At 46.4% G+C, this 60948-nt stretch overlaps 1 protein-coding gene, 1 non-coding gene and 3 pseudogenes across 4 annotated transcripts; 2 read left to right on the top strand and 3 right to left on the bottom strand.

Annotated features, from left to right (window-relative positions):
- Positions 1-850: 850 nt before the first annotated feature.
- Positions 851-977, top strand: LOC120101281 (small nucleolar RNA SNORA17). The gene has a single exon (XR_005501655.1). It is a non-coding gene; the product is annotated as a small nucleolar RNA SNORA17 (small nucleolar RNA).
- A 12075-nt stretch (positions 978-13052) lies between these two features.
- Hnrnpf-ps2 (heterogeneous nuclear ribonucleoprotein F, pseudogene 2) lies at positions 13053-15006 on the bottom strand (annotated as a pseudogene).
- A 3763-nt stretch (positions 15007-18769) lies between these two features.
- Positions 18770-19889, top strand: Pgam1-ps9 (phosphoglycerate mutase 1, pseudogene 9; annotated as a pseudogene).
- An 8114-nt stretch (positions 19890-28003) lies between these two features.
- On the bottom strand, positions 28004-29298 carry Cbx3-ps4 (chromobox 3, pseudogene 4; annotated as a pseudogene).
- A 10879-nt stretch (positions 29299-40177) lies between these two features.
- Etv3l (ETS variant transcription factor 3 like) lies at positions 40178-53083 on the bottom strand. Of its 3 annotated transcripts, none has more exons than NM_001395642.1 (6): positions 52564-53012; positions 46794-46892; positions 46480-46717; positions 46082-46271; positions 45558-45669; positions 40206-41151 (listed from the first exon to the last, which is right to left on the bottom strand). In NM_001395642.1, the coding sequence occupies exons 2-6, from the start codon at positions 46852-46854 to the stop codon at positions 40796-40798; spliced, it is 957 nt and encodes a 318-aa protein (NP_001382571.1). In that variant the 5' UTR covers positions 46855-46892; positions 52564-53012; the 3' UTR covers positions 40206-40795. The 3 variants fall into 3 exon arrangements, with proteins under 3 accessions (XP_063138442.1, NP_001382571.1, NP_001382570.1); NM_001395641.1 differs by having other exon boundaries at positions 52581-53012; XM_063282372.1 differs by lacking the exon at positions 46794-46892 and having other exon boundaries at positions 40178-41151; positions 52581-53083.
- Between the last annotated feature and the right edge of the window lie 7865 nt (positions 53084-60948).

The following is a 60948-nucleotide window of genomic DNA, read 5'->3' as shown; positions in this document are numbered from 1 at the left end:
CCATATTGAGCAGTTCCTAACAGTCTGTAACTCCTGCTCTAGGGGATCTGTTGCCTCTGGCTGCCACAGGTTCCTGCACTTGTGCGCACACACTCACGCACAGGCTTTATGCTTGGTGGTGTGAATGAAAATGGCCCCCATAGATTCATAGTGAGTGGCATTCTTTGAAAGGATCAGGACATGTGGCTTGTTGGAGGAAGTGCACTGCAGTGGGTGGACCTAGAAGTTTCCGTAACTCAAGCCAGGCCCAAATGCTCTCTCTCTGTCTTCCTGCTGCCTGCAGATCTGGATGTAGGACTCTCAGCTCCCTCTCCAGCACCATGTCTGCCTGTGTACCACCGTGCTTCCCACCATGATGAGAACGGACTAAACCTCTGAACCTGTAAATGCCCCAGTTAAATGCCTTCCTTTATAAGAAAGAGTTGCTGTCGTGGTGTCTCTTCACAGTAATGGAAATCCTAAGACACACACATACAATAATTAAAAATAATAAAAAATAATCTTAAAAATAAATATTAACATAAAACAGAAAAATGAGGTTTTTAAAAAAGTCATTCAAATAGAGTTATTTTGGCAGAAAATTTATATGTACATATATATATGTATATATAATTTTATTTGAGTTATCTGGGTTTTATTTATTTATTTATTTATTTATTTATTTGGTTTATTTTGTTTTGTTTGAGACAGTTTCTTTGTATAGCCTTGACTGTCCTAGAACTCACTCTGAGGACCAGGCTGGCCTCAAACTCACAGAGATCTACCTGCCTCTGCCTTCCATGTGCTGGGACTAAAGGCCCACCACCACTCAGCGTATCTGTTATATTTTTGAGTAATTAAAAAATATGTTCCTGCCCCTAGAAGCATTGCAGGTGTGGCTGCTGTGTCACATGTGTGTCAGTAGGTGGCAGAGGAGAGGCCATGTCTATGCTCAGTGTTCTGGTCTGTGAACATCTGAATGATTTGTAGCCTACATTTCCTACGAGAGAGAGAGAGAGAGAGAGAGAGAGAGAGAGAGAGAGAGAGAGAGAGAGAGAGAGAGAGAGAGAACGGACCTGATCAGGGAGCTATCCTGTGATGACCACCAGTCCACCAGTCAGGTGCTGTGCAGCCCCAGATAGGCTCCCAGGCTAAGACTGAGCCAGAAACAAGAAGAACCTTGCCTGGGACCTCTGGCCCTGTACAAGAGTGAGTCTGAGGCAGAAGACCCTCAAATAGTACCACTCAGGCAGGCCTCAGCAAGGAGCGAGCTGAGATGACCAGCAGACTGGCACCATGGGCCCAGATAGGAAGTTATTTTGAGATGATTACCTCCCCAGCACCTATAGGCCTGAGGGAGCTGACCATGTCCAAGATGACCCCTGCCTGGTGCCATAATGCATGAGCAAGGTATAGCACCCCTGACACCATTCCTGAGAAAGCCCCAGACACTCAAAGACCCTGGCACCACCAAGAGGAGCCAGTAAGTGGTGGAGAAATGGAAGAGAAAGAGAAACAGAAGGATGTGGGCACAATGAAGAGACAAGGAACTGGAGACTTAATGGTAGTAAGGACCAGCCTGATGTGAGTGGCCAGTGATGCCACCTGGGACCATGGTGGGGTCCTGGCCTGTGCTGCCACTGGGAACCACGTCTGGGTCCTTGGCCCTGAAGCAGCAGGGGTCTGTTACCATCAATGACCAGGCTGATGTCCCTGGCCTGGGGTTGGGTGGCTCCCAGGGACATGCTGATATCTGAGGGCTGTAAAGAACTGGCCTTGCCCCTCACCTGGGCATCACAGGAAAGATGGCCCTGGGGATGTAAGAGTAGGAGAGCTGACCCCACCCCTAGCCAGCTGCAGTACTCGGGAGAGTGGGCCCACACACACTGCAGGAATTGTAGGCGAGCCAATCCAGAGAATATGAGTGTGGGAGAACTGGCCCTGCCACTTGTCTCTCATGTGGTGACATGAACAAGGGAGAGATCCCCTCTCCCCCTTTTCCCCCCTCACCACTTGTGGCAGGTTGGAGAGCAGGAGAGCTGTCCTTGCCCCTCACTGGCTGCAGCACTTGGGATATTGAACCCCTGCACCTCTCCAGGGCAGCACAGGAGAGCTGGCCCTGCCTCTTCTTTCTGTGTGGTGGTGCAGTTGATTCTTCCCACCTATGGCAAGTAGGAGAGCTAGCCTGGGGTCATGAGAGTGGGAGAACTGGCCATGTTTGTCTACAACACTTGGGGGAGTAGGCCCTGTAACTCACCCAGGCAGCAGGGTAGAGCTGGCCCTGGTTGTGAGAGTTGCTAGTGAACTGGCCCCAAGGGTGTAAGAATGGGAGAGCTGGTGGGCTGACCAGTTCAAATACCTCTCAGGCCCAGACCCAGGGCTTTGAATTAGTCCACCCCAACATCTACCCCACTGATGAACTGCTGGGGTATATGGAGGAGCTGATCCTACAGATCCAAAACTCCAAGACCCAGGGCAACAACAGGCTATCTGAGAAGAGTCCCATGAGGTTTCAGTATTGATAGAGTAGCAGAAGCCAGACCAATGAATGAGTCACTGCAACGAATGTTTGCAAGCAAAGATGCGTGGACAAGAGGGTATGCTTTCAGGTACACTGTGACACACGACAGCTTCCACAATGAGATTTTTTTTCCTCTGGGGGTTGGGAGGAAGGTGTGAGGGTGCAGGGCAGATACAAAGGGAGAGGAAGATGAGTGAGATTGGGGTGCATGATGTGAAATTCACAAAGAACCAATAAAAAGTTTTTTTAAAAAAAATTGTTAGTGTCAGGTAGTGTTGGTGTATGCCTTTAATGCCAGCATTTGGTGGGCAGAGGCAGGCAAATTTCTGAGTTCAAAGACAGTCTGGTCTATAGAACAAGTTCCAGGACAGACAGGTCTACATAGAGAACCCCTGTTTTGAAAAACAAACAAAAATGTTATTATTTTGTATGCATGTGTATATTTGCAACGTGTGTGTGCCTGGTGCCCATGGAAACCTGAAGAAAGCAGATCCCCTGAGACTGGATTTACAGATATTGTGAGCCACCATGTGGGCGTTGGGAACTCAACCTGGGTCCTCTGCAAGAACAATGGTGTCTTAACTGCTGAACATTCTCTCAGCCCCTTGAATACATTTCTGATCAGTTCAGTCTTTGCAAGAATGTGTCCATTACATCGTCTCTTGTTTATGCTGTTCTTTCATTTATGTTTTAATATATATGAATACCATGTTTCTTCCTTTATTCTTGGTATTTGTTGTTTATCCGACTATAGTTTTATACATTTTATTGATATTCTCAAATAATCAGCTCTTGTTTCATTGATTTTTTTCAGTATTGTTTTTGTTTCATTGTTTCTATGCTGACCCTTGTTTCCTTTTAATATAATTAGCTTTTCTTTTCCTAGCTTCATAAGGTTGAACTAAGGTTCTTCTTCTTTCTTTTCTTTTCTTTTTTTAAAAAGATTTACTTATTATATATGAATACACTGTAGCTGTCTTCAGACACACCAGAAGAGGGCATCAGATATCAGATCTCATTAAGATGGTTGTGAGCCACCATGTGGTTGTTGGGATTTGAACTCAGGACTTCTGGAAGAGCAGTCAGTGCTCTTAACAGCTGAGTCATCTCCCCAGCCCAATTCTTCTTAGATGGCACAGCAATTAAGAGATGTGCTACTCTCCCAGGGTACCCAAATTTGGCTCCTAGCACCCACATCAGGCACCTCACAACCACTGCAGCTCTTGGGGATACAAAACTCTCTTCTGGCTTCCATGGGTACCTGTATACATGTGCGTGTATACGCACACACACACACACACACACACAATTTAAAAAAATCATAAAACAGCATTTTCATATTATGAAGCTCTCTTTAATATTAATTTTACTTTTATTGCACAGGCTTTGAAATGTTTCTGTTTCCATTTTCATTCCATTAAAAGCCATGGTTTATTTAAAAGCAACTTACTTATTTTCCAAATATTCAGAGATTTTTCTGGAGATAATTGTTGTTAGTTGCTAAGGTAAATACACTGTGGTTAGAGAATACTCATTGACTGGTTTGACTCCACTTTAAAAATCTTATTTTATATTATTGAATGGTTTGTTTTTGTAAATGTCCCATGTTTCTGCTTTTGGGCAAAGTGATCTCTAAGTGTCAGCTAGGACAGTTTAGTTGATAGCACTACTCAGTTCTTGCTTTTGTTTTGTCTTTAAGTTGCATTTACTGCTTTCCTCTCCTGCTCTATCGGGAAGAGATGGAAAGGGGGAAGCTTGAATCTTTCAAGCGCAATTATGGATTTGTCTGCTCTCTGTTCTCCCCATTTCTCTTCATGTAACTTTTGCCATTAAATGTCCAATAGTTAGAATTACTTGTCCTGAGACTTGATGTTTGAGGGTGAGGGGACACCAGAGGGGGCCCTTACCTACTCAGAAGGGGAGGGGCATGGGGGCAAGGACTGTGGGAGGGGGTGACTGGGAAGGGAGCAGTGAGAGGATGTAAAGTGAATAAGTAAAACAAACGAAAAGTAAAAATCAAAAAACCCAAACAAAAAACAAAACAAAGCAAAAGAATTATTTATCCCTTTGACAAATTGGCCCCTTATCACTTTGAAGTGATCCTCACCATCCCAGATGACATTCTTGCCTCTGAAATACATTTTATCTGACACTAGCAGAACCACTCTTGCTTTCTATAGTACTTTCTGTAGTGCTCTGCAGAGGGCTAGCATGACGAATCTTTTCCTAACCTTTCACTTTTACAAAAAATTGTTTCTTTATATTTAATGTAAGTTTTAAGTAGGCACATGTATTTGCTCCCACTGTTATCTGACAGTTACATTCCTTTTAAATATATTTATTTTTATGACTTTTAATTATGCATATATGGATATGTGCACATAAATGGAGTTTCCCAGAGAGGCCACAGGGATTGGATCTCCCTAGAGCTGAGTTACAGGCAGTTGTGAGCCATGTGTTGTGATTGTTGGAAACTAAGCTTGGGTCCTCTGAGAGTAGTTTGTAGTATTCGCTCCTAAGTACTGAGCCATCTCTCCAGCCTTAAGCTCTGCCTTTTATTAACTTGTTAACACATGTGGTGGTTTGACTAAGAATGGTCTCCATAGACTCGTGTGTTTGAATGCTTGGCCCATAGGGAGTGGCTCTACTAGGAGGTGTGGCCTTGTTGGAGTCGGTGTCATCCTCTTGGAGGAAGTTGTGTCACTGTGGTGATGGGCTTTGACTTCACATAAGCTCAAGCTATGCCCAGTGGCACACAGTGTCCTGCTGCCTGCCGTTCAAGATGTAGAACTCTTGGCTCCTCCAGAACCACATCTGCCTGCATGCTGCCATGCTGATAATGGAGTAAGCCAGTCCCAATTAAATGTTTTCTTTTACAAGAGTTGCTGTGGTCACTGTGTCTCCTGGCAGCAATGGAAACCCAAACTAAGACAACACATTTACGATCAACGTGATTACTGATGTCATCTGAGTTAGTACCTACGCGTTTCCTACCTGTTTCTTCTTATCCCGTTTGTTCTTCCTTCCTCTCCTCTTCTTTCCGTCTTGGGTGTGAACTAATTGAGATCTCTGTTTTTATTTGTGGCAGTTGGGGTTGATTCTAAGATTCATGTGTTAAGCAAGCACTCTACACCAGAACTGTATCTAAACCCACCCTAAATATTTTTTATTGTATTAAGATACATACTGTGTTTGTAGCATAGAATTTACAGCCTGCTCGCTGTTGACTGCACAGCTCAGTGGTTACGTGCGTTCAACACTGTGCAGCTGCCGTGCCATCCGAACTCCAGAGTGTGCTCATTATTACGGCAGGGCCTGTGCCTACTCAACAGTCACCTCATTCCTCATTTCTCGATGCCTCTAATGTTTGTGCCCATTAATTTTTGTATTCTAGATACTGCATATAAATGAAGTTAGACAATATTTGTTCTTTCATGGCTGGCTTACTTTGCTTAGCATAATATTTTCATATTTGGATCATGTTATAGCATATATTAGCATACCATTCCAATCATGAACACAGCACATGACAGTAAATAATGGAAAATCAATCAAGAAGGGGCCAATGAGATGGTTTAGCAGGCAAAGGCACCTCCTGCAAAGAACGGTCACCAAGACTCACTTGGTGGAAGAAGAGACCAAGTACCACAGATTGTCCTCCGACCTCCACACGAGTGCTGTGGATGTGCATACCACACACATAGATGTGCAAATGCCTTACAACATAAATAGATGAAACATTAAAAATCCCATTCCCATTTCTGTCTATTGTGAGTATATACTACATTTTGTTTATCTGTTCATCTGTTTTATCTATTATAAACAATCTGCTAGTCACATATGTGTATAAGTGTGTGTACAAGTGAGTCCTTGCTGTCAGTTCTATTGGACAGGTCCAGGTGTAGGATCACTGGATCACACTGCAGTCCTATTTAGTTATTAAAAGTGTATGATGCTCAGTTAGAGCAATAGTATTATTCAAATGATTGTTTTCTTGAGCATACTTTTAAAATGTATGTCTTTTGTGTATCATGTGCACTTGTTTTTTTTTTAATAAATATTTTCAGAAATTTCTTTTAAAAGATGTATGATGCTAGTAACCAAACCCAGGCCTCATATATGCCTGGCATGTATGTGCTGCAAAGCTGCACTCTGGTTTTGTGGGTGAGTGTTTGAAGAACCAGTCAGATCCACAACGGATGCACCATCTCAGCCATCACGAGTACACAAGGCTCTGTATTGCCATATCCTTTCTAGCATCTCTTTCCTGTTATTCAGTCGCTGTCATCTCCAGTAAGTAGCACCTTGCTGGCCATCTGTGTGGCTTGTTGGGGAAATATCCATCCAAGTCTTTTGTCTAGTTTGAGTCTGATTTTTTTAAAATGCTTCTTCCTAGTGTGCCCCTCTCCCACCTCCTCCTTATTTTTCTCTTTCTCCACAATAGGCTGGCCTAGAACTCATAACCTTCCCATCTTAGCCTCTAAGTGCTGGAATTTCTGGTATGTACAGTTTCTGATTTACAGTCTGGATATATTAATATTGTCAGTTAATGAATTTGAACTATTACTTAATTCTGTGTAGTATCTTTTCACTCTTTTCATAGTGCCTTTTAACACTTGAATTTCTATTAAGTTCAATTTATTTTTTGTGGCTATGCTTTTAGTATCATATTTAAAATAACTATATTACTAAATTCAAATTCATAAAGATTTTCTCATTTTCTGAGATTTTAAGATAGGTGTTCTGCCTGCACATATACCCTGGTACCATGTGTGTGCCTGGTGCCCACAGAAGTGACAAGAAGGTTTTGGATCCTTTGGAGCTGTTGTTACAGACAATTGTGATCCATTGTATGTGTGCTAGGGAATCAAACCTTAGTCCTCTGGTGCTCTCAACTACTGAGCCATCTCTCCAGCCTCCTAAGAATTTAAATTTAGTTGAATCATTTTGAGATGTTTTTGGCATATTATATAAGAGATATAAATATACAATTCTGAATATGAACATCATGATTCCCAATCACTGTTTGTAAAAACATTGTCTTCCCCCTATATAGTGGCCTTGTTATCATTGTTGAACATTGATAACCTTGATTATTGAGAAGGTTTGTTTTGACCTCCCTATTTTACTGTGTTGGTTTGTATGTCTGTCTATCCTTGGTAGAACCACACACACTATTTGATTACTGTTACTTTGTAATAAATTTTGAAATTTAAATACTTCAACCTTGTTCTTAAAATTTTTTTTCACATTTAAATTTTACCTGCATGCACATATGTGCCAATGGAGGCCAGATGAGAATGGTGGATCCCCTGGAACTGGAGTTACAGATTGTCCTTAGCTGTCATGTGACTACTCTGAACAAAGACTGCGTCCTCTTTGTTGTGTGACGAATCTTTTCCTGGGGAAATGCAGCACACATATCTACTCACCCCAGATAGGAAACTCAAGACAGACCACAGAATGGATATCACCAAAATTCAACTTGGTGAACCAATGAGTTTTATTGGAGTTACTTATAGGACAATGGGTAGGGGTTTACTTAAAGGAGCAGAAATAGCTCAAAGACAGGCATTAACAAAGCCCACCCCAGCATGGGTGACAGTTCACAAAAGCTAGGAACCTAGAGCACACTGCACAGCCTTCAGGCAGCTCAACAGGTTCCAGAGAGTCCCTTCCAGGTGCCTCAGTTAGGCAAAACTTCTTCCAGTCAGATAGGATGATTCCTACTTCTTGCAGGTTTAGAGTCTTTGCTGCTCTACTCTGCTTTGCAGTTCTGAAAGGGATTATCAGCTTTTATTGCTTACTTTGGCAGGGAGGAGCCTAGCAAATCTAGTCAGTTTCAGGGACTTCCTGAAGCTAGTTTGAGTAGTTTACCTTCCTGTTTAAGGAGCTTCCCTGCAGGAGTGAATGTTTCAATCTCTAAGGAAAATGCTACACAACACTCCATAAGAGTGGCAAGTGTTTTTTTTTAACCTGAGTGGGTTCTCCAGCCAACCCCTAAACTTTGTTTAGAATTTTCAAGTTACCTTAAAATCCATATGCATAAAGGGAAGGAGTTGGATGTATGATCAAAATGCATTATATGAAGTTCTCAAAGAATTAATAAATATATTTTTAAAAGTCCATACACCTTTTATTTTGAACGTTTCCATTTGTGTGCTTGGGATTTTGTATTACATGAGATCTTTAGATGGCTTTGGATATTGTGCTGGCTAGTTTTATGTCATCAACAAGACACAAGCTAAAGTCACTTTGGAAGAGGGAACTTCTATTGACAGAATACTTTTACCAGTTTGGCCTATGGGCATGCCTGTGGTACTTTTTTTTTTTTTTGATTGATTGATGACTTATGTGAGATGTGCCAGGTCACTGTGGGCAGTGCCACCCCTGGGCTAGTAGTCCTGGGAGCTATAAGCATGCTGATTAAGCCATGGGGAACAAACCAGTATGAAGCATTTCTCCATGGCTTCTGTTTCATTCTCTACCTCCAGGTTCCTGAGTTCCTACCCAGACTTCTTTTGATGATGGACTGTCATGTGGAAATGTAAGCATAAATAAATCCTTTCCTCCCCACTCTTTCTGTCATGGGGTCTATTGTCTTCTTAAAGTGCCAGGATTTCTAACCCACTGCTGTGGGTCTTCCTTATTTGTTCAGGTCTTCATTTATACTAGAAATGCTTTGCTTGTTTTATAAGATTGTTTTACATTAGAAAATTTTTGTTTAGTAAATTTTATTTTCTTCAGTGCTGGGAACTGAATCCAGGGTCTTGCACATCCCGGGCAAGCAATGTCAGTCACCAAAAGTGGGCTTCATCTCCAGAACTTACATCCCATTCTTCTCGGTGATGTTGTAAATGGGACAATTAAACTTTTTTTCATATTGAAATTGTCCATTATAAGTCTTCATGTGGTGATTCTGTGTCTAACAGTGCTGCTGAATTTGGGGCATATGTTTTCTTTAGGGTTTTCTGTATATGTGATTGTACCATTGGTTAGTAGAGATCATTTTACTTCTCCCTTAGCATTTGAATGAGTTTTATGTATTCCTTTGACTGAATTGCTGATGCTGGAATAGAAGCAATGAAAGTGTGTGTGTGTGTGTGTGCATGTGTGTGTGTGTGTGTGTGTGTGTGTGTGTGTGTGTGTGTGTGTGTGTGTGTGTTGCTAATTAGGAAAAAAAAGCTCTCTGCCGCTCACCTCATCACTGGCTGCCAAGCTGGGAGGATTTTGCATTTGTTCTTTATTATTGCTATGGTATAAATATGAACCAACCCCTGGAGGCTTGTGTGCTAAATGCTGGCACCCAGTTAGGGCCATTCTCTTGGTGATTCTGGACATGTTGCCAGATGGAGCCTATCTGGAGGAGTAGATTACTAGGTGTGTGTTCCTCACATTTCCTCATCCCATCCACCATGAGGTTAGGAGTTTCTTGTCTGTATGTTCTGTTCTATCATGTTCCCAGAATCAACACAGGTAAGGGCCATGGACTGACATCTCTGACTATTAAACAAAAGTAAAAATTCCATTCTTTAGGAGTTGGAGAGATGTCTCCGTGGTTAAGAGCACTGGCTGCTTTTCCAGGGGACTGGGGTTCAGTTGTCAGCATCCACATGGCCACTCACACAATCTGAAATTCCAGTTCTGGGGGTGGATCCAAATGCCCTTTTCTCACCAGGCATGACCACGGTACACATGCATACATGCAGGTAAAGCACCCACACACATAAAATAAAATGATAAAAAAAGTGTTCAACCTTTAAGTTGTTTTCTTGGATATTTTGGTCATAGCTATGTGAAAATAACTAACACAGAAAATTGGTGCCAGAAAAGTAGAGTTGTTGCTGTGGTTAAATCTGCCTGTGTAGCTCCTAAGTCTTTGTAACTACCTTGTTGGCAGGTTTTAGAAAGGTTTGGTCTCTAAAGAAGAGTAAACAGTTGAGGCTATAATAATATCTGAAGAAATACTATTTTTTCTAATTTAATAAGGTTCTATATGTCAGTCATTGTTCATATTTCCTGAGTGATCAGAGTCCCATTCAGAAAGTTTGTACCTATGCCCAGATCTTGAAGTGTCTCCTTCTATTTTTAACTCTATCAGTTTCAGATCTTATGTTGAGGTCTTTGCCATTTGAGGTTCAGTTTTGGGCAAGGTGAGAGATGAGAATCAAGTTTCCTTCTTTGTGCAGATACCTGGTTTCCCCAGCACCATTTGTTGAAGATGTTGTCCTTTCTCCAATGTAGATTTTTGGCATCTGCCTTAGTTTGGGTTTTATTGCTGTGAAGAGACACCATGGATTCTGTATCAGTTATTTCTCTGTTTCTGTAGACAAACACCATGACTGAGGCACTTTATAGAAGAAAGTGTTTATCTGGATAGTTCCAGAGAGACAAGAGGTCATTATGGTGGGGAAACATGGCAGCAAACAGTAGGCATGGTAGCAAGAAGCTAAGGGATCAATCTTGTGCCAAAAGCATGAAACGAAGAGAGTAAGAGAAGTAGCGTAAGGCTAAGAACTCTTAAAACTAGCTCCAGGGTCATGCTTCCTCACCTAGACCTCCACAGAGAGTCCACAGCTGGGGACTAAATGTTCAAATGGGGGACATTCTCATCTAAACCACCATGTTTGTAATTTACAACATATGCTGAACCATCCTTGCATCTTTGGAGAAAGCCAACTTAAACATGGTGAATAATCTTCTTGTGTGTCCTTGAATTTGGTTTGCAAATATGTTTTTTATTTGCATCTACAGTCACCAGTGAGATTGGTCTGTAATCTTTTTCTTTTCTTCTGGCTATGTCTTTCTCTTGATTCTGTATCAGGGTAATACTGGCTAGCTTCATAAAAATCATTGGATCATGTTCCTTCCTTCCCCGTCTTGTGGAATAGTTTGAGATGTATTGCTGTGTTAGCTTTTTTTGAAGGTCGGATAAAGCTCTCATGTAAGCCCTTCTGGGCCTTGACTTTCTTTGGTTAGTAGATTTCACGTCATTGTTGTTGTATTACTGTACTTTATAGATCTGCTTAACCATTCTTCTCAGTTTAGTCTAACTTTGGTAGGTCAGATGCATCTGAAAGTCATTCACTTCATTTATATTTCCCAACTTAGTGGATCCAATATATATATTTTAAGGGAAGACCTAATGATTTTCCAAAATCCATTGGTATCTTCTGTAATGGCTCATTTTTATCTCTAATCTTATTAATTTTGACTTTTTTCTTTTATTTGGCTGATTTGGCTATGGGCTTGTCAGTCTTACTTAGTTTTTCAAAGAACCAACTCATTAGTCATATATATACACACATATATTTGTGTGTGTGTCTGTGTGTGCGTGTGTCTAGGTTATAGAACTAAGGCTGTCTCTGGATATGTAGACCAGGCTGGTCTTGAACTCACAGAGATCCACCTACCTCTTCTTTGCCTCAGCCATCTAATGTTGTAGCCTTGAGGTTCCTGGAGCTGGTCTTTGGTCTATGTTAGAAGTCCAAAGAAGCTGGTTCTAATATCAGTACATGAGTGTGTCACTGGCAATGGCAGGCAACGGCAGAGTGAAGACAAGCAGGGAAGACAGGAGTTTCCTTCTGTCTCCATTTGTCTGGGTTGTCAGCAGAGGTACCTCCCATGTGTAGTGTGTGTCTTCCCACGTTAAATAATTTTATATATAAAAAGTCCTACCCAGGAGTGCCTTGCAGCTTGTCTGTCAAGAAGACAAGCCAGATTAGCCATCACACTTATCAAAAAGTGAATTTTTAAAAACACAGATCCTCCACTCCCACCCCACTAGTTGGTAAATATTTTTTTCATTATTTCAAACTACCACATTAGTCTGGAACTCAGTCTGTGGCTCAGCAGTAGAGCATATGCAACGCTATGAAAGGTCCTAGGTTCAATCTCTAGTCCTTCAAATAAAGAAAAAGGGAGAGCAGAGAGAGGAATTTAGACAGTTGCTGTACATGGTGGTGCACATCTTTAATGCTGAATTCAGGAGGACCATGAGTTTCAAGCCAGTAGTAAGACCCTGTCTTAGTTAGGGTTCTGTTGCTGTGAGAAAGCATCATAATCAAAATCAGCTTGGGAGGAAAGGGTTTATATTGCTTAGACTGTCTTGTCACCGTCTATCATCAGAGGATGTCAGGGTGGGAACTCAAAGGAGGATGCCAAGGCAGGAGCTGAAGTGGAGACCATGGAACAACACTCACTGGCTTGCTTCCCATGGCTAATGCAGTCTGCTTTCTTCTATCAACCAGGACTATCTGCCCAGGCGCGGTAAGCCCACTCTGGTCTGGGCTCTCCCCAGTCATTAATCAAGAAAATGCCCTGAACTTGCCTCAGTCTGAGGGAGGCAGTTTCTCAGCTGAGGTTCCTTTTCACAGTAACTCTTGTTTGTGTTGACCTGATCAGAAACCAACCAGGACAAACCCTATCATGTAAAGTAAGACACTTTAAAGAATTATCACATCAGTGACATAATTGCAGTGTCTTCTGGTTTTCCTTGGTGTTGACAAGTCAGCTGTCAGTATAATTGTTGTCCCTTTGAAGGCAATGTGTTGGCCTTTCCTCTTCTTCTTCTTTTTTTTTCATTGTGAAAAAGTCTTTAAGAAAAAAAATTTAGTTAACAAAAAATTTAACAAGTTTCACTTAGCAAAATACACCCAAAAGGAAATCACAGTACAAAGAAAGCTTTAAGTCAAGGCCTCACCAATTCCTACCGTATTAGTATTGTGTCTCAATTCTCAAAACTACCTTTAAAAAGCTTAAACTTAACCTAAAGATTTTAAATGGAAATATAAACTAGAATGAACATGAGAAATGCTTCTCTTTGCATCAGGGATCTAGCACCTTGAGTTCTCCAGAAAAGTGCATACCCGCAGTGTGTTCACTGTGGTGTGCTGAAGGATCCACTCACCACACTTAAACTGCTCAACTCAGATAACACCACTCTTAAGTATATTACCAAAAATGTTAACTGAGAAAAGCGGAAGAAAATAGTTTTAGTTTACTCAGTATTACATGCTAGAAGAAAAGTTTGCATGAGAAACACCGAACAGGTAATTTTTTAATCCAGATTTCACAAACTCATGGTGCAAAGTGGATCCTCCAGTTTCCTCTAGAGTTATAAACTGCTCTTGACTGTTTATTGGCTGCCTGTGAAATTTTCTGATTGAAATAACTCAAATGTTCCTACAATACTCATCATATCCACTCATGCTGTTTTGACCGCTGGAGCTGGCCCCGTAACACCCACTCATTGACTGGCTCTCCAGGCCACTGTAAGTTGCCTGGGCAACTGACACACCCATGCCTGCATCACCTGGCTGCTATAGGCCCCACTGCTAGCTCCTGTTGTTGAATTCAGGAAGAGTTGTATGTATCTGTGCTGCATTTGGCCCTGTCCTTGGACATGGCTGCCACTGCTTCTTCATGAGTAGCAAACTCAGCATCAGCTTCTCCAGTCACTCTTCCATCAGGACCAATCTCAGTATGAACCCTCACAGGGTTGAGTGGAGAGAAGAAGTTGTAAATGTCGTTCTCTGTTGCTTTGTAGGGCAGACCTCTCGTGTGGACGCAGTGGCCGGTGGCACTCTGCACTGTGAACTCACTGTCTCCGTATCTGTGGTCATACATTCCTGAGAGATAAGAGCTGAGGTCTCTGCCAAACAGGTCAGTGGTGAAGCCATAGCCATCACTGAGGCCACTGTGTTCTTCATAGCCCCCAGAGCCTGCACTATGGCACCAGACCTCATCCTATCCAGGCCTGCCTGTCTCACAATGCCAACGTACCTCCGGGCTGTGCCAGGCCTGTCATAAGGCCCAGGCCTCTGCACAGACATAAACTTCAGAGGTGGATCTGAGTGTGACCTAACTTCCTCCTGACTGCTCTTGAACACTTCAATATACCTGTGCCCTATTCTCTCCTTGTGCTTTCCAAAAGCTTTCTCGGCTAACTCTTGTGAGGCAAACTGAACGAAGGCCTCCCCTGTAATCTTGCCTTCCAGGTACACAGGTAGTGTGTTCCCATTTGGCACAATTTCCAACCCTGAGAAGAACTGAATGGCTTCTTCCTTTGTGCATCCACATGGGAGTCCCTGAAGGCTCACAAAGCCATCATTGGCACTGTAGGCACTGTTTGGACCACTGCGCTTCAACACCCAATCCATCCCGGTTCTGTGTGGCTTGAACACCTCAATATACCTGTGTCCCATGCTTTCCCTGTCTTCTTTCAGAGCCAATTTTACATCCTCTTCTGACTCAGGTTTAACAAAAGCCTCACCACTCTGCCTGCCTTCTCTAGTATAAATGAAATGAACACCTACGACCCCATCATGAATTGTGCAGTCGGAGAGGAAGTTTTGTACTTCCGGAATTGAGCAGGACCAGGGTAGGCCGAGGAGTTTGACCACATAGCCTTCACCTCCCTCAGGGCCCAGCATCATGGACACTTGACAGGGCTGATGTCACACAAGCTTGGACAATTTTTTGTAGCTTAAAGAACCACCACAGATGCCTTCCCAACTCCACCTGATGCCTTAAAAACGCAGAGGGCTCCGGGGAAAGTCCAGGTGCATCTTCTTTTTGTTCTCAACCTCCAGGAAGATGAGGAGCAGTCCTCCTTCCATGACGGAGCCGACGGAGCCAGAAGGATGCAAGACGGTGGTGGGGTGGAGCCTCAGGCAGCGGACATCCGGGCCGACTTTTCCTCTTCTAATCATTAAAAAGACCTACCCCCACTATTATTTCAATTTGTGACTCTGATAAATAATAAATATTTGTTTTTGTAATGATACTATCAGTATGCCAAAAATTTAGCAGCGGTTTCTTAAATTACCAAATGTTCTGTGTTCAAATTTCTAATCTTATAAATGCCATTTGCTTTTTTAAAAAAAATAATGATTTTAAGCTGAAACCATATAGATCTAACTGCCTATAGATTATAACTTGATATTTAAAGGTGAGCTGATAGCACAAACTTCATTTGGTAAGTGAAAGCAGAAAGACAAGAAGCTTGGAGCCAGTCTCAAGTACATACTGAAGCTGCCTTAAACCCTGTCTCAACGAAGAGGAACGAGGAGGAAAAGGATAATAAGGAAGAAGGAGAAGAAGAGGAGGAGGAAGAAGAGGAGGAGGAGGAGGAAGAGGTGGTAGAGGAGGAAGAAACAGCAGTTTAATTGCTTAGCTGTTTTTATGTGTATAGATGTGATCTTGCACCACATGTGTGCTTGGTATCTAGAGAGACCAACAGAGGGCATCAGATCCCCTGAGACTGCAGTTACAGACAGTGGCGAGCTGCCGTGTGTGTGCATGGAATTGAGCTGGAGTTCTCTGCAGGAGCAGAATATGCTCTTAACCATGGAGCCATCTTTTCAGTCTGTGGCATAATCTTTAAAAGCATACTGCTTTTAATTTAATATTTTTCTTATTGTGATGTCACAGTCTTATAGTTAAGATGTGGGCATGCGTTGTATGTGGGTGTGTGCATACGGCAATGTGCATGCTGGGGTCGGAGCAGAGGAAACTTGTGGAGTCATTGCCCTCTTCCCACCTTTGCATAAGTTTCAGAGACAGACTCAGCTGAGACAGTCTGGCTTGTGCCATCTTACCAGCCTCTCAGATGAGTTGTTAACTTCAAATTACTTCTCTGTAAAACATAGAAGGTAATATGGCTCCTATTATAGTGCTGCTATGAGATGCAACAAGCTTGGCTATGAGCGAAGTTAAAATGACTCCCCTCACAGAAGCATCTTCCAGTCTCCCAGCTTTCAAGAGGTAATAGATTATTTCTAAAAATTATTTTCACTACTTTATATTTCTGAGTGTCTGCCTTGCATGTCTGTATGTACACCATGTGAATGCCTGGTGTTTACAGAGGCCAGAAACAGGCATGCGATCTAGAGTTATGGACAGTTGCGAGCGAGCGAGCCACAATGTGAGTGGTAGGAATAAAACCCTGGTCTTCTGGAAGAGGAGCCAGTGTTATTAACTGCTGAGCCATCTCTCCAGCCCCAGAAGCGATACATCACCTTGACTGAATTCTGCAAATCGGAGAATCTTGAAAAGTAGTCATTTAGAAGATCTTTGGTTTTCTTCATTTTATCACTTCTTTCTGATTGATGGTACTGTCCGAGGTGCTGAAAGTGCTCCGTAACTTTGTGGTTCGTTTTGTTTTGCTATGAGATAGAGCCTCTCTATGTAGGCCTAACTGTCCTGCAACTTGCTATGTAAATCAGGCTGGCCTGGAACTCACAGAGATTCACCTGACTCTGCCTCCCAAGTGCTGGGATTAAAGGCTTTTGCCACCATGCCCCATTCCAGTAATTATTTTATCTCTGACTAGAATCAATCCAGTTAGAGGATTTTGGGATTAACTGGGATTAGTTATTTTTAAAAAATATTTTAATTTATTTTTGACAAAGCCATACTCCTCCAATATCCCCTCTTTTCTCCCTCAAGCACCTTCTTCACCACAAGTCTCCTTCCTACTGTTGTGACTTTTTAAAATGGCTCACTGAGTTTAGTTATGGCTTATTGTATGAGCATGGATATTATTTAATGGAGCTTGGAAACGTATCAGTTTCTATAGCCCAGAGCACTATGGCTTCCAAACTGTCAACCATAACTGCCAATAATTGCCTGCCAATAACTCCTTAACTAGGGGTGGGGCCTCATGAGCCCTTACTCAGTCATGATAAGGATGTCCTGGAGTGCAGGTCTGATGCAAGTATGACAAGTGCCATAAATGCAACAGCCACATGGGATCTAGAAGACAATGTCTCTTAGCATCCCTCCTCTAGCTTCTGGATTTTGCATTTTTTTATGCCCCATCTCCCTCAACATTTCCTGGGCTTCCATGGTGATATGGTTGTCCTATAGAGCTGAGGGCAGCATTGATTTATGGCTATAAACATAAATAGTTAGAAGGTGGTTCGACAACATACCTATTTAACAAAGTAACATGTTCCTCTCTAGGGCTATGACCTCTCCAGCCATGGGCCTTCGACCAGGTTTTCAATATGAAACATAAATTCCCTCTATGAAGTAGGCATAGAATCCAATTTGAGGACTATGTCATGATTCCAGGAGGTACTATCCAGGCTTCCAGAGGAGACAAGCAGCTAACCAACCCATACAGTCCTGACACCCATGAATCACAGTGATGACCAGCATGGCACAGTTACAGTAAGGTGCAGTAGTGGCACATGCCTTGGTGGAAACCAACAGGTCTCCAGTAGGAAATGAGACCTGCTCACTAAGACAGCAATCATGCCTAGACAGAATCTGGCCAATTACACGTGGCTAGAGAAGTTGTGGATCTTGGAGGAGAGTCTGAAACCATTACTTTTTTTTAACTCAGCACAGTCCCTAACTACATTATAAATATTTATCCTTACACCCACAGATAAGTGAAGTCCTCACGTCCCACCGAGGAAGTGTCACACTGCAAGAGATGGAGACAATTACAGAAAACCAAGACCAATCAAAATACAGAGTTTTAGAATCCGGTTTCAGTGGACACATCTACAAAGCATCCCCATACCTAAGGCTTAAGGAACAGCATAGGAGAGGAGGTAGAGTGAGAGGGTTAAGAAGTTTTGCTGTGAGATTGTGTCTGCTAAGAATGTCACATCTACATCCATAGAGTCTCACCAACACGAGTGCCTAAACATGACCTGAACAAGGACCACACTGATAGACATGCTAATGTGGAAGGAGGAAAGCCCAGGGGGCCTAAATACTACATAAAGAACTACAGGTAATTAAGGGATGCTAAGAGGAGGAGATCTTCCTCAGGGAAGAGCACACCAAAACCAAATGGTCAGCACTAAAAAAAATACATGCAAGCAGCATTATACAGACTGAGCAGGGCTTATTTATATATTTAGACATAATATGTAAATATACATATATAAAATAATTTTAAAAAGAGGTAATAAATTTTAAAACTGGGCATGAGCATTTGAAGAAAGGAAAAGAAAAAAAAGGGAAATGATTCCGTTATAATCTAAAAAAATAATAAAAATAATGTAAAGAGAAATTATTAAGAAATTTTGGAATTTGCCTGGGGCGCATGCACATATGGGACAGGCACAGGTCTGTCTAGCGAGTGGAAAGGTTTCAAGGAGAAAGTGAGCAGGAGAGGGACGGGAGAGTGCAAGCAGGCAAGCGTGATTGGGTGGTGGCTGCGGTGGTGGTGGCAGCGGCAGCTGTGGCCTGGCCACCGAGGAGAATCTCAGCGATCCTCAGTTGCTGCCGCATCCTCTGGTAGTCGCCATGGCTGCCTACAAGCTAGTGCTGACCCGGCCTGGCGAGAGTGCCTGTAACCTGGAGAACTGCTTCAGCAGCTGGTACAATGCTGACCTGAGCCCAGCGGGCCACGAGAAGGAGAAGTGTGGTGGGCAGGTATTGCGAGATGCTGGCTATGAGTTTGACATCTGCTTTACCTCTGTGCGGAAGAGAGCAATCCGGACCCTCTGGACAGTCCTGGATGCCATTCACTAGATGTGGTTGCCAGTGGTCAGGACTTGGTGCCTCAATGAGTGACGCTATGGGGGGTCTAACGGGTCTCAATAAAACAAAAACTGCTGCTAAGCATGGTGAGGCACAGGTAAAGATCTGGAGATGATCTTACAATGTTCCGCCGCTTCCAATGGAGCCTGATCATCGCTTCTACAACAACATTAGCAAGGATCGCAGGTACGCAGACCTTACTGAGGACCAGCAACCCTCCTGTGAGAGCCTGAAGGATACTACTGCCAGAGCACTGCCCTTCTGGAATGAAGAAATTGTCCTCCAGATCAAGGAGGGGAAATGGGTCTTGATTGCTACCCATGGCAACAGCCTTTGGGGCATCAGCAAACATCTGGAGGGTCTCTCAGAAGAGGCCTTCATGGAGCTGAACCTGCCAACTGGCATTCCCATCACCTATGAATTGGACAAGAACTTGAAGCCCATCAAGCCCATGCGGTTCCTGGGAGATGAGGAGACCGTGCGTAAAGCCATGGAAGCTGTGGTCGCTCAGGGCAAGGTGAAGAAGTGAAGGCGAGGAAGCAGACTCCTACCCCACACCCTCTCCCCCTGCCTGTTCCTGCCTCCTGCACCCTCCCCTGCACCTGCCACACTGACTACATCTTTAGGATCTTCAGTTTAAGTGGTAACTGCAGATGGGGACCTGTGGCTCCCATTCTCCTTTTAGTATTTTATCCCCTGCACCCACTCCCTTCACAGAATCTAGTCAGAATAACACCTCTGGCGTGCAGGCTCTTGGTCCACATCCAGGGACGGCTCCCTGTACCAGGAGAGTTGAGAGATAGTAATTATAGTTTTTCTTGGTTCTTTGTTTACTAAAGATTGCTAAGGAAGGAGTCAGGGAGGGACTGTACTGTGGTATGACCAATGAGGAGAAGCTGTGGTCCAGTTTTGTCCCTGTAACCTGCCCTGCACTCTTCCCACAATTAGGTAATTGAGGGCACAGTCATTCCAGTGGAGAGTGAAAGTAACATCATGGTGATTAAAAGACCCTACTTTCTCTCTGACCCTAAAGGAGCTGCTGGCCCTAGAAGGTTGGGATCAATCTTGTCAAGTCTATGTGCTACATTTACTTTTACAAAAATAAAGTATATATACATATATCAGCACAAAAGCAACTCGGAGGTTGCTAGTGGCAGTTGAAACAGTCCTATGTGGTCACCAGAAAATAACTCATTCCCCATATCAAATGGGATAAACTCCTTGTACCTCTTGCTGTGTTTGGGTCCCTTTGCCTTGTTTTGTAGAGGTGAGGTGCCCCTTGATCGTGTCCAAGCAAGTTTTTGTCTTTCACTGTCTGAATCATGTCCCAGCTGCTTGACCCTACTGTGTGGGCTCAGAACTTGTTTGGGCATAACAACTAAATCTCTTTCCAGATCAGTATGATAAAGGGGTGATGTGCAATACTTTAAAAAAAAGAAATTTTAAGGTAGAGCTTTTTTTGAAATTTTAAGAAAATTTTGAAAATAAAGATAAAAATGGTTAATAAATTAAAAGAAAGCAGAAGCTGGGAGGTGATGGTGGTGCCTTTAATCCCAGCACTTTGGAGGCAGAGGTGGGCAGATTTCTGTGCGTTCAAGGCCAGCCTGGTCTACAGAGTGAATTCCAGGACAGCCAGAACCATACAGAAAAACCTGTATAATAATAATAATAAATAATAATAATAATAATAATAATAATAAATCAACCACCCCAGTCCCAAAAGCAGTTGGTTATTCCCACAACAGTCATGTCACCATTGTGTCAGTGGGCATATGATGTAATATTGCATTATTCAAGGTCCACCATAGGGCACTGCTATTAATGCCTATTTTCTACCTCCACAGTAGCCTGTACAGCATCTTTGACACTTTGGAAGTTGGCCAGTAGTGGGGAAGCATTTGCCTTAGTTCTAGCTTTATTTCTCAATCTTCTGTACCCAAAGTATATGGTATTTTCAACAATATGATTTTACCATCTAGTTCTGTTAGGCAACCAAGAGTAAGGGTAATAGTCTGTATTGTTTGGTTTCATTTAATAACCTATAGCTTTTGGGAGCACCATTAACCTACTTTGATGTTTTAAAAGTCTCTTCACTTATAGATTACCTGTCACCACAATAGATACACACAAACATACTTTTCCCGCACCCCTAGTAGGTCATTTTTTGAAGCTGCTTGTCTTGCAGAGTTGAATTTTTTTGGTTATTGTTTAGTGGTATCTTTTGGGCAGGATCAGTTGGTAGGATCTTCTGTTATGGGACATGTAATGCTTAGTGGGCCATGCTAGTAGGGATTTGGAAGACAGTGTTGAGAGCTATGCCAATTGTGTTGGTCCAGGTCAAGAGGTTTCAGAGAACTATGCCAACAGCTGGGATGGAGACTGTTCTTAGGACATTTTGGCAAAGACTGTGGCTGTTTCCTGCCTTGTCTTAAGAAGTTTCCCTAAGCTAAATTAAAAAGTAATGAGCTGGTTCTTTTAAGTGGAAGAGACTGAGACAGCCTGATGTCGACTGTGATGTATGGTTGTTAGTAATCACGCTTACGTGTGTCTGCATGGAAAAGAGGCAAGTGATACAGAAAGAAATACTAAAACTGTACAGCTCAGAGAGAAAAGGACACAGGCAAGCTAAATGCCTCCATAAGATGGGTCCGCACATAAGTATGAAAGGCATTTTCTTGATTAATGATGCAGAAGGGTCCTGAGCAGTGTCATCCCTGGGTAGGTAGGTGGTCCTGGGGTAGATAAGAAAGTTAGTTGAGCAAAACATGATAAGCAAGCCAGTCAGCTGTGCTCACCCATGGCTTCTGCCTCTCAGTTTCTGCCTTGAGTTTCAGGCCCTGATTTCTCTCAGCAATGAGTGCTACCAGAGATTTGTAAAGATGAAATGAACCCTTTCCTCCTCAGGTTGCTTTTGGTCATGGTTTATTGTTGCGGTAATGGAAATCCTGAGACAGACGTGTGCCTGAGTGACAGACGTGTGCCTGAGTTGTCTGCAGAGGCAACAAGGGCTCTTCACCACTGAGCCATCTTTCCAGCCTCTTTGTAGTATTTTTAAAATGTAATCTAACTATGAATCTTCCTGTCAGAGCTGCATTACTAGTCTCTCAAATGTTATGCTGCTAGAAATGTTTAATTTGGTCCAGTCAGTGGTGGCACTCATCTTTAATCCCAGCACTCAGGAGGCAGAGGCAGGGGCATCTCTGAGTTTGAGGCCAGCCTGGTCTACAGACTGAGATCCAGGACTGGCTAGTGCTGTATAGAGAAACCCTGTCTCAGAACACAAAATAAAACAAAACCAAAAACAAAACAAAACACAAAAAAGAAATGTTTTAACTTTCATTCTGGCTTCTTCAGTGACTCACTGGTCACTCTCAAACACTTGCATAGTTTCCGTGGCTTTTCTTTTTATTGCTTTTATTCTACTAAGATCTTATAAGATATAAGAAATCACTTTGATTCTTTTATATCTGTTGGGAATTCTTTGTGACCTTCACTGTGGTCTAGTTTAGAGGGGATTTCATCGACTTTTAACAATCATATGCATTCCGTATCTGTTGGATGGAATGTTTAACAGACACCTGTTAGTCCGTTTTCTCTATGGTGTAGTTAACTTGTTGATGTTTAGTTTATGTGGCCTATCTGCAGAGGAGAGTGGACTACTTATTATATAGTTATTTGTCTTATTTATCTGACAAAATATCCAATAAAAGCAATTAAGGAAGGAAGGAAGGGAAGGAGGCAGGGAGGAGCTTGTTTTGGTCACAGTTCTAGGGGATATAATCGCTCATGGCAGGGATGCTGTGACATCAGCAGCAAGAGCTGGATGGTCACATTATGAATGTCTGTGCTCTCTTTTATTCAGTGAAGGACCCTAGCCTATGAAATGCTGTTACCTACACTCTCCATATGGAAATGCATTAGTTTGTAAGCCAATTTAAAAAATAAAAACGAAAATGAAAAAGAAACCATGTATACAAACACACATTGCACATGGCAGTTCATGGGTATCTCCAGCATTTGCAGAGACTTCTCATTTGCATTATTACGTTGGGAAGCCTTAACTATGAGAGGAGCAAGAAGTCGGGATCCTCCTCAAGCATGGAACCCTGAAAGGAAGTTCTTCCCAAACCATTCGTGTTTTTGTTTATAATTCTAAAAACAAAAGTAAATAAAACATAAGACTTCCCAAGAATAAGAAAATTCATAAAGTAGGGGTTGGGGATTTAGCTCAGTGGTAGAGCACTTGCCTAGCAAGCGCAAGGCCCTGGGTTTGGTCCCCAGCTCCGAAAAAAAGAAAAAAAAAAAAGAAAATTCATGAAGTAGACACATGTTAGAAAGAAAATTAAAATATGTAAAAGGATTTGTGTGTGTTTGTGTGTAAGAATATAGTGTTTGTTGTATGTGCACACACACATACATTTGCCTATGTGTATGTGCCTGTGTGTATGTGTGTGCATGTATGTGCCTGTGTGTGCATGCATGCATATTCTTGTGTTACATACATGGGCTCATGCAGATGCATAAGCATTCATGTAGAGGCCAGAGCAGGATTTTGGATTTCTTCCTGTATTTCTCTTTTTCATTGCTTTGAGACCAGGTCTTTAACTGACCTGGCAACTTTATTGGGGTTACAGGTATGTGCAGCCAAGTCTGGCTATCTATCTATCTATCTATCTATCTATCTATCTATCTATCTATCTATCTATCTATCTATCTATCTATCTACCTATCATGAAACAATGTCTTTTCTGTGCATCCCTAGCTGTCCTGGAACTCACTCTATAAACCAGGCTAGTCTTGAACTCAGAGATCCACCTGCTTCTTTCTCCTGAGTTCTGGAATTGAAGGTGTGTGCTCCCACCTAGTTCTGCTTTAAAAAACCACTAATTTTTATTTTTTGAATTATAACATGTCATTCCCCTCCCTTTCCTCTTCTTATGTGCCCTTCCTTTCCTTTTTTCTCACTCAAATTCACAGTCTCTTTTTATTTAATTGTGAATGCACACATCTATGCATATATATTCCTAAATATATAATAAATACAACTTAGTCCTTACAATGTTTCTTTATACATATATGTTTTCAGGGGCAGCCATTTGGTATTTGATAACCAGTAGGTGTTTTCTTCCCTGGGGAAGGTTATTTCTCCCATTCTCAACATTCTTTAGTTCCCTGTAGTCCTTTGTTTAGGGTTAGGGCCCATGAGCTTTAGCATGTTGGTGTGGTCCTTGCTTATAACACGTTCAGGCAGCCATACTGGTGAGGCTTCATGGTTATACCTTCTGTCACATTTCTAGGAGACACAATCTCAGAGCAGACTTACCGGCTCTCTGACTTTTACAGTCTTTCTGCTCTGTCTTCTGCAGTGACCTCTGAAGCTTACATGCAGGAGCTTCATTATAGATATATCAATTTGGACTGGGATCCACATAGTCCCCCTGCATTTTGATTGGTTGTGGTTTTCTTTGAAATGGTCTCAATCTGCCGAAGAGGGGGAATTTCTTTGATAGGCGAGCACTGCACTTATCTGTGGCTATAAGTATTTAGAATGTAGTAAGGATTATGCTGGTTTAGCAAAGTGGTGGTCGGAGGTTCTCCTCCAAGATCCATGGCTTCTCTATCCCCAGATAGTAGGCTAGGTTTCTAGTACCAGGCACGGTTTACCTCTTAAAGAGCATCTCTGAAGTCCAATTAAGGAAAGTGGTTCTTACCGACATGGCAAGGTACACATGCCATTTGCATCCTTAGGGTTATCCTGCCATGTTTCATGTTGTTTTAGTTCATAGGCACCATAGCTTGGTGGGCTGTTTGCTTCCTTCCCGTGGAAGCTTGCATGGTGCCTACTGGTGCTGTGAAAGCTCATCCTCGGGGAGAGGCTTCTAGGGCAGATCCAGCTCGGGTCCTCTGGGTCCTGTGTAAAAGTGCATGGTGTCTTCAGCAGCAGGGACTTATCTCTTACCTCTGGGTGGCAACCAAGGCAACAGAAATAGTCCACAATGTTCTGGGAGTGTCTTGGACAACCCTAAGCGACCTATCAAAAGGAAGCTTCTCATGCCTGGCTTTGTTAAGTAGTTTATGGCTTTTACAGGGAGTGCTATCAGATAGGAAAATTTTCACTTAAACAATAAATTTATGTATACATAGATGTATATGTAATTTTAGGTAGATAGATAATATGATTCTTTATGTCTTTCCCACACATCTTTACTGTTAGTTTTCTCTCCTTATTCTGTGTTAATTTCCCCTTTTCTCCCTCACTAAAGCCTTTCCCCCACTTTCTCCATTAAATCACTTGTACCTCGATATTCTTTCTAATACTCTCTCCTGGCATGGCCTCCTTTACTGTCCTGGTTTCCGCAGTTACTACAGGCTATCTAGTTACATCCAAAAAACTTGGAGTTAGGAACTGAAGGTGAGAGATGCAATGGCTGTCTCTCGGGGTGTGGGACCCCTCCCTCCCTCAATATGAACATTTCTAGTTTCATCCAGTTGCCCGAACAATTCGTGATGTCATTTTTCTTTGAATAGTACCCCATTGTGTGCATGGATTACACCTCGTTGTCTGAGTGTCATTTGAAGGATATTCAGGCTGTTTCCCTTTCTCAGCTGTGTGGGCAGAAGGACGATGGCCACGGCTAAGCAAGCATCTACAGCCTGTAACACGGATATCGGCCGTCTGAGTTCAGGTCTTCCACCTTATGGACAAGTCACTCTTCCTGACTGAGCCATCTTTCCAGTTTCCACAAAAGATTTTTTTAAATGCCAATAAGACAAGATTAAGAAAAGAAGCTATTAGAATTATAGGGGATAGGAAAAGGGGAGTAACATGGGGGACAGGGGAGAAAGAAAAGAGTTCACCTAATATGAAAAATGTACATACACAGTGTCACACATATAAAAGAATAAATAAGTATATAAATCTTGAAAAAATATGAAACAATACTACTTAATATACAAGAGAGCTGGGAATATTCCTCAGAGCAGGGAGAGCGTGGTTACTTAGCATGTGCAAGGCCCTGGATTCAATCTCAAGAACCAAAAATAAACAAGTAAATAGAAGACATAATAGAAAAAAAAGGCAAAATATGGTGGGAGGAAAGTGAAAGAGATAAAGAGAGAGAGAGAAAAGAGACAGCAATGAAAGAAGGGTGGCATGGGAATAAAGAAGTAGAGGTTTTTTTTGTTTTGTTTTGTTTTTTCTTGGCTTCTTTCAGGACCTTGAAGCTTTCTGCCAGATCTACGCTCTGCATGTATGCATGGGTGCGTGGGTGGGTGGCTGGTTGGCTTCTTGGCTTTGTGGCTGTGTGTGTGTGTGTGTGTGTGTGTGTGTGTGTGTGTGTGTGTGTGTACGTGTGTACATATGTGAGTTCTTGTCTCGCCCATGACTGAGGCTTCTGTGGAGCCTTACTTGGACAATTGCCTGTCAGAGCTGCCTTCATTGTAGCACCTTCCCTTCTTTGCAGACTGGAAGGCTCTGTTGGCTACACTTCGCTTTTCAGCATGTAGTCCGGGTGTATTCTCCCAACACTAACCATTTTGCACCCCTGGGGTGGTTATTCTGGATAGAGTGTCTCTGAAGTTAGACAGTCAGAATGCCCATCTGCTTTCTAAACTAAGTACTTGTTAGGAGTCTGATGAAGGGAGCAGCTATTGACACCAAGTAGAGTTCTAGGGCTTCAGAGTCCTTAGACTGCAGGGGAGCTCGGAGCATGTACATAACTCAGAGGACAAACTCCTCGCTGACCTCAGCTCATGGCTGCCAACCTTCAGAGTTGTTTGCAATAATGAGGTGTAAGAATGAGGCCACCTTTTCTCCCTTTCTGCCCATTTCACTGGGCTTTCTTCACTTTTTTTTTTAAAAGGAATACAAAACTCTTTATTGACCACTGTTCACTGTTATTTACAATAAAGTAAATATACAGTTGGATGACATTCATTCTGACACTACAAAGTTCCTTTGCTGGCTAATTGAACCAGAATGCAAATACTGAAAAGATTGATCCTACCAGTAAGGAATGAGTCAGGGTAAAGGAAAAGCATGCAGGGCACTAATTGATATTAGCAAATTTTGTTCACTCGCTTAGTCAGCAGGTCTTAAATCGCCAACATCAGCTCCAACCATGATTCTATTTCCACATCAAACAGATTCCATGAATCATAACCTTTTAGTACAGATTTTAACTTTCTACAAAGGAATGGTTCACCAGAGGAACCTTTACACAGACCGGCTGACCTGGACCTGCCTCTGAAGACCAGGGGCCTCTTAAATCACAGCTCCACCTGCCTCTAGAGCGCTGGGATTAAAGGTGTCCACCACCACACTTGGCCCAAGTCTTGTAATTTAATCACACTACTACTTTGTCTAATTCCATTTTCTGAAGGGGGAGTTGGTATGGACAACATTCTGTAAATAAACTCCTGGATCAACTTGATAATACATCAATTCTGATGGGGTTGGTTTTAAACTATCCAAAAAATTACAGGCTCTGCTTAATCTGAAAGTTTATAGTTTCAGGAAAATGTTCACAATGATGGAATCTCATCAACTTCTGTTTTCATCCTCAGTTCTTTTGAGTATTAAAAACAAGACAAAACAAACAAGTTATGTGTTTTATGCATATGCCACATACAAACAAACAAACAAACAAAAAACCAGAATGGTCCTTCTGTGTCCCAGTTAAAAGTAAGTTCTGACTTGAGTAATGACTGTAAGATCTCCCCAGCATTTAAGAAAAGCTGCTCTTCAAAGCTGAGGAAGCACAACATGGTGTGGTTAGAGGGAGCAACTACAGGAATCTCTTACTTGCTCAAAGGAGTCAGTGCCTTTTGATCAAACCAAAAATGGGTTTGATCAAACCCAAAAATATCCCAACTACTCTCAATACTTTCGAAACCAGCATATCAAACTTGATTTTTCATTTAGAATGCTATTTTTCCACACTAGTAATTCAAAACCCATATATATAAATACATATATATGTATATATATGCAAATAATTATTGTGCTTCATCTTCGAGGCAAGAATGCCAAGCCAGCCTCTCCTCACAGATGGCAATGACAATCTGAGGACACTTCATAGTCCCCTCCTTTGCCAGTACCAAGTCAGCCTCCTCTGAGTCCTTCTATGAGAAGTATTAATTCTCCACTGCTGTCTGTGGCACCCATTTATTCGTTCAGGATCAAGACTTCTGGCAAAGCCTCTGGGTTTATTAATAGCATCTCCTTTCTTCTTTGATTGGCTCTCATCAGACTCACTGTAGATAAAGATTCCCTTTTCCTACCATCTTTTTCTTTACCAGACTTTTTTTTCTTTTCTTTTTTTCAGAGCTGGGGACCGAACCCAGGGTCTTGCGCTTGCTAGGCAAGCGCTCTACCACTGAGCTAAATCCCCAACCCCCAGACTTTTGAGAATTAAGAAATGCTTCAATTAATTCTGGGCAATCTAAATTTTCTTCTGGTTCCCAAGTATTATCAGCACTGTGAACCCCTTCTGAAGAAATAAAGCTTCACAGATATAAGGGAAAAAAGTTATAAAAACAAGGTTTTGAGAAATAACATCTAGTGGTCAGGATGCCTATGACAAACTTGTGACTTTTCTGAGAGATACATCTGACATCAGGATGCCCAGTGATATAAGTTTTTGGTGATTAAGATTCTGACTAAGCTAATTAAGACAAAGCAAAGCAAAACAAAACAAAACAACTGTTCTCGGAAAGACCCCCTTGCCCCTCCCTGTGGTAAATTCCAAGAACAACCGCAAGATGTCATCCTGACCACCCAGTTCACCCCACTTCTAAGGGCGTGCCAACTTAGCCCTTTCCCAGTGATTCTTCAAGGCCAGGTGTAGGGCTGGACGAGGAAAGTGACAAATTGAGCCAAGAACAGTCCCTTGAGCAGGCCAGCCAATACCTGACCAGATCCTTTGTCCTGTGTACCACCAATGAGAATAGGCCAGCTAACTCTGTTGCTGAAGTCTGCCCTCTGTAACGAATGAAAGTTGTGTGCTTTTTGGGTTCGGGGTTGTCTCTTCCTGCGTGGATGAGCAACCCCACTTATGTGGGTTAAAAACCTTATACCCTCATGCTATTGCAGCGGTCACTTTGTCAATCTGTGCTCTGTGGGTGGCGCTCCTGAGGTAGGGCCACTATGGGGTCTTACAACACTTCCACTTCAGGAAATGCTCCACCTTCCTATTCACTACATGATGGCCCAATACTTTTTCTACCACAGATTCTTCAGGCTCTGCCTCTTCAACTTTTTTTTTACTCTTTCCATTCTGTTTCTTTCCCATTTTTTTGGAGGCCACTTTTAAAACTTAATCGGAGACTTGAAGAATTCACCACTAGATGCTCAGGGTTGGGAATTCTGTAGTCTCCTTTCTTCACTCTCTAGTTTGTCAGCATACACTTCCCGACTCCCACCTCACCGCTCCCCCTCCACTGCTTTCCAGGCTGTCATTTAGGAGCTGTGGCAGACTGAGTTCGTGCTCCCTGCCTTGTGACTCTTCTGTCAGACCCATGGTTACTCAGTACCTAGCAGAGCTGGGAGAACTCTTCACTACTGACTAAAGCTGCTGGAGGAGTCACTGTCTCAGCGAGCTCTATGGCTGGATTTGAGGTGGGGGAGAGCACTTGTCTTATGCATAGGCCCGCAGCTCCCTTTTACCAGGACCACGTGGCTTACCTTTCAGGTGAGCTTCTTTTTCCCATGTCCCTGTTAGGGGTCATGCTGCCCGGGGCTTCTGTGTCTCTGTGCTTTCCCCCTGCACTTCCTGTCACTCCTTGTGGCTCTCTGAAGTTCTTCTCTTTTTCTTTTGGCTACAATCTATTTCTCATCCTAATTCGTCTCCTCTGCCAAGCCATACAGAAGCAGATTCTAACCTTTCTGTGGCATGCAGCCTCTCCATTCGTCAGGGTAACGTATCTGATATAACGAACAAACTCTAAAGTCCTGATGACGCCACTAGGTACGGTCTTGGGAACTTCCTATAATCACACTAGCAGATGGCAGGAAGGAAGGTTTAAGGTCTCTCTGGTGCATATGGATACATCCCGACCTCCTGCTCACAGAGACACCATGTGGCTGTCAGTGTCCTTAATACCAACAGCACAGTTGGTGTGCCTCCTTCCTCGTGCGTTCCAGTCCTGTAGGAAACCATTTTCTTGTCTTTTTGTTCATGCATGTTTAAATTCTATGTCCCAGGAATAATTGAGATTATTCCAAATTTATCATCTGTCGCCATTTCCTCTTCCTTTGCCCTTCCCCTTCTCTTTCTTCTCCAAGTCTTGCTGGAAGGTCTGGAAAGTTTAGGCAGTGAGGCCTAGCTGCAGGAAGTAGGTCACTGGAGGTGTGTTTGGTTTCTATCTCTTCCTTACTCTCACAGGTTCCTACCTGCCAGAGCCTTCTCTATATATACCCCTCACACTATGGTTTTGATGAAGCAACCAGGGCCTAAACCTTCTGAGACTATGACCCTGATTTGTTTACAGTAGAAATCTTGTTGCAATGATGAGAAAGTTAGCAAATATTGTGGGAACAGGGCCAAGGGTGGGGGCGTGAGAGGCAATGGAGTCACAGGACAATCCTGGGAATCAGACTGGAAACCAGCATCAGGGTGCAGATCTGAGTTTATTGTACAGCACATAAGCTTACTACAGTGTTTGAGCCAATCCCACCCCCCTAAATCCTTGGCCAATCATATCTTGTCATACCATCACTATTCTCCAATGAAAACCCTGCCTGATGACATCTGTCAGAAGCGACACTGTCATCTGTTAGGACTTCTGTGAAGACAGTGGAAGCAGCCACCATCCTGGCCTCAGTTCCTTTTGCCATCTCACTGGTGTTCTGGGAGCCATGTTAGACCTAATGCTGTGTACAACAGATGGTTACTCTTCAAGTAGTAGCAGGAGCCCGAGGCACTTTCTCTCCATCCCACCTTTTCCTTCACAATGTTGATTATCACACCCCGCCCCCCCGACAAAATATGACTATAAAGTTCTAGAGTATTATCTGGCATTTATTTAGCACTTGATAAAAATGATTAAGAGTTCATGAGTGTAGTCTGTATGTGTGTTGCTCATTGCGCAGTTTGTACCGGCTCAGGGCAGCGTCTGTTCACACTGGCTCAGGGCAGCGTCTGTTCACACTGGCTCAGGGCAGCGTTTACTCACATGTCTTCCCAGTTCTACATTTGCCATGGTCAGGTAGCTGGTCACTGATTGTAATGGGGGAATTTACTTCTTGGCAACTGGCAAATGCTTTAAATCAGAATTAAAATGTTCTTTTTGGAGAATAGGATCCGATTTTTTTTCAATCTAAAACAGTGCCTGGCACTTAGGAGGAATTTATTAAATACTTGTTGAATGAATACGCCTATAGTTCTGAGCACTGCTTAACATGATTCTTAAACTCTTTTCATCCATGACTTGAACTGGTAGGGGCTCCTTGCAAAAATCTTTTTTGAAAAAAAGTATTTATTTATTTATTATATATAAGAACACTGTAGCTATTTTCAGACTCAACCAGGAGAGGGCATTGAATCACATTACAGATGGCTGTGAGCCACCATGTGGTTGCTGGGATTTGAACTCAGGACCTCTGGAAGAGCAGCCAGTGCTCTTAACCACTGAGCCATCTCTCCAGCTCCCTCCTTGCAAAATTCTTAACCTCTGGAGCCTCTGACTGTGGACGGTGCTCAAGCATTGCCTGCTTCCCGGACAGTCTCCAAAAGCAAACTTTAAAACTCCTTCCTCTAAATCCCTGTCTCTTGGGGATATTGAAAAAGGGGATGAAGAATGAGAAGCAAAAGCAGCATCAGATGTGATGCACACTGATTGGGATCATCAAGTTCTCAGGGTCAGCATCTGGGGTCTGTGTTGGCTTGCTCCTTAGATTTACAGCCTTGAGGTGTTTGTGAGCTTGCTAGGCTTTGGGAATGAAGATCTCAGTCTCCGTGTGCGTGCTAGACCAAGGAGGAGCACCTGACGGCAGGTGTTCAAGGTCAAGGGTGAGAACCTCTGCATTAGAAGCAGGTGTGAGGCGTTCTGGCTGTCACTTCCCTTCATACATACGGTGGAGGGAGGTGGGTACAGAAGAAAGAACGTTTATGACACATTCGTCTTCATAATTAAACCTACCAAGACACATTCAGTGTCTGCAGAAAACCAGGCTCAGAGGATAGACTGATGACATCACATAACTGAGTAAAGCTCTAAAGGGAGAGGGTGAAAAAGAGGGTGTATCCTGTCATCTTGTCAGAGGGATGAGCAGTCACCCAAAGCACAGAGGTATGGGCAGTTGGGACACGCCACAATGATGAGTGGTGGTGAGATGTACTTCAGTCTCTGGGATGCATGTGTGGGTACAGCATGAGCCCTTGAGCCTTGTGTTGGGTGAAGTTTGGACTTGAAAGAAGCTCATGAGCCAGATGCAGAGGCACACTTAATGCCCCAGCACTTGGGGGCCAGAGACAGACGTGCAGGTGGAGGCAGAGGCAGAGGCAGAGGCAGAGGCAGAGGCAGAGGCAGAGGCAGAGGCAGAGGCAGAGGCAGAGGCAGAGGCAGAGGCAGAGGCAGAGGCAGAGGCAGAGGCAGAGGCAGAGGCAGAGGCAGAGGCAGAGGCAGAGGCAGAGGCAGAGGCAGAGGCAGAGGCAGACCAGATTTTTGTGAATTTGAAGTCAGAGGTTGGCATAGAATTCCAGGCTAGCTACAGCCATGGCTGTAATGAGATGGCATCTCAAAGGAGAAGGAGAATGGAAAGAGAAGTGAAGTGGAAACTCCTAGTTTCTTTGAAAAGTTAGTCATATCAAATGAAAATTTGCCCAGGGAAGCAAACACGTGAAAGACTGTTTTCCTGAGGCAGATGAGAGGATGTTTGGATACAGCAGACATGTGAAAGGACGCTGGATGAAGGAGTATGAGTATGACCCCACAGACAGTGCTGGTCTCCCACTGTGCATTGGTTTGGTTTGATCTGTCCCGCTATTCTTCGCTAAAGACACGAATGTATTTGTTTACCTTATATATCGTGACTGAGAAAAACTGCCGTTGAGAAAAACTTGCCCAAGAACTGCTCTCAAGGCTCCATGGCCTCACCTCAGGCTGATTTGGGCACCTTCAGGATTGAACCACAGCTGCTGGTTCGTGCCTGGTGTCTGTCTGTCCAGAGGACCGGTCTGCAGCTGCTGAGTTGCATTTGGTGCTCGCTACGGGACTGAACTGCTGCCAAGGAAGACCAAGCTCACCCCCAAAGAACTACTGCTGAGCAGGCCCACTCCCCCACGTCCTACTAACTTTTCTCTTCCACTGCCTCTGCTGGGTGGTGGGCTAGAGGAGAGGCTGAGCCCTTATTAAAAGTAGGTTGCAAAAAAATTTATGCCTACAGAGAAGAAATTTCTTTGGAGGGCTAATATTTGTGTCCCATTTTTAATAAGATATAAAAAAAATACACAAATAAATCATGTCCTGGATCATCAGGATGCTTCTTTCTCACTCAATACAAGTGATGCCAGGGACTGGGTTTGACATACGTGATGAGTTAGATAGCACCTAGTACTGTGGCTTCAGTGATCTCTGCAAATGAGAAGGGGTGAGAGGAGCTTGGTGTGTGAGTGCCTCCTGAGTGCTGGGAGGGGTGCACCACCACGTCCAGCCTTGGACTGGCGTTCTACTTACTATTTTAACAAAGACGTTAATTTTACGTGTATATGTTTTGCCTGCATGTACACCACATGTCCGTACTGCCTGTGGAGGTCAGAATAAGACATTGAATCCCCCTGAAACTGGAGTTATGGGTGGTGGTGAACTGCCGTGTGTGTGCTGGGACCCAAACCTGGGACCTCTCTAAGAGCAGCAGATCCGTTTCTCCAGCCCTCAGATGAGTGTTTTAAACAGATGTACGAGTACTTTAGAATAGAGTCTGGAAAGGCACAAGGTGGGCTAAAAGGCTGAAGGCGGATGAAGGTATACCAATGTAGAGCTGTCCAGATGAGAACAGATTTGAGTGGCATTTAGGAGGTGAAACCCATAGGACTTGAGAACTGCCTGGTACAGCAGCTGAGCGGGAAGAAAACACAGGTTGACACCTTGGTTTCTGCTTGGGTGTAGATGGACCAGTCGCATCATTAACTAAAGCATTAGATAGGAGGGGAGGTATGGAAGGGAGCCCTAGATGTGAGGCCACGTGGGAAATGTAGGCAGAGATGCTCAGTAATGGCTGGGCCAGAGATCTTGATGCTTGAGCCACATGGACCTGGAAAGAGTCAGTGTTCATATTGTGAATAAGACAAGGAAAGACATGGCGAGCTTCTGGGAAGCAGGTGTAGGATACAGAGTTGTAGGCAGCCCTCTCCAGAGCACTGAAGGCCAAGGTGTAAGAGGAGCCCAAATGAGGAGGAACAGCCTAAAGAAAGAGAGAACTGGGAAGGGTTCTGGTGGCAAGGGCTTATCAGTGATGTCACATGCAGCCTAGAACTTTAAGACAGGAGTCAAAATGTACCTCATCGGATTTACTGCTGCCTGGAAGCATGGCTCCACTTACCTCCCCAAGCCTCCAGAGTAATCCTGAATCCTTTCAACTACATGCTTAGAGTGACTCCGTCACTGAACTGGATTCAACGTAGGCGTTTTGCCTAACTGATCATCCTTACTGTTATCTATGGGGTGGATGCCGTTGTTGGTCTGGGAGCAGTGTACCTGGGCTCTGGGGGAAAAGACTGGAGAAGGTGTGCTTGCTAGTTTATGTCAATTTGGCACAAACAAGACTTATCTGAAAAGAGGGAACCTCAACTGGAAAACAAAAATGCCTCCATAAGACCCGGCTGTAGAGCATTTTCTTAGTGATAGATGGGGTGGGGCACAGCCCATTGTGGGTGGGGCTGTCCCCAGGCTGGTGGTACTGTGTTTATAAGAAAGCAGGCTGAGCAAGCCAGTAAGCAGCACCCTCCACGGTCTCTGCATCAGTCTCTGTCCTCCAGGTTCTTGTCCTGCTTGAGTTCCTGCCCTCACTGCTTTTGATGATGAACTATTATGTGGAAATATGAATAAAATAAACTATTTTGTCTACAAGTTGCTTTTGGGTATTTCGTCTGGGCAATAGTAAGTAACCCTAAATAGGACACCCAGCTACACAGGGACACCCCTCCCGTTGTATTATGCACTATTAAGCCTGTTAAAATCACTGTTAACATCAATGTCAGTCTCTTGTAAGCACCCGTGGTGTTCATTTTGCAGTAAATAAGCAGACACCTGTGGGACAGGGCTATTTGATGTCTTAATCAGCAGTGGGTGGATTTTCAGCAGCTTCAGTGAACTCTGGATGACCCTGCACCCTTTTCACACAGGCCAGAGTGGGAGCACGTCCTTTAGTGGCCTGACAGAGGGACTGCTGTGAGGGGTGCGAAAGAGGCAGGGCAATGATTGGTGCAAACACAAAGCACCATTTGTAACCAACTGTGATTGGTGCTGTGTAAGCTGGCTGCTTAGCTCTGTGAGACGCTCCCGGCTGCCTCTGCTGCCTCTCCCTGCACTGTTGCAACATGAGTAGGCAGACAGGCGAAGAAGCTGCTGAACTGTACAAGAGCAGCCGGGGCGGGGAGATTGTGGAGCCTGGGAGAAGGCTCAAGGAATCCTGACTTTCTAGGACTATGCAAGAGCTAGACCCCTTCTAGAGCAAAGGACCTAGCGTTCTATAGCCTACAGGGCGGTATCGCCAACTGCTGCCCTTCTCTGCTGTCAAATGAGAGACATACAAAGACTAGTGCTTGACGAGTTTCTCTTTTACGCCTGTGACTTCTTTCCAGATGGAGGGAAAGGTCTTGGGCTGCTGGTGAGTACACTGGAGGCCTCTGCTTTGCATTTGGCACACTGGAGCAACATGCCTGGGCAGACTGTAAAGAGACTGCTTGGGTCTGCACCCAACCTCTGCTTCCTGGCAGGAATCTGCTTGAGCAGGTTTCCTTTCTCTGTACTTGTCCTTACCTGCACAGTGGGATGATAACAGAGTCTGCCTCCCGAAACCCTTGCATTGGTTGGAAGGATATACAGGAAGCACTTAGGATGCCGCTGGTATCTTACTGGTCTGTTGCTAGGAAGAGACACCATGACCAAGGCAACTCTTATAAAGGAAAGCATTTGATTGGAGGGCTTGCCTACAGTTTCAGAGGGTAAGTCCATGTTCATCATGGTGGGAGGTGTGGCAGCCACCACAGTGACACACCTCCTCTGACAAGTATACACTTATTCCAATAAGGTCACACCTCCTAACTGTCCCCCTCCCAAGCAATTCATCAACTGGGGACTCAGCATGCAGATATATGAGCCTACGGGGAGGAGGGTATTTTCATTCATACCATCATAGTAAGTGGTGTGTAAATGCAGTTTTAGAAAACATATCTCCTTCTGGAAGTCAGTTGAGTGACAAGTGTCTGAAGCCATTGCAGTGTCACAATTTTTCACTCAATAATTTTATCCTGTCCCTAGCCTCCTGACAGCAGTGTATACAGGTAAGCACAGTAGAAGTCATAGATGCATATATGTATGCACAGTAGAAGTCATGGATGCATATAAGTAAGCACAGTAGGAATCATGGATGATACATATATGTAAACACAGTAGAAGTCATGGCTGATACATATATGTTAAGCACAGTAGAAGTCATGGAATGGTGGCACAAACTTGTAATCCCAGCCCTTGTGTGGCAGAAACTGGTGGATTACAACTAGCCTAGATTACACAGCAAGCTCCTGGCCAGCCAGGACTACATAGTGAGACTCTGTCTCAATAATAAAGAAAATCTGAAACCAAGCAAGTAACCAACCAAAGAAACAAATTCACAATAAGCGTTTAATTCCTGTCTGTTGGATTGTATTTACTGGTGTGTGTGTGTGTGTGTGTGTGTGTGTGTGTGTGTGTGTGTGTGTGTGCATGTGTGTGTGTGTGTGTATACAGCTGTGTGAATGTAGTGAGATCAGAGTATATGTACCTGAAAGATTCATATGACCCAGTGAGATGAATGTGACACCATGACTCACATGTTTGCGGTGAATCAGTGTAAATAAACGTACTGCGTGTGCCCATTGCTGCAAGGCTGCTCACGTGAGGCATAGCAGTTCAATGGTATATAGTGCCAAAATTTTGAAAATGATTATAACTGTTTTTTATTCTCTGGTAGATACGCTTCTTATCATTTTAGTTCATACCCCTACTTAGAACAAAGTACCAGGGCAGCGTATGCCACTGCCAGCAGCCTTGTGCACCGTCTATTTGCATGATAGCATCATACTGCCATTCACCATGATTGATCTCTGCCATCTGCTTTCATGCAAGACATTCAATGACATTTCTGAATGGACAGAACCCCCTAACAGTATAGAGTATATCTGACCTAAAGTGGCACATGAAGGTAGCTTCCTTAGGGAATGAAAGGAAGAGGGTAGGGATTATTCACACGGCCGTCAATTCAGGGAAGCGAACATGGGCTACTGTTTCTAAGCATCTGTGGTGGTTTGGATAGGAATGGCTCCCATACACTCTTATGTTTGACTACTTGGCCCATAAGAAGTGGCAGTATTAGGAGGAGTGGCCTTGTTGGAGTGGCTGTGGCCTTGTCAGAGGACATGTGTCACTGTGGAGGCGGGCTTTGAGGTCTCATATCCTAAAGTTAGGCCTAGTGTGGCAGTCTCCTGCTACCTACGATCAAGATGTAGAACTCTCAGCTCCTTCCCCAGCACCATGTCTGCCTGTACTCTGCCATGTTTCCCGCTGTAACCGTAATGGACTAAACCTCTGAAAGTCGGCCCCAGTTAAATGTTTTCCTTTATAAGAGTTGCCATACTCATGATTTCTCTGCACAGCAACAGACACACTGAGGCAGCCTTCAAGCCTGTGCTTAGCTGAGTATTCTAGTGCAAAGACTCCTTCCACGTCATGAGGCCCTGTAGCACTGTTCCAAGAACACCAAATTTATGCAGCACCAAACTGGCAGAGTGTTCCTGGGAAAGAAAGTGCTTACTCATGGGGCCACATGAAAAAGCCTACATGGGAGACACTTCTAAAAAGTCCCTCTCCACACATAGCAGACTCTCAAACTAACGGATTTTAAACTCTCTAGCTAAGTGAGTATGGTGACTAATGACTAAGAAATTTATATTCCTAATCTTGCTCCTCGTCCCTGTGATTCGAAACAACCCCTTTTCTCTGGGATCTCAGAGGTCTCTTCTGGCAGCCCAGGAGTTAGACTGTCTCATCTCTCAAGACCTGCTGCGTCTCCCAGGGTTTCTGGTGCCACAGAGGAAGGCCCAGGAGCAGAGTGGTTGCTGACCATGCTTTGCTGTCCTGCTCCTAAGAAACACGGAGTGCTCACTGTGCCTTCCCCACAGGAGGTCGAAGGTCACAGGGTGACAATGTGCGTGGAATCTGGGGTAGGTGGCTGACATGATTATATTAAAAACGGACAACCTCCACTGCCTGTGTTGTCGCATTAGGCAATTGGTCATTTGATAGACTGACAACTATATTTAAAGGGGCTTGACAAGGGAGAGCACTGCATCTGCATCCGCATCCGCATTTTGCAGTTCACTTCCTCATCTCAGAGGCTCCAAGTTGGAGTCATTCCTGTACCAACAGACTTTGTACACAAGTCCTGAGCTTTGAGCTCAGAGTACCGACTCCAGCCACCAGAGGGCACTCTTGCAACGTGAAGACCAACAGCTCTCTGGAAGCTACTTCCCTATTTGACAGAAGACCTGGTTTTCCTGAACTTAGTAGCTGTCCACCCCCAACCCAGGGCAGTCTCTCCCCTTTCCCCAGGGGACATTTAGCACTGTCTGGAGGCATTTTGGGTTACTGCAGTCGAATTGACGCAGGTGCTGGTGGTACTATCTGCTGGGTACGGAGTCCATGTTCTGATAAGTATTCAGGACTGTACAGGGCAGCTCTCAGTAACAACAAATTACTTAGTGGGAAAAAAATGCCTGTGGTGGCACAATCTCTTCACTGAGATCTGTGGCCTACAGCACAAAGTGCCACCTGGAAGCAAACCCTTACAGTGGGCTTTACCTAGCTGTTGGGGAAGTCATAGAATGTAGACCCTTAAAGCATTTTTCATCACTGAAACACGGGGACCACAGTGACCACACACCACTGGGGAGGACGTGGGGCCAGGTAGAGAACACATCCTTTCTTTTTACGGAGAAACCCCTGTCCTCAGGGCTAGTCACGGAACAGGACACAAGCCCGGTGGGTGTACCATCCACTTCTTGGTGCTGCAGAGCACTGCTTTGTCTCCTAACCTGGGCAGGGCAATAGGAAAGCTCTGTGCTGGGCCTCACCTGCTGAGGATGAGGCATGGCCTTGGGAGGAGTGAGAGGTAGGGTGGTGGTGCTGTTTTGTTTTTGCACTGGGCTGAGGGAGGGAGACAGAGACCCTTTCTCCTGACCTAGGCCCAGTTTGGGACTGTCTTGGCCTTTCAGTGGATGAGGGTATGTCATGCCCTCTGCCGTTCTTCTTACCTGTTCTAGTTGATTGACAATGTATGGTCACGAGGCCTAGTGAGGCTGCAGGAAGTAAATGTGAGAGAGGCTCCAAGAGGAACTTGGAATGGACAGTAGAACCCCTCTGGGCCTTCCCAGATCATGAGCTGTTCCACCAAAAGGGTAGAAGACAGACCCAGGCCATGTAATTGAGAGCCTAGAGGCAGGAGAGCCGCATGGCTCAGTGACTTTGGTTGTGCTGCGTCCTTCCCCATTGACTCATCTGAGGGTAAACAGAGACGCTCTTTCTTATGTGTTCTCTTTGTTCTCTGGTACCAGGTGCTTCAAGTCAGCCCTGCTGCCCATCCTCAGGAACCCAAAGGCAGAGGACATTTAGCACCAGCTTCCTTTCCCACTTGGACCATTAGAATTTTGCCCAGAGGTCCTCTGCGGGAGTCTTAAGGTCTTTGGCAACCCCCCCCCCCAACTCTCTCTGCTGTTCTTTCTTAGGGACGGGCTTCCCTCGTTTCGTGGCTCACCACTGCCCCTCTCTCTGGTGTGACACTAGGAGCTTCGCTGGGTGATTCCGGTCCCACTCGAAGCCTTAGGCCCTCCTCTGCGTTTCCCAGCAGGACTCCTGTGTTGCATTTGGCACCACCACTGGTCGGAACAGAGAAGGAACTCAGCCAAGACCAGGGTGCACCGGAGAAAGGCTGTGGGGCCAAGGGCATTTTTATTACTTTTATTTAGTTAGCGGTGGAGTATTACACAGATGCAAGAACCAACCCCTCCCGCTCTCTGCACCTGCCTGGAGCTTGGGGTCATGGAGGCAGAATCAAGAACTTTCTTGGGACAGAGGTTCCTAGTGGCTGAGCTGACAGAGGACAGAGAAATATGTGAAGGTGTGGGAAGGGTCCAGGAAACCTTAGCCAGGGTGGGGAATGAGCGGAGAGGGAGAAAGAGACCTAAGACTCAAGCCAAAAGCCCCTTCATTTCCTCTTGGGGGTAGGCATGAGACAATTTTAGTGACAGAAACCCTTAATCTCATTTCTTTCCAAAAAAAAATTAAAGAATTTAGTTAACAATGTCTCCTTTATCTGATAGCAATTTGCTAGTAGGGGAGGAGCACCACCTCTGTTTCCTCACGCCCACATTTGACCTTCCTTGGTTCAGCTTCACCCTTTGGGTCCTCCAGTGATACAAAGTGGGGGCAGGATTAAGGGGGATCCGAAGGCCACATGGCTATCATGTTCTCTGGATTGGGGGCATAGGGATTCCTTTTCCAAGTTTGAGTCCCCGAGTCGCTAAGGAGAGTCCCTCATTGGAATCCAGGTGCCTGCTTGGCCCTGGGCCAGGATTTACCACCAATTCCCGGGGCCTGAGGAACTTCAGGGGCTTCAGTGCCCTGTCTCAGCCTGGCCAGAAGGTGTAGCCCTGGAAAATGCCAGGCACCTGGCATCCACATGGGGCCGGGGAGCCGAGGACCAGGCTTTAAGGACTCCAAAAGTGGCTGCTCTGAGGAAAGAGGAGGCAAGATGGGCCCTGAGAGGTGGGCCCAGTTACAGCAGAGGCAGGGCACAGGAGCAAAGGAAGCAAAGCTGGGCAGATCACCTTGGTGGTTCCAGAAACAGCAGCAAGGGTTCTGCCAACCTGGGCCCAGGACAGAGCCAAAGCCTAGAGACAGAAAGGGAAATGGTCAAGAGGGCACCACTCCCCGAGATGCTCTGCTGCCCTTTCCCTCTCCTGTGGTGATAGTGTGGCCCAGGGAGCGGCACCATTGGGAAGTAAGGCATTTTGGAGTAGGTGTAGGGGTGGGCAATGAGACCCTCCTCCTAAACACATGGGAGCCAGTCTTCTTGCTGCCTTCAGATGAAGATGTAGAACTCTCAGCTCCTCCTGCACCATGCCTGCTTGGATGCTGCCATGATCCTGCCTTGATGACCATGGACTTTGATACTATAAGCCAGCCCCAGAGAAATTTTGTCCTTATGAATTGCCTTGTGTCTGTTCACAGCAGTAAAACCCTAACTAAGACACCTCCCCTCCCACTGCTCCCTCTTCTTCCCTTCCCTCTCCTCTCTTGCTTCCCCCTTCTCCCTCCCCCTCCCTTCCATTCCCTTTTCCTCTGACCGAATCTCACAGAGCTAGGCTGGCTTGGATTTGTTCTGCAGCTGAAGATGACCTTTAATTCCTGATTATCCTGACCCCCACCTCCGGAGTGCTGGAGTCACAGACCTTGGGTTTCCTGCATTTTAGGTAAGTATTCTCCCAATGAGGCTGGGGTGGGGGATGGAGTGTGTGTGTGGGTCATCTGTCTACCTCTTTTTGCTCATTTGGTTCATATTTCTCCTGGATGGAATTTCCTGAGACTCTAAGAGCCTTGTGGGAGCGCTTGCTCCTGCTGTCCTCTCCCACCTCACCTTTCCTGGGACACATGGCTCTGTTAGAAATCATAGTTAGGGATGTATTCTTCCCTGAATATAGTCCAGATTTAATAGATTAAGTCCACAGTAAAAATGTGTTGAGAGACTGAGTGAATATTCTGTGTTCTAACCCAGTGATTCTACCCTTTATTCTTTCTAACCCTGCTCAAAGGCTCCAGATTTTATTTAACTGGATAAAGAATTGGTTGTGGGACAGGTGCTTGTCATCTAATTATGAAGGCCTCTGTTGCCTGGTCCATAAAGTCCTCTCTCCTGGTTAAGGTCAAGTGGCATCTGCTAAGAGTATGTGTAATAAGGGGCCCATGGAGTTCATGACTATGAGCCTGGGGCTGACCATGTGTGAGAACCACAGTCCTCTTCTGTCTGATGCTGGTCCCATAATTCCCTTGCCTCCTTCCATTCCATCCAGACCCACCTTCTTCCCCTCCCACCTGCCAGGCCCCTACAGGGGTTGCCCAGGCTGGAGTTCCTGGAAATAGCTAGACAGAGCTCCACAAAATGTTTTTTTCTGTTTCAGCGAGCCTGCCTAAAGTGTTCCTCTTTCAGCAAGGTCACATCAATTTGCTAAGAGACTAGTGGGGTCACATGGGTGTGATATAGTGAATAAAACCTGGGAAAACAGATCAGGTATTAATTAATATAGATGTTCATTAGCTAGGAATATTTCTCAAGTCACATTTGTGAGGGACTAAAATAGTCAGAATGTTCTCCATGAGAAAACATGTGGACTCCTTCTGCCACCATATTCTTTCTCTGTGGGCCAGTGTCATTCTCCTTAGACCCTTAGATGAGGTAAGGGCTGTTGTCCTACAGAAAGGCTGTGAGCCCAGGAGCTCCTGGGGTCAGGGTTGTGTCCATACTGTAGCCTAATGGGCATGAGGAGGAGATATTTGGAGTCTCCCCCATTTCCTGAACCTGGTTGAGTGTCCAACAGCAACTCCCTCTCCTGGTACTGCATGATCTGAGTGAGGATGGAGGGAAAGCACGAAGTGGAACTCCAGTCGAGAAGTGTGACAAGTGACTGCTACCAGCCCTCTGCTGACCTAAAACCTTTATATCCTTCAGGACCCAAGCACAGGGAGGGAATGTGTATATTCGTGAAGGAAAGGAAAGCAGCCGGCTCCAGAGGGATAAGCTTACTATTCTCAGCACTCTGGTGCTAGAAGAAAAGGGGCTTGGAGAAACAGAGAAGCCCTCCATGTGCTTGGTAGCTCTAGGATGCCAGACTGATGGCCCAACCACGCTGCATCCATGGCCTGCCCCATGCCCTACACTGTGGTGGGTAAACGTGGGTAGTCCCTATCTTCAAAACTGCCTGAAGTGGAGGGGCATAGACCTCTGCAGAAGACACTTGGGTTGGATCTTTCCACAGAAATCCTGACCTAGTTGCTCTGAGAGTCACTGGTGTCTATCAGTGACTGCCTTCTCCTTTTACCCCATCATGAAGTACCACCGATAGCTTGCTCCCAGTCCCTCTTTCTGTTCCAGGCTTTTGACCTCCTGGTCTGTTTCCTTCCTGCAAACTCAGCTGAGCCTGTGTGCACTTTGGAAGTTGGCTCAAAGTCATTTGCTAAGGAAGTCTTCCCTGCTGTCTCTATCACCCTCAGTGTCTGCCCCCTTTGCGCCAAGCAGCAGTAACACAGCGTATCCATCAGTAGAGCCTTTAGCCTCTTGACTAAAAGCCTCAGAAAGGCAGCATTGCTCACATCTCAGCTTTAGCAGCATTGACTGCTCTTCCAGAGGACCCGGGTTCAATTCCCAGCACCCACATGGCAGCTCACAGCTGCCTGCAACTCCAGTTCCAGAGGGATCTGACACCCTCACACAGACACACACATGCAGGGAAAACAACAATACACACAAAAATAAAAATAAATTACTTTTTAAAAGTCGTATTTAAAAAAAAAACAGTAAAACTTTCTTCCTTAAAATCATGGTGTTTCAGGGCTGGAGAGATGGCTCAGCGGTTAAGAGCACTGACTGCTCTTCCAGAGGTCCTGAGTTCAATTCCTAGCAACCTCGTGGTGGGTCACAACCATCTGTAGAGGGATTCGATGCCCTTTTCTGGTGTGTGTGAAGACAGCTACAGTATATTTATACATTAAATAAATAATATTAGAAAATTATGGTGTTTCCTTTGGGGTCAAGGCACAGTAAACACAAGAGGACACATTAAACAGGAGGTGATTGATTAAACATCTGATGAAAGAAGAAAGAACATGAACTTTGTCTGCCCACCTCTTTTCAGCTGAGGTCCCTTCTTCACCCCATCGTCCTAGAGTCTTCTTCTTAGATTGTTTAAAAACAAACAAACAAACAAACAAACAAACAATAACCCCCCCAACCAAACCAAACTACAACAACCCTCCCAACGGAAGCTTGAGAGATGACTCAGTGGTTAAGCTACTGTTCTCAGAAGCACTGAATTCTATTCCCAGCACCCCTGTCAGAGGGCTCACAACTGTCTATAATTTTAGCTCCAGGGTGTTCAATGCCTCTGGCCTTTTGAGGGCACCTTCACTCGAATGCACATACCCGTATGCAGACACACACCCCTACACATAATTTAAAATAATAAAAAAACCTTCCAATAAGAGAATGACTTCTTCCAGGGTCCCAGCCACACACAGCCTGCATACAGATGCTCGCTGGCTCATGACAGGGTTATGTGCTGATAAACGAGGTGTGGGTTAAAAATAACCCAGATCAAGAGCGTGTGGGGTGTATATAACGAACGGAATGAGTCAGTTCAGCCGCGCAGCGTGCGTGCTGTGGAGTGCGTGCTGTGGAGTGCTGACTGTTTACTGCCCTGCTGTGTAGGTGACTGGAGAGGCGGCTCCCTGCACCTCCTATTCATAGCCAGTGGAAAGGGCAAACTTCAAACTTCTAGATATGATATCTGTCACGGAATGCATACCGCCCCGACATTGTATCATAAGGTCTAGAAACCTTCAGTCAGATCGTTTTCAGTTTGAAACCTTTTGTAGTTTATAAAGTGAAATAGAAAGCGGGGGTGTGGCTCCGTAGGTAGAGTGCTCCATGAGCTTATAAAGGCCCTGGGTTCTGTTTCCCGCACCAACAAAAACAAATAAATGAAACGAAAACCTGAACACCTCTTCCCCCTGAACTCTCCGTTCTTCAAATGGTTTCTGAGGCCTTTTGGACCCGGTGAGCTGCTGGCCTGGCAGACTGTCTCCCACGCCCCCTTTGCTTTCCCACTCATCCTACCAATACGCTTCCCAGATTTGCACAGCTCCCACTTTTCCCTTTGTGCGGCATTTTTTTTTCCTGGAGCTGGGGACCGAACCCAGTGCCTACCACTGAACTAAACCCCCAACCCTGCGCGGCATCTTTGCACTTCTCTTCTCCCAGGGATCCCAGAGCGCTCTTCTGTGCCCTCCCAGCACCCGTAGTGATGGCAGCCCTCCCATCTCTACTTCCTACCAGCCTCTGCTTCTTACTCAGCTTATCTTTCCTGTTTGCGCCCCATGCCCAGTAAACAGCTAGACTCGCTAAACACTGCCTGAATGAAGATCTCTATCTCATGCCTTCTTCGGCATATGTTTAGCCAGGCAGGCCCTGGGAGGCTCCCCACCTCTGTTTGAGATCCCCATCAATTCTGTGCTCAACACTCACTGCTGAAGCTGCTGCTGTCCTTGTCCCCAGAGGCCTCTGGTGGCTGCGGTGGGGTTCTCTCTCGAGCTGGCTGAGTTCCTGTGGCCCGTGTGCACAGCATGCTACGAAGGGGCTGAGAAGGGAGGAGAAGGAAAGCTTGGGTGGGACAGGCTCTCTCTGGAGTGTAGTCTTGTAAGTCATAGCAAGGCTATCACCCAGTTGTTAATATGATGAAATAGTCCCATACCGATCCCCAAGCAACCGGTGGCTGCTGTGAGTTGCCCACTGTCTCGGTCTCCCTGGACCCTCCCCTGCACAATTTTAGCCTTCCTTCTGGACCCACCACTAAAAGATAATACCTAGCACAGAAATCATCCTTCCTCACAGGTGGGTGTGGATCACAAAGAGCAGATCCCAAAGCTCTCAGGGACTAGAATATGGAAGACCATTGGAGACCAGGAGGGCTCTAAGGTAGTGGCCAGGGGCCTCTAGGACTGATGACTACAGGTCCTGTCAGAGTTCTGCGAACAGGGACTCATGCCTACCTCACTCTGCTCAGCCACAGGTACCAAGGCTGTCTGACAAAGGGCAGGGGGCCTCAACAGCAGGCAAGGGGTGGAGGGTGTCCACACTTTCCATGGAGGACAGTCGGCTACAATGAGCTTGCTAAAGTTGAACTTGTAGGTAAACCTCTTGCCTTTGGTCTTGTGCAGGATCCTCTTGTTGTAGTAATACCTAGAGAATTGAGAGTTGCCTCTGTGAGGAAGGGAGAGACTGGAAGGCTTCTCCATTAGTCTGGAAGTTGCTGGAGGGCACCAGCCATCTTCCCACAGTGAGGGCGTTACCCAAGCCCTGCAAGAGTGGCAAGCAGCCTGGAGTGCCAGGAACCACAGCCCTTTTCCTTGAGCTCTGCCTCTCCCGTTGCTGGCCACTGTCTTCTCACCTGAGGGCCCGGCTCAGCTTGTCATAGTTCATCTGTGGTTTGCACTTCCTGCGGCCCCAGAGGCGAGCCACTTCATCTGGATCCTTGATGACAAACTCCCCGTACTCTCCCTGCTGCCAGGCGATGACATGGCGGAACTCTTCCTTCTGCAGCAGTTCCAGGATGAAGTGCCACAGCTGGATCTGCCGGGAACCTGGCGACGACTCGGCTTTGTAGGCCCAATCCGGGAAGGCCAGACCTGTGGGGGGGCAGTGTGAGCATCACCTGCTGTCCTCAGGCCCTACCAAAGTCAGCTTCAAGGCAGGGAGGCCTACCTGAGATCCAGTAGTTGACAGGGGCAGCCCGGATGCCTTCCGAGAAGCAGTTGCAGTACATGGTGGGTGGTAGGAGAGGGTTGAGTTTGGACTGAAGGCCTGGGGAAAGTAAGAGAAAAGGGAAAAGATGGAGGTGAGGAAGGAAGGAAGGAAGGAAGGAAGGAAGGAAGGAAGGAAGGAAGGGGTTCAGGACAGAAAAGAGAAGCTAAGGCAAGAATTCTCGTATATACAGACCAGCTTCTGTGCAGACCTCCTTACTTCTCAAAGACTGCCCCAGGGCAGTGGCTTGGGTCTAAGCCCAAGGCAAATGGTCCTCCATTCTAACCCCACATGGAGTCAGACAGAGGGACAAACTGTCCATAGGGCTCAGCAGGATTTTGTTTTTACGAAGAGAAGAGGGAAGGATCCCCCTCCCCCCCTAAACTTTGAGTACAGAATGCATACCAGTGGCATAAATACACACTGGTAACCGTTTCTGTTGTTTTAGACAGGTTCTCGTGTAGTCAATGCTGAATCTCGATCACTATTTAGCTGAGGCTGACCTTGAACTCCTGATCCTGCTACCTCTACCTCCTGAGTGTTGGGATTACTGGCCAACTTGGTGGCCCATTCTAGTAACTTCACAACAATTTCACGTCGGAGAAAGGTGGGGATTTTTGTGTTGTTTCCACCGAAGCCCAAATGCCTGGTGCATAGCGTCAGTCAGCTGTACCCAGCTGGGCCATATCCCTTTCTAGAGCAGTAAAAGTTGTGTGTTCTCAGCATGGCCATGCAGACCCAGCTTTGAGAGCTTCTCGGGTTTTCTGGAGATGGCAGCCACCATGGACGAGGCCAGCCAGGTCCTAAGAGTGACTGACTCACACATCATAGATCGTCTTGGTGGGTAGCACCTCCTGGAAAAAGGAGTCTAGATCTTGATTTTGGGGCCATCAAGATATCCCAAGGAGGCCAGGTTGGCTGAAGAGGAGCCCAGTGGGGCCAAAGACAGCATGAAACCTTCATGAATTTGTGTGATGTATTTTGTGCACTGAGATGCTAATCCCACGTAGTTCCCCTTTCAGCCTATCTGTTGTTCAAGCCATCACTCAATAGGGTCACTTTTTGACAGCTGTGCTCTCCCTCAGAGCACAGGAACCCTGCTGTCTTGTTTAGTGCTAGCCCTTTGGATTACATCCTGGCATTATGCCTTGTATTCGTAGGTGCCTGGTAAGCTATGGGCAAGGAGGAAGGGTCTTGCAGTTCTCAGGGGCAGGGTGATGGGGAGCAGAGGAAGGTTTTAGAGCTATTCCAGTAAGACAGGCCTGCCTGAGGTGGGAGGAGAGGAGGCATTGAAGCAAACCTGGGTTAGAGAGAGGATGCTGGCTTCTACTGCCTCTAGTCGATGTGAATAGTGTGAAGAGGACAAGATGAATGAGAGGGGAGAAGGAGGGCCATGGAGAAGGATGTGGAACCTGCTCTTGGGGTGGCTCAGGTGGTGCTACTTTTGGCTCTGGGACTCCCAAGCTGGTGAGTTCAGAATGAAGAAAGCATTATTCTCAACTAGACCATAGTAGAGGTCTCTGGGACACATAGACATTGGACAGACATTGGTATATAGCAACCTCCTGCCATTCCAAAGGAGACTTAAGAGAGGAGGGAGGAAGAAAGGACAGGAGGGGGCAGGCAGAGAGGAAGAGAGAGACTTAACAAGACCCTTCAGCATAGCTGCATAGCTGTAGTCACAAATCTTCCTTTCTGAGTTTCCCTGGGACTTTCAAGCATGTTGTGTGTGGCAGTGTTTCTTGACTTTAATGAGAATTACAATCATCTCAAGTCTTCAAAATGTGGATACTGATCACACGGGCTGGTGGGACCTGTGATAGTACATGTCTGACATGCCCTGAGGTGTTGTGGCCTTGCATCCCTGGATGGTGGATTGAGTGTCAGAAACCTCTAGAACATAGTAGGTCTTAGAGGCCACTCTGAGCCCCAGCAGTCATGGCACTTCCCCAAGGCCTTTCTACAAGTTAAAGACTGGAAAGCAAGACCTCAGAGCAAGGCTCCTAAGATTCTAGTTGGGTATGGGCTAAAAGCCTAGAGTGTCCTGCACACAGGAGACATAGGCAGGGAGATCTTCACAGGTGGAGGCTAGCTTTGGCTACACAGAGTTCCAGGACCTGAGTTACACAGTAAGACCCTGGTTTTTAAAAATGAAGGATAAGGAGGAGGAAGAGGAAAATAAGGGAATCCAGAGCCTTGGACATGTAGGGTTAGTGACATGAATGTGCTCTGGAACTAGGCACATGTAGGGTCACGAGGGGGGATGACGGAGGGAGGGAGGGAGAGAGACAGAGAGGGAGGGAGACAGAAAGAGGGAGGGAGACAGAGAGAGAGAGGGAGACAGAGAGAGGGAGGGAAACAGAGAGAGGGGGAGAGGAGAGGAGAGAGAGAGAGAGAGAGAGAGAGAGAGAGAGAGAGAGAGAGAGAGATTGATTTACATGATCCAGCCATGGAGATAGGCAGGTTGCTGACACCTCCTCTCCTACCTGAGCAAAGGCTAAACAGTTTTAGGGCATGGCTGATCCCAACACTTGGAAAGCAGAGGCAGAAGGGACAAGAGCACAAAGGCCAAACTCAGCTACATAGCAAATTTGAGGTCTCCTCAACAAATAAAACAAAAGAGAGCCCAAAACACAACAAAAGCAAATAACCCCCAAACCTAAACATGAAACCAGAGTGGTAGGGGGTGAGGGGTGACTCTCCCACTCTTTATGCAGTAGCTTCCTCCCAATACGGGCATGTTTGCAAGTTGCTCATGAGTCCTCCAGAAGCTTGCCAGTTCTGGTGTGGAAAGCCTTAGCTCCAGGAAGTCTAGCCAAGGGTCTCCTGTAAATTCCTCCTTTCCTGCCTGCGGCCCCAAGCTGTCAGTGGAAGAACCCCAGAGAAGAGTAGCTTTCAGCTCCACTGCTAATCATATCAACTGTCTTTGTCACTTAACCCTAATCCCTTGTGTGTCACTTTAGAAAATAAATCTTTGAAAATGTATTCGTGTGTGTGTGTGTGTGTGTGTGTGTGTGTGTACGAGTGCCATGGCATGCCTGTGGCAGTCAGAGTACAACTTTGTGGAATCTGTTCTCTCCTTTCCCTTTTAAATGGTTTCAGGGATGTAACTCAGGTCACCAGGCTTGCTCTGCAAGCCCTTTATCTGCTGCCATCTAGCTGATCCCTTGTGTCACCTTAATCTACACACTGGTGTAGGACTTCCCTGGCTGGGAGCATCTTACTCTGTCTTTTCATGACCTGTTCCCTGGGCCCCGGCTCTGGCTCTCGTGGGCTATAGGCAGCATGTACAGAGATCGGGTGCATTCTGTTTACTGGCTGCGAACAGCCCTGCAGCACCCATGGTGAGATTACTACAGTGGCTTACAGGATGAATACTGGGAACCGTAAGTCAGAAAGGACCATAGCCCAGTCTGGCATGATCGTCGTTGCTCTCCAGAGCATTTTGCATTTCTGGAAAGGCTACTGCAGCAAGCCGTTGTTCTTACCATCGCCATCTGTCTGATTACTAATAATGTTAGTCCCCTTGGCCCGTATAAGCGTTCATTACAACACAAGTAGGTTCTAGGTCATTATTTAATAGAAGCAATAGAGATAACGAGGAGAACAACAGGGAAGGAGGCTTCGGCTGGGCGTGCCGCCAAAGCAAACCTCCCAAGCTGCTTCACCCTTCACTGTCGCAGGGGGTGTGAACTTGGGGCTGTCACCAGCTCAGGATGAGGTGCCGCTCCTGTTATGTTCCTTCACTAATTCCTCACAATGGCCTTCTGAGGTTGGGATTGGCTACACTTTGTAAGCTGAGGAAACAGAGGCTCAAAGGATTAAGAGACTTGCTCAAGATCTTACCAAGTGGTGGAGCTGGATGGGAACAGGTCTGTCTGACTTCAGGCACTGAACTGTGATTGGTCAACCAGGGCAGGAGAGTTGAAACTCTAAGGAGAGAGGCAAGGCTGACAGGAGGCCCTGGCCCCAAAGGAAACCAAGCCTGGGATGTGGGCTCCTTGCCAGACAAAATTTCAACAGTAGCACTAGAGAGCCAGAGGCCAGCCAACCTAATAGGCAAGCATGAGAAAGACAGAAGCACACAGAGACAGACACACATAGAGGTACACACAGACACACACAGACACATTCACACAGACATACACAGACACATTCACATAGATACACACAGACACATTCACATAGATTCACAGAGATACAAACACATACATACACACAGACAGATACACACAGAGACATCCACAGGTACACATGCAGAAACACAGATATACACATACAGGATATACACAGATACACACAGGAGCATATACATATAGGCATACACACAGATACACATGGATACATACACAGACATGTATGCATATACACACACAGACACACTTGAAAGAGACACATACATATAAACACACAGACACACATGGATGCATACACACAGACACGTGCATTTTCACACACAGACACACATGGACACAGACACACATACATACACACAGACACATACAGAGACATCCACAGACACTCATGCAGAAACACAGATATACACATATAGATACACAGGAGCAAATACATACAGGCATATACACAGACACACATGGACACAGACACACACTGATACATACACACAGACACATGTATATACACACAGACACAATTAACAGAGACAAATACACATAAACAAACAGACACACATGGATGCAAACACACAGACACATATACCTAGATAAACACACATGGGCACTTACAGTGAAAGTAATTTTTGTAGTGCTAGATAGGGTAGCTCACACTTGTAGAGACAGGATGCTTGCCCATAGTTCAAGGTCAGCCTGAGCTACAAAGAGTTTGGGGGGCAGCAAAAGTGCCATAGGCAGGCCCTGCCTCAAACAAAATAAATCAATAAAAGTTATGAAAAGAAAGTCATGCTGTCATCGGGACCTTTGATGCCAGGGACCAAGTAACCAGATCGGCTGGACAAACTGAGCTTTTCAGTGCTCCACTGAAGCAGCGGCAGGTAGGACTGTTGATGTGCAGAGCAGCGAGAGGCAGAGAGACACATGCCTGAAAGAGCCAGGGAGAGAGCTAGATCCTGGACAGCGAGACCAGACTGTGACCAGGGGCTAAAAGGAAGAGAACCTAGAGGAGATGACAGTGACAGCCACAGTGACAGCGGGAGAGACTCAGAGGCAGAATAGGCTGTCCTTCCTTCCCTCCCCAGTCTGATTGGAAACTTCCCATCTCTCCCCTGGCTCTTAGGTGGGGATGGCTGGCTCTGAGGCTGCTGCTGCCATTAGCTAAGGCTGCAAAAGGGGCCAGGACTTGGGTGGTGCAGCTGAGGATCCTGGCTGAACAGCCAGCTTCCTTTTGCCTCTGCTCAAGTCCTTCTTCCCTGCCCTGGCATCCCTCCCTCTCTTGGGGATTGCAACTTTGGGGAGAGCCTCCCTCAGCTCCTTCCTCAAGGGTCTTAGATCTCCACCTAGCCTCTGGTGGTAGCCCCACCCCTGTGACCCAAGGTTTAGAACTCCAAACACTTGATGTTGATTCCCATAGGGTTGATAGGAATGGCCGTTGAAGGTTAGGAAAAATCTTGCTCTCAGGGATGCTTAGGCGAATGAGCCATGGAGGTGGTTGTCACAGGCTTTAGCCTGGGGCCCTGTCCCTCCTCCAACCTTCTTGGCTAGGGTTCGCCCTCCCCCTTCCCCTCCCCTCCCCTCCATCCAGCTCTACTTCCCACCTGTGGCCTCCTCTTACTGGGTTGTTTCCTGTGCTTCCTCCTCAGCTCTCTGTGTGGCCTTTGGAGATCCATTCTCTCTTCCGGGATGGCTGGTCTCTCTGGGTCTCAGTTTCACCACCCATCACCCAGCCCTGTTCTGTGATGGCTGGCCTTGCCACTTTTGCCTCTTGTCCTTTTCTGTTTCTCTCTACCCTGGGCTGCTCCCTTTCCACAACTGCCTCCAGCACTCGCTCTCTTCCCACAGCGCTGGTCTCATTCATCATACTCTTATCTAACCTTCCTTAGGGGATCCTCCTGAACACCTCCACCCTGGCCCTTAGACTCCCCATCAGGAACAAGAAATCCCAGGTGGCGCACTAAGGGGCAGCAGGGCAAGGCCGGCAGGAGATGAAAGTTCCAGCAAACAGTTAAGCTGGGTGAGCTCACTACTGCCCTAGGGTAGGGTGTTAGAGCAGCCGGAAAACCAGGGCAACAGCAGAGGCATCCGGCACCCGGACATCCGGCACCCAGGCATCCGGGCACCCAGGCATCCGGGCATCCGGGCATCCAGGCATCCGGCATCCGAGCTTCCAGGCATCCCTAAAAACCCAACCCCATGTCTATATGCAGCCCAGACCTTCAGGGTAGACCTGAGTCTACACTTCCCATCAAGTTTGTCTCAGCTGATTCTGTGTTTGAGTCTCTATGCTGAGGAGGCCCCAATGTCCTTGGGCAAAGCCAGAGAGATCAAGCATCCGCACCCCCAGCCTCAGGCTTGGGGAGAACTTGGGACTTTCTCTCAGCATCTCGCCTGCTTCTCTAGCCTGCATCTGTGCTCACTACCATAAGGTCTCTCTTACCTCAGCATTCTTGGCCCTAGTTCTTTGGGAAAGGGTTCGGGGGTCTGAGGAAGGAAGAGGGGCAGGTGAACGGAGCAGGATCCTCTTGTTCCCCAGAGGTACGAATCTCTTCAGTTCATCCAGCCAGGCTCAGAAGGTAGCACAGCTTCTCTGTCCTGTCTCTACCCACTCTGCGATACTCCCCAACTCAGCTGCCCCAATCTGTTCCTCTGTCAGCCTCAACAACTGTCCTTTTACTCCAGGTTGTTCCACCCGCTCTGGCAACAATGGGCCTGGGCAGAGGGCATGGCTCCTGGGGACCCGACGTTGGCTGAGATCTTGGTTGTTTTCTCACCATTCACCCCAAAGTCTGGTCTGTTTCAGAGAGTAGACACTGGCCCCCACCTTCAGAGAACAGCCCCCTGCTACACTGGACCAGTGTCTCTGTGACATCCTCCCACAGATGCCGGGTGCTCTCTGCCGCGAGGGCACAACTCCAGCCCTGAGCCACTCCTCTGGAGAGAGATAATAAGCCTTGTCACACCTGTGGGCTTCAGCTCCTTGCATCCCCCTTCCCAACTGTTCCCAAACTGGCTCCATATCCGGGTGCCCAGAGGAGCCCTCGTCTCAGACCGGCTAGGGTGGCTTACCTCCTTGTACCATCAGTTCTGCGCGCAGTCCCGTTCCTTCTGGCTCGCTCCTTGCCCTTGCTCATCATGCGTTAGGGTTACTTAAAATGAGAGCGAGATCTCCAAGCTCCCAGGGGAGTCGATGTGGTTTGCAGACACTGCCATTAACCCTTTGAGGGCCAGCGGCATGGCCAGATGCCTCCTTATCTGGGCATCCCACACACATGTACACTTTGCAACAGAGTAAGGCCTCTTCCTATTGGGTGGCTGACTCCTGAAGCACCTGTTAGGTAGACTTCCTCTTTTTCTATTCTTCTGAAGGTTACTGACCCACTGGGACGTCTTGTGAGCTGTTTGGCCATCCATTCTTTCAGCCGCTCTTCTATATAAGCTTTCTGTGGAGACTGGAGTTCAGATCGAAAAACTGACCTCATACCTCCCAGATTTAAACGTGACTCCCACCTCTGCTTAAGCTGCCCGCTCACTCATTCACTAATGCCAGATTGTCACAATCTGTAACTTTACTTTTTTGACTCAAATAAAATGATAGTTGATATATATACATATATATATATAATTATTATTATTATTATTTTACGGGAGACATGGCTAGGCAAATTCCTCCACCATTGAGTCCTATCTCCCATGTGATAGTTATTCAAGGTCATTTTTCTAAAAATTTAAAGATACTTAATATGTTTATTCTCTTATGGTTCTAGAGTTGTTTTTTTTTTTAAATTTTAGTCTTTATTAATTTGGCTTGAAGTTAGACAACAGGAAGAACTTCCAACTAAGGATTAAGCCAGCTAGGAGACAGTGACAATAGGGGCATCAGACAGCTCAACAAGGAACAAGATAAGGGCTAGAATTCCCAGGACATCCTGGGGAGGAGATGGGAGCTTAGCTGAGATGCCTGAGGAAGAGGATCTCAGGTTGATACCTGGGAACCGAGCCTCCCTGGAGCCTGTCAGGGCTGTGTTCAGCTTTCCAGCCCGAAGCAGGGAGAAGGCTGATGGATGCCGTTGGGGATCAGTATGCTTTTCCTGTCTTCACTGACTCTGGGAGGCCATGGCCCCACCCCTGAGCCTACCGCCTCTGGAGCTGATGGGAGATGGGACAGAGGGCGTAGAATTACATTCTGAGCTTGTTTTCTGGTTAAATCAACCGAAGCTAACATGATGGACAGGTGGGGGAGAGGGGCTGATTGATGGAAGGCAAGAGCTCGGGCCTCAGCAAGGGAGGGAGGGGGGTCCTGGTGGAGGCCAGAGTCACATAGGAAGGGCAACAGAACACAGTGGTGGGCGAAGGGAGACACACGGTGTCCTCCTGTCTGTCTCAGGTGCTGGGTCCTCATTAGGTGCTGGCCCACCCCTTGCCCCATGCTCTTTCACTTGAGGGCACTATGCCTCCTGTCCACCACGAACACCCATAGACAGGAGGCTTCTCCACAGGTTACTGCTACCATAGGGCAGAGTCCCTTACAGGACACAAGTCGAGGCTAGGGTGAGAGCTGGAGGGACTGGCTGCTTCTCCGTATTTCCATCTCGTCTCCTCTGCTGCTTGTTTACCACCCCAGCATAGTCTTCCTCTCCTCTTCCCGGACACTGGACAAGGCAGCCCTCCTTGCTGCCAGCCTCCAGCTTCTCTGTCTTCCTGTCCCATCCATGTCACTATATGCAGACTAGTGTGGGAACGGAGCTAGCAGCCAGGCACTGGGCTTGCAGGTCGGCTTCTCAGCTAGCCGGCTAGTTCTTTCACAAAATAGAAGCAAAGTGGGTGGAGTCCTGGGGTAATGGGTCCCGGTCACTGAGCAGGACACCAGGAGGTACCTATACCCCTCCTGCACCCACCCACCTACCCAACTCCTCACACAGCCTCCAGTTACTTCATTTTTTTTTTTTAAGTTCTGGAGACAGGACCTCATTCTAGCTGAGTATGGCCCTTTCTGGCCTTAAATTTATGGCAATGCCCCTGCCTCAGCATCCAGGTGAGATTTCAAGTGTGCACCACCATGCCAGCTTAGTTGGGGTTTTTAAGATGGTTTAAAATATGCTGAGTATGGTGATTTATGCCTGTAATCCTGGCACTGTGGAAAGCTGAGGTGGGAGGATCACAAGTTCAAGGCTAAGGTGGCCTACAGAATGAGTTTTGATTCCAGCCTGTACAACTTATCAAGATCCTGTCTGTAAATAAAAAGTAAAAATAAGATTGGGGAGGAGCTGTGTGGGCAAGGGTTGGCCTAGCATATGGAAAGCCCTGGGTTCATTCTCTAGAACCATAGAGAAAAACAAAACCTCCAAACAGAGTGAGCTAGGTCTGGCGGCCCACACCTGTTATGCCAGCCTTGAGACGTGATGGTTAGAAGATCAGGAGTTGGGGTTGGGGATTTAGCTCAGTGGTAGAGAGCTTGCCTAGCAAGTGCAAGGCCCTGGGTTCAGTCCCCAGTTCCGAAAAAGAGAAAATAAAAAAAATAAAAATAAAAAGAAGATCAGGAGTTCAAGGTCAGCCAGGGCTACATATTGAGTTTGAGGCTAGCTGAGACTACAGGATAACCTGTCTGAAAAAAAGAAAACCAATGAACCTACCAAAATTTCAAGTTCTTCTCCAAGAATATCCATGGTGACAGCTCTTCTAACCTGTCTGCTCACTTCTCTCAGCTGCCCGTTTGGTGACACAATAACAGGCCTGTGCTGATTGCAGGGGTGTTGTAGAAGCCTGCCTTTGCTGGGGGCAGGAGACAGTCCTTTCAGTTTGAGGTTGGATGGGTCAGGACTGGGCGCAGAGGGATGAGGTAGATGGGAGGGGTGTTTCCTTTCAGCCGTGCTGGCTCCAAGGCTTGGAATCCACATAATGCAGGTACACTGGAGGGACAGTCCTCTCACCTCTATGGGGCATGGGGCTCCAGAACTTCCTCACTTTTGCCTTGATGTGGGGTTGGGGGAGGCACTGTGGGCGTTTGACTTGGAGGTAAGCCCTGCATGGGCTCAGACCTTGGACAAGGTATCTCCATGTCTTGGGAGTCAGGGTGCAGGCCACATTTCCCTTCCTGGAGCAATAGAAAGGAGGCAAGACTGCTCTCTCCAGCCTGGTGCAGTGAAGTTTTGAGGGCCCATTGGGGTTCCTGGGAGGCTTGTCTGGCCAGCGCAATCATCACAGCAGACACACTTAGAAGGACATCTAGCCAGCTGTTGGAGAAAGAGAGAAGGATGAGACAAGGGTGTGGCCTCAATGGATTCAGAAAGGAAGAGGGGCTCTTGATGAAGAATGGTGGCTAGAGATGGGCAAGGGAAGGAAGGGGGTACAGAGAGGGGAGGGAGATGCTGGGGCCAGAGAGGTGGGCAAGAGGGTGAGGGGAGCCGGTGCTGCCAGCCAGTGGTGTCCTGGGGACTGGAGACCCTTCAAGTCCCATTAGCAGCAATAGAAGGTGACATGTGGGATCGATTCCAATCGAGGCAACAGACTCCCAGTAATAAGCCTATTTCATTCACACTTTTCGCCCCCACTGCTGCTGAGAGAGGAAGGCTCTTGCCCGAGGGCTGTTGGAGAATCCCATGTGCCTTCCCAGTGAGAACAGGGACAGACCTGGAGTGTGTGGACTGGCTTCCCTGGGGCACAGGTGGAAGCCTCTTTGTGTTCCTGTGTCAGTAGGCGGGCTGGGTCCAGTGTGGGTGTCCGAATTCAACTGTCTGCCTCAGTAGGTCTAGTCAGCCTGAGCTTGACAAGCCCTAGTGAAAAGAGTGTGCATTCTTCTGTGGCTGTCTGCCTGGGGCTGTATTTGTGTACGTGGGTGTCTGTGTCAGCTTTTGTGTTTCCAGCATCTGTGTGCCTATCTGTCCACGAATGCCTGTCACATGTGGGTGTGTGAGCCCCACATAAGCTTTGAGCGTGAGGTCTGAGTTTCGGTGGCAGCCTGCTTTGTCTCAGAGACTGTGGGTGTTGGTGTATCTGTATCCGGCCTGTCTTTGTCTCTTGGGCACTGGGGAAATGCTGCTGGAATCCCAGCACTCACAGGAAAACCCTGCCCCAATCTGGTCAGCCAGGTAGCATTCTGAGGGGCACACAACCATCCTGCTCTCCCAAGTGCTGCCCAGATACAGGATTTTCAGAAACCAGTCAGACAGTCTTAAAAAAGTCCAGGCCTAGACTCAGGGAAGCTAGTGAATGGGAGTGCAGGTAGTGGAGAAGGAAGGACAGGAGAGAGACTGAGAAGAGGGGCAGCAGAAAGGTCAAGGTGTTTGGACAGAGGGAGAACTAGAAAGGCCACCAGGGCAGTAGTAGTAGGAGTTTCCCTTGGGCACAGAGGGAGGAAGCTAAGGAAAGTGGGGAGGGTTGTCCCTACTCTGGAATACTGTAGAGGATGGCTGTGCTGGGTCCTTTGGGGGACAGTGTCAGAGTGTGAGGATGCTTACCTGGAAGTCTGCAGATACAGGGTCCCTCCTGCACATCTCGCCTCATACTGTTCTGGCCAGGGTGAAGGGGTGGGGGTTGGTCAGTTCACTTTCTGGTGTTTGTCTTCTAGCCCTTCCCTGTCTCTGCCTGGTGGTTCCCTTCCTCAAAGGAAGCAGGTCAGGGCCTGGAGGTCCTGAGTGAGGGACAGGGGGATGGGGGAAGCAGAGATTCTGAGGGGTGGCAGTGCTGCTTCATGATCTAGGAGTGTCTGGGCAAATGCACTGTGCTGCTCTGGCCCTCCAGCTACCCCGGTACCTGGCATGCTGAGGAGGGTCTTCAGGAGCAGGGCCAGGGCTTTGTCTTGCTCTTCAGAACTTTGGTTTATGGGGGGTAGGGAAGGAGCTCAGCAAATAAGACCAGGCTAGCCTTGAATTTGTGTTCCGTGCCTGCTGAGAGACTGTGATCTTGCAGCCCTGCAGCCTGCTTTGCCAGCTTTGGATGCTGAGGTGAGGGCAGGAAAGAGGTCTTAGTTCTCTCTACTCCTTACTCCCGTCTGCTCTAGAAGTTTGCTGCACTGGGCCTCACTGGGGAGTACCCCAGAGGAGGATCACAAGGGAGTACCACAAGGGAGCACCACAGGGGAGGACCCCAAGGGAGCACTCCAGGGGAGCATCACAAGGGAGCACCCCAGGGGAGCACAAAGGAGACTGCAGAAGCCTCTGGAAGGCTAGATGACCACCTCAGACAGGAGCTTCCAGTCTCTGCTGTCCATCACTAATGTAGTGCCTGATGACGTGTTTTTCAGAACCTAAGGCCTTAGCAGAACCTCCAAGATTTAAGCTGCCTGGAGGCAGCAGCACCAGCATCCACTTCCTAAACTGAGTTCTCAGGCAGAGTTTGAATGGGGCGTTGAGGTGGCCCACTGCTGACACTTTTGAGAGCACATGGCGGCAGCTGTTCCTGTGGCCCTGTGCTCCTGGAGGCAGTGCCTGTGTTTTAGGCAGGAATGCTTGGATGACAAGACCGAGAGGGGGCTGGTGGTGGGACATGGTTCCCTTGGTCCCTCCAGCCTTCTCCCAGGTGCGCGTGACATGTGGCATCAGGTTCTCTTTGGCCATTGCCATCAGGGCTATGCTTTCAGATGGCAGAGAACTGACTCTTGCGAGGTACCACTCCCTTTGGGCCTTCTCTTTATTTTTTTTTGTGTGTAGAGTTCTGCCTAAAGAAGGCTCCAGGCTCTTTCCTCAGAGTGGGCAGGGGAGGGAGAGGTTTGTGGGAGGGTAGGGCTGTTGTTCCCTGGGAACCTGTGACTCTTTCCTCACACTGGGGGGGGGGGTAGGGGGTGGGATCTTAGACTGGGGATACAGTGCTGAGAATTTGAGGTCTGGGAGATTATGCTCCTGGTTCTGTGAGGGGAGGCAAGGAAAAGAGGGATGGGGGTGGGAAGAAAGGACGAACATGTGATTTAGGATGCCCTGAAAGAGCAGCGAGACCGGTGAAGGCGAGACTGTGGTTTAGAGGTAGGATGTCCAGAGCCCGTGATAGGCATAACTGGGGTGCCCCAGGGATGCAGTTACGAGAGCAGCATGATGGGATAGAAAGAGGCCAGCTGAGGCCCTAGGTCTCTGGAATTTGAGGGTCACTCATAGGCTATTTTTCCTGGACCCCTGTGAACCTGTGATATGGGCCCTGGGTAGGCATTTCTACTGCCTGTAGCCAGGGAGAATTTCCTGGAAGAGAATTCAGAGGCTCCAAGAGGCTCCGAGCACAGCTGGTTCATCCCTTTCCACCTCATTCCCTGCTTCTGCCCATACACTAACCCGAAGTCAAACCAAGCTCCCATTTCTGTGGTAAGTAACCCTGCGTCAGGTTGACAAGAAAAACAAGAGAAAAGAGGGAGCCAGAGAATGTGGAGCCCAAATGAGACGCGAGATAAAGCAATTACATGATCAATACCGGTGAAATTGAGTAATCCAGCCGATCAATACCATGGGCTCGGGCGCTCCTGCTCCCAGCTCACCTCCATCTTCTCCCGTCCCTCTTAGAGATTCATCTGTCAGTCCACCTCCCACCTCAGCCTTTGCATTTGGGTTCCAAAGCTGCCTGGGTCAGCTGCTACCTGGTTGCAGCTTTCCTCCCAGTGAGCCCCCGCTCTCAACTGCTTTTCCTTCTCCTCCATGCCTCCAACCTTGTTACACTCGTGGCTACAGCCTGGGTAGTGAGAACTGGTAGAGTTTCACTGCACCTTTTAGTCAGTCCTCCAAGCAGGACCGTGCAAAGCCCCGCCCACATGCTAGTGCTGGCTGAACTGGACTCTGAGGGCACCCAGGGAGCTAGCAGGAGGGATGGGGCCTCACCCATCCAAAGGTACTTGTAGGGGCTGCAGTGCAGGTGCCACCACTGAAGGTCACTTGCCCGTCTGGGGGCTTCCAGTGTGTAGGCGGGCGCTTGAGGGGTGTGGTTTTTGAGAACTCCTGACTGGGAACAGCCTAAGCACTTCTCTGCCTAAGCACTGGAAAGTATATGGCAACCTGAAGAGTTGGAAGTTC

This window comes from Rattus norvegicus, chromosome 2, assembly GCF_036323735.1.
Source record: "Rattus norvegicus strain BN/NHsdMcwi chromosome 2, GRCr8, whole genome shotgun sequence".
NCBI classification, from domain to species: domain Eukaryota; kingdom Metazoa; phylum Chordata; class Mammalia; order Rodentia; family Muridae; genus Rattus; species Rattus norvegicus.
The sequence above is the reverse complement of the archived record's forward strand: the minus strand, read 5'-3'. Positions and strand labels throughout refer to the sequence as shown.

Excerpts from the sequence above, each read along its gene's own strand:
- Etv3l (NM_001395641.1), bottom strand. The coding sequence starts at position 52,635 with ATGGATCTCCAAAGGCCACACAGAGAGCTGAGGAGGAAGCACAGGAAA. Across the intron at positions 46,272-46,479 it reads AAGCTGAGCCGGGCCCTCAG|GTATTACTACAACAAGAGGA; the intron begins GTGAGAAGACAG and ends TCAATTCTCTAG. Across the intron at positions 41,152-45,557 it reads GGACAGCAGCAGCTTCAGCA|GCTTTGGCTCTGTCCTGGGC; the intron begins GTGAGTGTTGAG and ends TTCTGTCTCTAG.